Source organism: Schistocerca americana, unplaced genomic scaffold (assembly GCF_021461395.2).
Source record: "Schistocerca americana isolate TAMUIC-IGC-003095 unplaced genomic scaffold, iqSchAmer2.1 HiC_scaffold_14, whole genome shotgun sequence".
Lineage (NCBI taxonomy): Eukaryota > Metazoa > Arthropoda > Insecta > Orthoptera > Acrididae > Schistocerca > Schistocerca americana.
The window spans coordinates 6501984-6574072 of NW_025725481.1; positions in this window are offsets into that span (position 1 = coordinate 6501984).

Below are 72089 nucleotides of genomic sequence, written 5' to 3' on the forward strand. Positions count from 1 at the left end.
TGAAACAGAAAAATTGCATGGGAAATAATTATAAAGGGCACAATGCCGACTTAAGTACAAGAAGACTGACTTTTCCTAGTGTCTATGTTTCGAACCTTTCCTGTGTCACCAGTTATAGAGTCCGATGCACAACTGCAGGCTTACTCTATCCCTTAGACCTTCACATTGACGATGCAACACAGTAAATGCATCGGAATTAAATACAAAAGACACAATGCCGACTTAAGTACTAGAAGACCGAGTGTTCTTGCTGTCTATGTCTCTTATCCTTTCCTATGAGACCAGTTTTAGATTCCGATGCTTCACTTCAGTTTAACTGAATCCCTTGGACCTTCACTTTGACGATGAAACACAAAAATTGGACCAAAATTAATTACAAAAGTCACAACGCCGACTAAAGTACAGGAAGACTGAGTCTTCCTACTGTCTATGCTTTGAGCCTTTCCTGTGAGCTCAATTTTGGATTCCGATGAACAACTGCAAGTATACTGTATCCCTTCGACCTTCACATTGAAAATTAAACACGGTGATTGCATCGGAATTTAATACAAAAGGCACAATGCTCACTTAAGGACAAGAAGACTGACTTATCTTAGTGTCTATGATTTGAGCCTTTGCTGTGAGACCAGTTTTAGATTCCGATGCTTCACTTGAGGTTTACTGTATCCCTTGGACTTTCACATTGACGATGAAACACCGAAATTGCATCGGAATTAGATACAACGGGCACAAAGCCGACTTAAGAACAAGAAGACTCACTTTGCTTAGTGTATATGCTTGGAGCCTTTCCTAGGTCACCAGCTTTAGATTACAGTGTTTCTCTTCAGGTTTACTCTATCCCTTGGACCTTCACATTGACGATGAAACACAGGAATTGAATCGAAATTAAGTACAAAAGGCACAATGCCGGATTAAGTACTAGAAGACCCAGTCTTCTTAGTCTATGTTTTGAGCCTTCGCTGTGAGACCAGTTTTAGATTGCGATGCTTCACTTCTGGTTTACTGTATCCCTTGGACCTTCACTTTGGCGATGAAACACAATAATTGCATCGTAATTACTTATAAAACGCACAATGCCGACTTAAGTACAAAAAGACTGACTTTTCCTAGTGTCTGTGCATTGATCCTTTCCTGTGTCATCAGTTTTAGAATCCGATGCGCAGCTGCTCGTTTACTGTATCTCTTGGACCTTCACATTGACGTTCAATCACAGTAATTGCATCGGAAATAAATTTTAAAAGACGCAATGTCAACTTAAGAACAAGAAGACTGACTTTTCTTAGTGTCTATGTTCTGAACCTTTCCTGTGACACCAGATTTAGATCCCGATGCTTCACTTCAGGTTTACTGTATCCCTTGGAACTTCACATTGGCGATGAAACACCGAATCTGCATCGGAATTAAATACAAAGAGCACAATGCCGACTTAAAAACAAGAAGACTGACTTTGCTTAGTATCCATGTTCTCAACCTTTCCTAGGTCGCCAGTTTTAGATTCCGATGCTTCTCTTCAGGTTTACTGTATCCCTTGGACCTTCACTTGACTATGAAACACAATAATTGAATCGGAATTAAATACAAAAGGCACAATGCCGACTTAACTACAAGAAGACTGAGTCTTCGTACCGTCTAAATTTCGAGCCTTTCCTGAGAGACCAGTTTTAGATTCCGATGCTACACTTCAATTTAACTGTATCCCTTGGACTTTTACTTTGACGATGAAAAACAACAATTCCATCGGAATTAAAAACAAAAGCCACAATGCCGACTTAAGTACAAGAAGACTGTTTTTTCTTAGTGTACATGTATTGAGCCTATCCTGTGTCGCCAGTTTTAGATTCTGATGCACAACTGGAGATTTACTGCATCCCTGGGACCTTCACATTGACGATGAGACACAGAAATTGCATCGGAATTAAGTACAAAAAGCACAATGCCAACATAAGTACTAGACGGCTGACTTTGCTTAGTGTGTATGATTTAAGCCTTTCCTGTGAGACCAGTTTTAGATTCCGATGCTTCACTTCAGGTTTACTGTGTCCCTTGGACCTTCACTTTGTCGATGAAACACAATAATGGCGTCGGTATTAATTATAATAGGCACAATGCCGACTTAAGTACAAGAAGACTGACTTTTCCTAGTGTCTGTGCATTGATCCTATCCTGTGTCAGCAGTTTTGGATTCCGATGCACAACTGCTGGTTTACTGTATCACTTGGACCTTCACATTGACGCTAAAAGGCAGAAATTGCATCTGAATTAAATACAGAGGGTACATTGCCGACTTAAGTACAAGAAGACTGAGTCTTCTTTCTGTCGGCACACTGCCGAATTAACTACAAGAGGACACAGAGGTCTTACCGTCTTTGTTTTGAGCCTTTCCTGTGAGACCAGTTTTAGATTCCGATGCTTCTCTTCAGGTTTACTGTATCCCTTGGACCTTCACATTGACGATGAAACACAAAAATTGCATCGGAATTGATTAAAAAATGCACAGTGCCGAATTAAGTAAAAGAGGACTGACTTTTACTAGTGTCTGTGCTTTGAGCCTTTCCTGAGTCAGCAGTATTAGATTCCGATGCCCAACTGCTGGTTTACTGTATTCCCTGGACCTTCACATTGACGATGCAACACAGTAAATGCATCGGAATTAAAAACAAAAGCCACAATGCCGACTTAAGTACAAGAAGACTGACTTTTCTTAGTGCCTATGTGCCGAACCATTCCTGTGTCACCAGTTTTAGTTTCCGATGCACAACTGCAGGTTTTCTGCATCCCTTGGACCATCACATTGATGATGAAACATAGGAATTGCATCGGATTTAATATAAAAGGCACAATGCCAACATAAGTACTAGAAGACCTGGTCTTCTTACTGTCTATGTTTTGAGCCCTCCCTGTGAGACCAGTTTTAGATTGCGATGCTTAACTTCAGGTTTACTGTATCCCTTGGACATTCACTTTGACGATGGAACACAAAAATTGCATCTGAATTAAATACCAAAGTCTCAATGCCTACTTAAGTACAAGAAGACTGACTTTTCTTAGTGTCTATGATTTGAGCCTTTCCTGTGTCAACAGTTTTAGATTCCGAGGCACAACTGCTGGTTTACCGTATGCCTTGGACCTTCCCATTGACGATGAAACACAGTTTTTGAATCGGAATTAAATACAAAATGCACAATGCCAACTTAAGTACCAGAAGACTGTCTTTTCTTAGTGTCTATGTTTAGAGCCTTTCATGTCACACCAGTTTTAGATTCCGATGCACAAATGCTGGTTTACTGTATCCCTTGGACCTTCACTTGTCGATGAGACACAGTAATTGCATTGGAATTAAATACAAAAGGCGCAATGCCGACTTAACTACATGAAGACTGAGTCTTCGTACCGTCTAAGTTTTGAGCCATTCCTGTGAGACCAGTTTTAGATTCCGATGCTTCCCTTCAGGTCTACTGTATACCTTGGACCTTCACATTGACGATGAAACCCAAAAATTGCATCATTATTAATTACAAAAGGCACAATGCTAACTGAAGTACAAGAAGACTGACTTTTCTTAGTGTCTATGGTTTGAGCCTTTCCTGCGGGACCTGGTTTAGATTACGATGCTTTACTTCTGGTTTACTGTATCCCTTGGACCTTCACTTTGACGATGAAACACAGAAATAGCATCGGAATTAAATACAAAAGGCACAATGCCGTCATAAGTACTAGAAGACTGTGTCTTCTCACTATTTCTGATTTGAGCCTTCCCAGTGAGACCAGTTTTAGATTGCGCTGCTTCACTTCAGGTTTACTGTATCCCGTGGGCCTTCACATTCACAATGAAACACAGAAATCGCATCGGAATTAAATACAAAAGACACAATGCCAAAAAAAGTACAAGAAGACTGACTTTGCTTAGTGTCTATGTTTCGAGCCGGTCCTGTGTCACCAGTTTTAGATTCCGATGCACAACTGCGGGTTTACTGCTTCCCTTGGACCTTCACATTGACGATGAAACACAGGAATTGCATCGGAATTAAATACAAACGCCACAATGCCGACATAAGTACTAGAAGACCTAGCCTTCTTACTGTCTATGTTTTGAGCCTTTCCTGTGAGACCAGTTTTAGATTCTGATGCTTCACTTCAGGCTAACTGTATCCCTTGGACTCTCACTTTGACGGTGAAACACAAAAATTGGATCGGAATAAAATACAAAAATCACAATGCCGACGTAAGTACAGGAAGACTGACTTTGCATAGTGTCTATGTTTTAAGCCATTCCTAGGACACCAGTTTAGGATTCCGATTTTTCTCTTCAGGTTTACTGTATCCCTTGGACCTTCACTTGTCGATGAGACACAGTAATTGCATTGGAATTAAATACAAAAGGCGCAATGCCGACTTAACTACATGAAGACTGAGTCTTCGTACCGTCTAATGTTTGAGCCATTCCTGTGAGACCAGTTTTAGATTCCGATGCTTCCCTTCAGGTCTACTGTATACCTTGGACCTTCACATTGACGATGAAACCCAAAAATTGCATCAGTATTAATTACAAAAGGCACAATGCTAACTGAAGTACAGGAAGACTGACTTTTCTTAGTGTCTATGATTTGAGCCTTTCCTGCGAGACCTGGTTTAGATTACGATGCTTTACTTCTGGTTTACTGTATCCCTTGGACCTTCACTTTGACGATGAAACACAGAAATAACATCGGAATTAAATACGAAGGGCACAATGCCGACATAAGTACTAGACAACTGACTTTTCTTAGTGTCTATGTTTAGAGCCTTTCATGTCACACCAGTTTTAGATCCCGATGCACAACTGCGGGTTTACTGCTTCCCTTGGACCTTCACATTGACGATGAAACACAGGAATTGCATCGGAATTAAATACAAAAGGCACACTGCCGAATTAAATACAAGAAGACAAAGAGTTCATACCGTCTATGATTTGAGCCTTTCCTGTGAGACCAGTTTTAGATTCCGATGCTTCCCTTCAGGTCTACTGTATACCTTGGACCTTCACATTGACGATGAAACCCAAAAATTGCATCAGTATTAATTACAAAAGGCACAATGCTAACTGAAGTACAAGAAGACTGACTTTTCTTAGTGTCTATGATTTGAGCCTTTCCTGCGAGACCTGGTATAGATTACGATGATTTACTTCTGGTTTACTGTATCCCTTGGACCTTCACTTTGACGATGAAACACAGAAATAGCATCGGAATTAAATACAAAAGGCACATTACCGTCATAAGTACTAGAAGACTGTGTCTTCTCACTATTTCTGATTTGAGCCTTCCCAGTGAGACCAGTTTTAGATTGCGCTGCTTCACTTCAGGTTTACTGTATCCCGTGGGCCTTCACATTCACAATGAAGCACAGAAATCGCAGCGGTATTAAATACAAAAGACACAATGCCAAAATAAGTACAAGAAGACTGACTTTGCTTAGTGTCTATGTTTCGAGCCGGTCCTGTGTCACCAGTTTTAGATTCCGATGCACAACTGCCTGTTTACTGCTTCCCTTGGACCTTCACATTGACAATGAAACACAGGAATTGCATCGGAATTAAATACAAACGGCACAATGCCGACATAAGTACTAGAAGACCTAGCCTTCTTACTGTCCATGTTTTGAGCCTTCCCTGTGAGACCCGTTTTAGATTGCGATGCTTCACTTCAGGTTTACTGTATCCCTTGGACCTTCACTTTGACGATGAAACACAGATATTGCATCGGAATTAAATACAAAGGGCACAATGCCGACATAAGTACTAGACAACTGACTTTTCTTAGTGTCTATGTTTAGAGCCTTTCATGTCACACCAGTTTTAGATCCCGATGCACAACTGTGGGTTTACTGCTTCCCTTGGACCTTCACATTGACGATGAAACACAGGAATTGCATCGGAATTAAATACAAAAGGCACACTGCCGAATTAAGTACAAGAAGACAAAGAGTTCATACCGTCTATGATTTGAGCCTTTCCTGTGAGACCAGTTTTAGATTCCGATGCTTCCCTTCAGGTCTACTGTATACTTTGGACTTTCACATTGACGATGAAACCCAAAAATTGCATCAGAATTAATTGTAAAAGGCACAATGCTAACTGAAGTACAAAAAGACTGACTTTTCTTAGTGTCTATGATTTGAGCCTTTCCTGCGAGACCTGGTTTAGATTACGATGCTTTACTTCTGGTTTACTGTATCCCTCGGACCTTCACTTTGACGATGAAACAAAGAAATAGCATCGGAATTAAATACATAAGGCACAATGCCGTCATAAGTACTAGAAGACTGTGCCTTCTCACTATTTCTGACTTGAGCCTTCCCAGTGAGACCAGTTTTAGATTGCACTGCTTCACTTCAGGTTTACTGTATCCCGTGGACCTTCACATTGACAATGAAACACAGAAATTGCATCGGAATTAAATACAAAAGACACAATGCCAAAATAAGTACAAGAAGACCGACTTTGCTTAGTGTCTATTTTCAAACCGGTCCTGTGTCACCAGTTTTAGATTCCGATGCACAACTGCGGGTTTACTGATTCCGATGAAACAAAGGAATTGCATCGGAATTAAATACAAACGGCACAATGCCGACATAAGTACTAGAAGACCTAGCCTTCTTACTGTCTATGTTTTAAGCCTTCCCTGTGAGACCCGTTTTAGATTGCGATGCTTCACTTCAGGTTTACTGTATCCCTTGGACCTTCACTTTGACGATGAAACACAGATATTGCATCGGAATTAAATGCAAAGGGCACAATGCTGACATAAGTACTAGACGACTGACTTTCCTTAGTGTCTATGATTTGAGCCTTTCCTGTGAGACCAGTTTTAGGTTTCGATGCTTCACTTCAGATTTACTGTATCCCTTGAACTCTCACATTGACGATGAAAGGTAGAAATAGCCTCTGAATTAAATAAAAAAATGTACAATGCCGACCCAAGTACAAGAAGACTGAGTCTTCTTACTGTCTATGTTTTGAGCCTTACCTGTGAGACCAGTTTTAGATTACGATGCTTCATTTCAGTTTTTTATTGTATCCCTTGGACCTTCACTATGACGATGAAACACAGAAATAGCATCGGAATTAAATACAAAGGGCACAATGCCGAATTCAGTACAAGAAGACTGACTTTTCATGGTGTTTATGATTCGAGCCTTTCCTGTGAGACCAGTTTTAGGTTCCGATGCTTCACTTCAGGTTTACTGTATCCCTTGTATATTCACATTGACGATGCAACACAGTTATTGCATCGGAATTAAATACAATAGGCACAATGCCGACATAAGTACTAGAAGACCTAGTCTTCTTACTGTCTATGTTTTGAGCCTTCCCTGTTGGACCAGTTTTTGATTGCGATGCTACACTTCTGGTTTACTCTATCCCTTGGATCTTCACTTTGACGATGAAACACAAAAATTGCATCGGAATTTAATACCAAAGTCTCAATGCCGACTTAAGTACAAGAAGACAGACTTTTCTTAGTGTCGTTGTTTTTAGCCTTTCCTGTGTCAACAGTTTTAGATTCCGATGCACTACTGCTGATATACCGTATCCGTTGGACCTTCACATTGACGATGAAACACAGTTATTGCTTCGGAATTAAATACAAAATGCACAATGCCAACTTAAGTACAAGAAGACCGACTTTTCTTAGTGTCTATGTTTAGAGCCTTTCATGTCACACCAGTTTTCGATTCCGATGCACAAATGATGGTTTACTGTATCCCCTGGACCTTCACATAGACGATGAAACACAGTAACTGCATCGGAATTAAATACAAATTGCACAATGCCAACTTAATTACAAGAGGACTGACTTTTCCCAGTGTCAGTGCTTTGAACCTTACCTGTGAGACCAGTTGTAGATTCCGATGCTTTACTTCAGGTTTACTGTATCCCTTGGACCTTCACATTGACAATGAAACACAGATATTGCATCGGAATTAATTACAAAAGTCCCAATTTCAACTTAAGTACAAGAGGACTGGGTCTCCATAGCGTCTACGATTTGAGCCGTTTCTGTGAGACCAGTTTTACATTCCGATGCTTCACTTCAGGCTAACTGTATCCCTTGGACTTTCACTTTGACGATGAAACACAAAATTGAATCGGAATTAAATACAAAAGGCACAATGTCGTCTTAAGTACAGGAAGACTGAGTCCTCTTACTGTCTATGTTTTGAGCCTTTCCTGTGACCCAATTTTAGATTCCGATGCTTCACTTCAGGCTAACTGTATCCCTTGGACCTTCACATTGACGATGCAACACAGTAAATGCATCGGGATAAAATACAAATATCATAATGCCGACTTAAGTACAAGAAGATTGTCTTTTTTTTAGTGTCTATGTTATGAGCCATTCTTGTGAGACCAGTTTTAGGATCCGATGCTTCACTTCAGGTTTATTGTTTACCTTGGACCTTCACTTTGACGATGAAAAACAGTAACTGCATCGGAATTAAATACAAAATGCACAATGCCTACTTAACTACAAGAGGACTGACTTTTCCTAGTGTCAATGCTTCGAGCCTTACCTGTGAGACCAGTTTTCGGTTCCGATGATTCACTTCAGGAGTACTGTATCCCTGGAACCTTCACATTGACGATGAAACACAGGAATTGCATCGGAATTAAATACAAAAGGCACAATGCCGACATAAGTACTAGAAGACTTAGTCTTCTAACTGTCTATGTTTTGAGCCTTCCCTGTGGGACCAGTTTTTGATTGCGATGCTACACTTCAGGTTTACTGTATCACTTGGAACTTCACATTGACGATCAAACAGAGTAATTGCATCGAAATTAAATATTAAAGGCACAATGTCAACTTAAGTACAATAAGACTGACTTTTCTTAGTGTCTATGTTTTGAGCCTTTCCTGCGAGACCAGGTTAAGATTCCGAAGCTTCACATCACTTTCACTGTATACCTCGGACCTTCACTTTGACGATGAAACACAGAAATTGCATCGGAATTAAATACAAAAGCCACAATGCCGACATAAGTACTAGAACACTGCGTCTTGTCATTGTCTATGATTTGAGCCTTCCCTGCGAGACCAGTTTGTGATTCCGATGCTTCACTTCAGGTTTACTGTGTCCTTTGGACCTTCACATTGACGATGCAACATAGTAAATGCATCGGAAATAAATACAAAAGGCACAATGCCGAATTAAGTACAAGATGACTGACTTTTCTTAGTGTCTATGTTTCGAGCCCTTCCTGTGTCACCAGTTGTAGATTCCGATGCACAACTGCAGGTTTACTGCATCCCTTGGACCTTCTCTTTGACGATGAAACACAAAAATTGCATCGGATTTTAATACCAAAGTCTCAATGCCGAATTAAGTTCAAGAAGACTGACTTTTCTTAGTGTCTATGTTTTGAGCCTTTCCTGTGTCAACAGTTTTAGATTCCGATGCACAACTGCAGGTATACCGTATCCCTTGAACCTACACATTGACGATGAAACACAGAAATTGCATCGGAATTAAATATTAAAGGCACAATGCTTACTTAAGTACATGAAGATTGACTTTTCTTAGTGTCTATGTGTTGTGCGTTCCCTGTGAGAGCAGGTTTAGATTCACATGCTTCACTTCAGGTTTACTGTATCCCTTGGACCTTCACTTTGACGATGAAACACAGAAATTGCATCGGAATCAAATACAAAAGGCACAATGTCGTCATAAGTACTAGAAGACTGCGTCTTGTCACTGTCTACCATTTTAGCCTTTCCTGTGAGACCAGTTATAGATTCCGATGCTTCACTTCAGGTTTACTGTATCCCTTGGACCTTCACATTCACGATGCAACACAGTAAATGCATCGGAATTAAATACAAAAGCCACAATGCCGACTTAAGTACAAGAAGACTGACTTCTCTTAGTGTCTATGGGTCTAGCCTTTCCTGTGTCACCAGTTTTAGATTCCGATTAACAACTGCAGGTTTACTGCATCCCTTGGACCTTCACATTGACGATGAAACACAGGAATTGGATCGGAATTAAATACAAAATGCACAATGCCGACTGAAGTACTAGAAGACCTAGTCTTCTTACTGTCTATGTTTTGAGCCTTCCCTGTGAGACCAGTTTTAGATTGCGATGCTTTACTTCAGGTTTACTGTATCCCTTGGACCTTCACTTTGGCGATGAAACACAAAAATGGCATCGGAATTTAATACCAAAAGCTCAATGCCGACCTAAGTACAAGAAGACTGACTTTTCCTAGTGTCAATGCTTTGAGCCTTACCTGTGAGACCAGTTGAAGATTCCGATGCTTCACTTTAGGCTTGCTGTATCCCTTGCACCTTCACATTGACGATGATACACAGAAATTGCATCGGAATTAAATACAAAAGGCACAATGTCGACTTATGTACAAGAAGACTGAGTCTCCTTACCGTCTATGATTTGAGCCATTCCTGTGAGACCCGTTTTAGATTCCGATGCTTCACTTCAGGCTAACTGTATCCCTTGGTCTTTCACTTTGACGATGAAACACAGAAATTGCATCGTAATTAAATACAAAACGCACAATGGCGACTTAAGTACAAGATGACTGAGTCTTCTTACCGTCTCAGTTTTGAGCCTTTCCTGTGAGACCAGTTTTAGATTCTATAACGATATGTTTACGTAATGTGTATACATAAACATCCAGTTATAAATGTCCCCGTTCGTGGCCGCTAATTATAACATTATGTTTACTTTTGTGCTGTAACATATAGCTATAATCAACGGTGGAAACATATTTGCGAACGCCGACCGTGTGCGGCTGTTTCTTGTTGGATCGTCTGATCAGTCGGAAGTTGTATTGCGGATGAGAGTAAATGTCTATTTAAAATATAATTATTTTTGGATAGCTCAACATGAGTTTCCTAAGGGACCGTAGTTTATCATGCACTTACCAATAGAACATGGCGCGGAGAAAATATTTCGCCGCATACAACTTCCGTCCGATTTCGTCGAAAGAATTCGTGACTTTGATCTCTCTATTTGGAAGAAACATAAAGAAAATTAAATAACTTCATGAAGGAGTGAGACACAGATTCTATATTAAATCAATAGTCCACACACCAGTTCCATTTAAGTCTGAATTTATGGCAATTAATAGACGAACTTACACTGCAACGAAGGATTTAACATGGATGCCGTTTTGACTGGCACTTCTCGTAATAAAAATGGAAATGTCGTGTGGCTAGGGCCTCCCGTCGGGTAGACCGTTCGCCTGGTGCAGGTCTTTCGATTTGGCGCCACTTCGGCGACCTGCGTGTCGATGGGGATGAAATGATGATGATTAGGACAACACAACACCCAGTCCCTGAGCGGAGAAAATTTCCGACCCAGCCGGGAATCGAACCCGGGCCCTTTGGATTGACAGTCTGTCACGCTGACCACTCAGCTACCGGAGCGGACACTTCTCGTAATGAAAACAATTCCTTTGACGTTTTCACATACACGTCGCACAATAAATCTACTGCCAGGCACTTTTAGTATTACACATTTACTTTACACTAGAACAATATTATTTTTAACAATAATAATACGGCGGTAAGAAATGCGCCTGACACACGTTACAGGAGACAAGAGAAGAACGAGTAGCTGTTCATCGAGAATATCTCGTACATAAAAAAAAAAATATATATGTAAAAAAGTGTTCTTCTTCTGTCCGTTTTTCGCGCCGCGGTTTTCAAAGTCAATAACTCAGAGCATCTCTGACGGCGCTTCGACAATAAACAAGTTAGGTCACAGGTCGTTCACCTTTTACATTCTCGCGTCTTTATTTGCTAACTGTAGCTGTTGCCGAGCGCCTGCTCGATTAGTGAATGATGTAAAATGATAAGGCAATCACATAATGTTACATTGCCTTCGATGGGAATCTTGGAAATCATGGAGATTACCAAGATTCACATGTCGCCGTTAACATTATGGGATTGAGTACTTTACAGATTTACATTGATCAAACACAGAATTCCTGTCATTTGATTATTAGGATTACACAAATATGGTGATCTCTCATTCATAGACAAAGTCAGTTCTTAAGGTAAAGATACACAAAAAAATTTAAAAACTAAGACTAAATCTACGAAGTTTACAATGGACATTATACATTATACTCATTACAGTCCTTTTTTTACAGAGTTCATACCGACCATCTTTGTGGCCTCAAGTTATTGTCCAGAGCTCATAGGCTCTTTGCTCCTGAAAGAAAACACATGGGATTCATCTTTTTATACACACATAATTCTCACACAATTCTCACTCATGGAATTTCTCACACGTGTCCATTTTTATACACATATACTTCTCACACATGGAATTTCTCACACGTGTCCATTTTCCATTGCACACTAGTTGTTATAATTTTTACGCTTTCATTGTTTGTGTATTGACAGGAAAGTTAAAATTTGATTCTTCTCCAGGTGAAGCTTATGCCTTGAGAAGTTGGATCGCTACTTTGCGGTCTCCGAGTACAAAACTTTTCATCAGCTCTGGCGGGTGAGTCTCACTCGCACTTTAAGTACACACGTTACATGTAACAAAAAATATAAATACCCATTAGTCTAAGAACTAAGCTTAAATCTAATTTAGGACTTGGGATTCATAGGAATTTGACTTTGTCACTATTCGCGTGTGGTTTGGCTGTTCGCATTTCATCCACGGGATATAACATTAGCATAGTATGTGATATGTTGCGAATTCATATAAGAGTCTTTTATTTTGGGAGGGGCTTTCATGGAAAGTCCGTTTCGTCGAACTGCAGCGGGAGTGCTGTGCAAGTACATCACTTTAAATTTAACGCGTTTGTTGCGTCGATGGACGTTGACACAGGCTGATTGTTAGAGCTGAATCGCAACTCGAGGCGCTCACCAGCCTCCACGCGGTACTTCAGCTTTTCCGCGCACGGTTCAGTGAACACGTTGCGTCGATGGTGTTGTGGTTTGCTGAGCTGGTGCGGAGGGACGAGGATTACCAGGAACAGAGACTCCATTGAAACCATCCCTGTCTCCACATTTTCCAGCCGATTTTGAAGATTTTAAGGTAGGCTAGCGCTCGCACTTTGCAAAGCAGCCAACACACTTGGTTTCCGATGCACTGCACGTAATCACATCATCGCCTTCGGTTACACAACCGGACTATCATTGTCCGTCGGCCCATCTGCACGTTTAACACTTTTTATCTTCAACGTGTCTGTGGCAGACTTCCACACCATTTTAAGCCTTCACTTATACACTACTATGTACACAATTTTTTTACAGTTTATAAACATATAGTTTGTCTCACTTTGAAGCTTGCTAATTGAGAGCTTCGATTATCATGTTCATTTCAATTTCTGTTACTTTGTTGGTAACTATCTTTAACACTTCGCTTTACATTGTTCATCATCTTTCTCTAAGACTAATTATGCTTTTAGTTCACAGTCACAACACATTAGTTTCTCCGATCTGTTAGCAATTATTATTATTTTAATTCATTTCAACCATTCTTTCTATTTATTAGATTCATTAAAGTTATCACTGTCATTTCAACAAAAATTCTCTTTTTACTAGATGTGAGGATCAATCAGCCACATTTGATCGCCCTCTCACATGAGAACAGAACACCATTCAAGAAAATACTCAAATTCCTTATCCCGATCTCGGTTTCCGTCTCGGATTGACTTTAAAAGGAAAAATAAAGACATTTCAAAACTAGCTTTTCCCGATTTCGTTCACGCGTTTCCTTTTGAAAATCGTATGCCAAACCAGCCTTCCACGTCAACCGCATTTCTCAATCTGTGACGTCAAGTCTACGGGACGGGTTTAGGCCGGTTAGGGTATTTACACAAATTCAGAAGAAAGACATCGATATAATAGTACATAGAAGAAGAAATCTAGCAAACAACTCCTTGTTCCTTATGACTTAGAAATTAATTTCCCTTTGCGCCGTACGTCTGCGTACGCGCTCCAATTAAGAACTAGTTGGGTTGTTTTGCTGGCTGTTTCATTGTCACTTTATTCTCGCCTTGACGCCTGCTTGCGCTACACTGCATTGACCTCTATATATGACCTTAAGTCATCATTGCTTTGTCCTTGCCACTTACGCTCTTATACTTGGTATTTATTTCACTTATGGCTTTGAATGTATCTGTCCTGCGTATTGCAATTACAATTAATGCTACTTTGTTTATCTAGCTGAAGGATAGCGCTTTCGTGGTGATGGTGGTACTTACAAGTAACTCACATGCTTGGTAAACATTACGTTATTTTAATGCAGAGATGAACCTGTTCGAGATTTCTATGTACATTGTAACTTAATCTAGACATAGATGACTTAGAAACTAGTTACTTGTTTTCCTTTTTAATGGGATCAGGAACCAATAATTGTCAAGCGACCCTTGTCCTTGACGAAAATAAATTTCGTTTCTGGATCAATGCTCCTTGAAATTAAAAAAAAAAAAAAAAATCTTACATACTATGTTTTATTTTCACTTCTTTAGCATTTCATATCGTAGAAGCCGGCTTGTTAGGCACATCCTTCGCTTTATATTTCATTTTTCTCTCTTAAATATTATCTCCTTAAAACTAAATCTTAAAACTAAAATTCTTGGAGTTGATCACTTTCTTTGTTAAACAAGAATTTTTTTTTTATTAATCAGCTTGTCAGTACTTAAATTATGGCTCAACATAAAATATTTTAAATTGTCTGCTGTATAGCAAGATAGACTCACTGTCGTGTAATATATTCTAAGCATTCTTTTTTTTTAACGAAGTCAAATCAGTTGTCACTTAGTCACTAGCGGCTAACCTTCTCTTGTCATTATAAAGCTTTCCTTTTGACTTATTCTATAGCATGACATTTTTTAAGATCAGAGTGATGGTATAACCCTTTAATTTTTCCATTTGCGGGATCAGAAATCAGATAACAACCTGTATGCGGTATACGAAGGATCTCGTAAGGTCCCTCAAAAAGACTTTGCCATTTTCGATTTTTGTGTAAGAGCAACGATGGTTTAAAGTGTGTTTTTAGCAAGACCTTTTCGCCTACTTTATAAGTTAACATCGTATCTCAGTACATGTACATCATGGTTAGTCTCTCCGACGAAGTGGTCGCCCCCATTCTGTCTCACAGCATCACTTAGGGAGCTTTCAGATGCTGAACTTAGTTTTCCTGCTTGTGTGGTTTTGATTGGCCTTCATCATTAGAAAGTTCGACCAATCTGACATTGTGAGAACACTGAGGAACAAAATTACTGTTATGCACAAACCTCGTGTCAAAATGTTGCTGCGTTTGTTCTGGTGTCCAATACGTGTTACTTTCTTCCGCGTTTGCGAAAAATACAGGGGGATTGTAATGCCTTCGCGGGGTCTGATGATTTTTATTACTATTATGATTTCCGGAATTGTTACTGTGAAATCCACCTTCACACTGTGGTTTGCCATTAAACTGTGTGTTTCTGGACATTCCCTGCGCTTGATTTTTACTAGGTGCGGAGTTGTATTGGTATGAGTGGGCGTTATCAGCTCTTTGTTGCTGCCCGTAATCTGAGTGTTGGCTGCGCGAGTACGGTGCATTCCATTGCGATCCGCTCTGCTGTTGCCAACCTTTTTGACTGAAACCGATTCCAAACATCTGCTTGTACGATTGATTGCCGTACTGGTTACCAGTTGTGTTATACACGGGATTGAATCGGTTGTGTTGATTATGTCTATTCCTTTTGTGCGGATACCCACTGCCTTTATTTCCGTTTTGCCAATCGTTACTATTTTTTGAATCGTTCCCTGGATTTTCATAGCCGTTACTGTCGTAATGTTGTGGCCAAGAATTGTGCGGAGTATTCCGCGGTTTGTTAGCTCTCGTGTCCTCATAGATCAGGTCTAGGGAATCTAATATCGACAGAAAGGTATGTGGATCATCGTCTGGTATGGCTATCAGCTTGTCACGAATAGATATGGGTAACTTAGACTTAAGAATCATAATTACATCTTTACTATTGATAGGGTTATCCCAATACCTAATTTTGCCAAGATATTTTTCGAAGTACTTTCTCAGGCTACTATTCCTGGGGTCAAATTGTTCTGCATTATAGACTTCTTTACGAAGGCGCTTCTGAACACCTTCGCTCCAAAATTTGCTGAGGAAACAGTGCTCAAACTCCTTATATGTTCGACAATTATCAACCATTTCTGTTCCCCATATTGCCGATTCGCTACCTATATATCCGGTAACAAATTGGATACGCTGTCTATCAGTCCACGAATTTGGAAAAATGCCAGAGAATCCACGAAGAAAAACATTTGGGTGAATATTTCGTTTTTCCGGGTTAAAGGTTTGAAAAAGTCGATGCTTTATCATGCTTTCTTCCTTCATCATTTTTACTACTGAGTCAGATTCTTGGTTTCGGTGACTAACTGGAATATGTGGTGGTGAAGTGTGTTCATTAGATACAACAGGTATTCGGAATTGACGAAATAATTCATCTTCTTCCTCTGAGGCTAAAGAGTTAGGAAAATTCGGTCTCTGTATTCGGGAACTACTACTCACTTGTGCCTTCAGGTTATTTAGCTGTTCCGTTACCTCTTGCTTCCACTTTGGTAATTCTTGCTGAAGGGTACGCTTAATGCTACCGAGTTCAGACATTACGGTATCTCCGGAGCTTCCAGGAGTTGACAAGATACCAAGAGTAGTTGCTTTCACAGTCTCTACTCGGTCTTTGTTAATTTTATCTTCGACAAATTTGTCCTTTCCAGCAATCCAGTTCTCATACTTTTCTCTAAATTCTCTCTCATGACTATCTAGCCTCTCCTTTACTTTCGTTTCCGTTTCCAGAGTTAAGTTTGACATTCCCTCGGTTAATTTTTCTACCTGCGTAGTTACTCTGTCTAATCTGTGATCAACCGTGGTTACGGTGGAATCAAGATTCTTGGTTGCGTTTCGGATGTCAGCTGTCTCGGTTTGCATGGTAGCTAAAGTGTCATTCAGTTCGATAATTATTCCACTTCGCATTTGAGAAACAGCATTCTTAACTTGCTTTGCTACTTCTTTGGCTACGTTTTCTCTAACAGTTTTTATTTCTTCGCTTACTGTAGACAGTTTATCTTCAAGCGAGGCTAACATTTGGCGATTTCCGTCCTGCATCATTTGACTTATTTGACTCAGTAGCTGTTTGAATACATCGTCTGTCACTACCCCTGAATTACTTTCACCTGCCTCCCTTGTAACCGGTATATGGCTACGACTACTAGTGGCAGAAACTATGCTGGCATTGTCTAGTTCAGTACCAGTAACATTATGGTGTGAGGCACCAAAGTCCGTAAGATTTCCCACTTCACTTTCTACAATTGTTTCGATTGGTGTCTCAGCCCTACTAATTATTGTGCGGGACCGTAAGCGACGTGACACTTCACTCGTTTCATTCTGTTCATTTGAATCTAGTGATGACATTTTATCGTCTGCCATAGCTCACTTATTTATAAACAGTAAGTCAATGAAGTTCGTTTGAGCTACGGCCGTCAGCTGTCGACAGATATGTAATTTATCGGTTGCGAGTCGGTTGTCACTGCTACGTCCAAGTTCGGAATGTCGGGAGTTGCACGTCACGAGAACAAGAGACTATTCTGGACCGTAAAGAAAGTATGGCTGCACACTGGTCAAAATAAATGAAAACTAAGGCTGGTCAGTGCCGTGAACAGGCAGCGGACATTTAAAAACAATTAATATGCAATACAAAACAATGTAATTTAAACAATACTTGAAGAAATTTCTACTCTACTAAATGCAATCTACTGAATTCAAATCAAATTTTTACTGCAACTACTAAAGATCGTCACAAATTGATTAATGTCGGACGAAATTAAGGAAGCTTGCCTATGGCTAACGAAATTTTAACTTACGTTGTTGATAACTGCCTTGGGCGTTGCAACTAGATTTTCGCACAAATTCTGTTCCAAAAAAAAATCTCTCTTCCGTAATTTTCCCTGAATATCTCGTTTCTTTCGCTGAATGGAAATTTTATTGGATGGCGTTTACATATGTATACATAAACATACAGTGTATACATAAACATACAGTTATAAATGTCCCCGTTCGTGGCCGCTAATTATAACAATATGTTTACTTTTGTGCTGTAAAATATAGCTATAATCAGCGGTGGAAACATATTTGCGAACGCCGACCGTGTGCGGCTGTTTCTTGTTGGATCGTCTGATCAGTCGGAAGTTGCATTGCGGAAGAGAGTAAAAGCCTATTCTAAATATAATTATTTTTGGATAGCTCAACATGAATTTCCTAAGGGACCGTAGTTTATCAAGCATTTACCAATAGAACATGGCGCGGAGAAAATATTTCGCCACATACAACTTCCGTCCGATTTCGACGAAAGAATTCGTGACTGTGAACTCTCTATTTGGAAGAAACATAAAGAAAATTAAATAACTTCATGAAGGAGTGAGACATAGATTCTATATTAAATAAATAGTCCATACACCAGTTCCATTTAAGTCTGAATTTATGGCAATTAATAGACGAACTTACACTGCAACGAAGGATTTAACATGGATGCCGTTTTGACTGGCACTTCTCGTAATGAAAACAATCCCTTTGACGTTTTCACATACACGTCGCACAATAAATCTACTGCTAGGCACTTTTAGTATTACACATTTACTTAACACTAGAACAATATTATTTTTAACAATAATAATACGGCGGCAAGACATGCGCGTCCGACACACGTTACAGGAGACAAGAGAAGAATGAGTAGCTGTTCATCGAGAATATCTCGTACATCAAAAAAAAATATATACATAAAAAAGTGTTCTTCTTCTGTCCGTTTTTCGCGCCGCGGTTTTCAAAGTCAATAACTCAGAGCATCTCTGACGGCGCTTCGACAATAAACAAGTTAGGTCACAGGTCGTTCACCTTTTACATTCTCGCGTCATTATTTGCTAACTGTAGCTGTTGCCGAGCGACTGCTCGATTAGTGAATGATGTAAAATGATAAGGCAATCACATAATGTTACAATTCCGATGCATCACTTCAGGCTTACTGTATCCCTTGGACCTTCACATTGACGATGAAACACCGAAATTGCATCGGGATTAAATACAAAAGGCACAATGCCGACTTAAGTACAAGAAGACTGACCTTTCTTAGTGTCTATGTTTTGAGCTTTTCCTATGTCACCAGTTCTAGATTCCGATGCTCCTCTTCAGGTTTACTGTATCCCTTGGACCTTCACATTGACGATGAAACACCGACATTGCATCGGAATTAAATACAAAGGGCACAATGCCGACTTAAGAACAAGAAGACTGACTTTGCTTAGTGTCTACGTTTTGAGCCTTTCCTAGGTCACCAGTTTTAGATTCCGATGCTTCTCTTCAGGTTTACTGTATCCCTTGGACCTTCACTTGACGATGAAACACAGTAATTGCATCGGAATTAAATACAAAAGGCACAATGCCGACTTAACTACAAGAAGACTGAGTCTTCGTACCATCTAAGTTTTGAGCCTTTCATATGAGACCAGTTTTATATTCCGATGCTTCATTTCAGGTTTACAGTATCCCTTGGCCCTTCAAATTGACGATGAAACACAGAAATTGCAGCGGAATTAAATACAAAAGGCACAATGCCGAATTCAGTTCAAGAAGACAAAGACTTCTTACGTCTATGCTTTGAGCTTTTCCTGTGAGACCAGTTTTAGATTTCGATACTTCACTTCAGGTTTACAGTATCCCTTGGACCTTCAAATTGACGATGAAACACAAAAGTTGCATGGAATTAATTATAAAAGGCACAATGCCGACCTACGTACAAGAAGACTGACTTTTCCTAGTGTCTGTGCTTTGAGCCATTCCTGTGTCAGCAGTATCAGTTTCCGATGTCCAACTGCTGGTTTACTGTATCCCTTGGACCTTCTCATTGACAATCAAACACAGTAGTTGCATCGGAATTAAATATTAAAAACACAATGCCAACTTAAGTACAAGATGACTGACTTCTCTTAGTGTCTATGTTTTGAGCTGTTCCTGTGAGACAAGGTTTAGATTCCGATGCCTCACTTCAGGTTTATTGTATCCCTTGGACCTTCACTTTGACGATGAAACACAGAAATTGCATTGGAATTAAATACAAAAGGCACAATGCCGTCATAAGTTCTAGAAGACTGTGTCTTCTCAGTGTCTATGATTTAAGACTTCCCTGTCAGACCAGTTTTAGATTCCGGTGCTTCACTTCAGGTTTACTGTATCCCTTGGACCTTCACACTGACGATGCAACACAGTAAATGCATCGGAAATAAATACAAAACCACAATGCCGACTTAAGTACAAGAAGACTGACTTTTCTTAGTGGCTATGCTTCGAATCCTTCCTGTGTCACCAGATTTGGATTCCGATGCACAACTGCCGGTTTACTGCATCCCTTGGACCTTCACATTAACGATGATACACAGGAATTGCATCGGAGTTAAATACAAAAGGTACAATGCCGACTTAAGTACTAGACGACCTAGTCTGCTTACTGTCTATGTTTTGAGCCTTCCCTGTAAGACCAGTTTTAGTTTGCGATGCTTCACTTCAGGTTTACTGTATCCCTTGGACCTTCACATTATCGATTAAACACAAAAATTGCATCGGAATTTAACACAAAAGGCTCAATGCCGACATAAGTACAAGAAGACTGACTTTTCTTACTGTCTATGTTTAGAGCCTTTCATTTCACACCAGCTTTAGATTCCGATGCACAAATCCTGGTTTACTGTATCCCCTGGACCTTCACATTGACGATGAAACACAGTTATTGCATCGGAATTGAATACAAAATGCACAATGCCAACTTACGTACAAGAGGACTGACTTTTCCTAGTGACAATGCTTTGAGCCTTACCTGTGAGACCAGCTGTAGATTCCGATGCTTCACTTCATGTTTACTGTATAGCTTGGACCTTCGCATTGACAATCAAACACAGTAGTTGCATCGTAATTTAATACAAAGGGCCCAACGCTCACTTAAGAACAGGAAGTCTGACTTATCTTAGTGTCTACGATATGAGCCTTTGCTGTTAGACCAGTTTTAGATTCCGATGCTTCACTTCAGAATTCCTGTATCCCTTGGACCTAAACGTTGACGATGAAACACAAAAATTGGATCTGAATTAAATACAAAAGGCACAAAGCCGACTTAAGTACAAGAGGACTGAGTCATCTTACCGTCTCGGTTTTGAGCCTTTCCTGTGCGACCGGTATTAGATTCCGATGCTTCAGTTCCGGTTTACTGTATCCCATGGACTTTCACATTGACAACGAAACACAAAAATTGCGTCGGAATTAAATACAAGAGAACAATGCCGACTTAAACACTAGGCGACTGACTTTTCTTAGTGTCTATGTTTTGAGTCTTTCATACGACACCCGTTTTAGATTCCGATGCTCAACTGCTGGTTTACTGTATCCCTTGGACATTCACAATGTCGATGAAAAACAGTAATTGCAACGGAATTAAATACAAAAGGCACAATGCCGACTTAAGTACAAGAAGACTGACTTTTCTTAGTGTCTATGTGTTGAGCCTTACCTGTGAGACCAGTGTTAGATTCCGATGCTCCACTTCAGGTTCACTGTATCCCTTGGACTTTCGCGTTGGCGATGAAACACTGAAATAGCATCGGAATTAAATACAAAGTGCACAATGCGGACCTAAGTAGAAGAAGACGGAGTTTTCTTGCAGTCTATGGTATGAGCCTTCCTTGTAAGACCAGTTTGGGATCCCGAAGCTACACGTCATGTTTACTGTATCCCTTGGACCTTACCATTGACGACGAAACACTGAAATTGCATCGGAACTAAATACAAAATCCACAATGCCGATTTAAGTACAAGAAGACTGAGTCATCTTACTGTCCATATTTTGAGCCTATCCTGTGTCACCAGCTTTAGATTCCGTTGCTTCACTTCAGGTTTACTGTATCCCTTGGCCCTTCACATTGACGATGTAACATAGAAATTGCATCGGAATTAAATACAAATGGCACAATGCAGAATTAAGTACAAGAAGACTGACTTTTCATAGTGTCTATGATTCGAGCCAGTCCTGTGTCACCAGTTTTAGATTCCGATGCACTACTGTAGGTTTACTGTACCCCTTGGACCTACACCTTGACGATGAAACACAAAAATTGCCGCGGAATTAAATTGAAAAGACACAATGCCGTCTTAAGTACCAGAATACTGAGTCTTCTTACTATCTATGACTTGAGCCTTCCCTGTGAGACTAGTTTTAGATTCCGATGCTTCACTTCAGGTTTACTGTATGCTTTGGTCCTTCACATTGACGATAGAAACACAAAAATTGCATCGGAATTAAATACAAAATGCATAATGCCGACTTAAGTACAAGAAGACTGTCTTTTCTTAGTGTCTATGTTTTGAGCCTTTCCTGTGAGACCTGTTTTAGATTCCGATGCTTCACTTCAGGTTTACTGTATCCCTTGGACCTTCCCATTGACGATGAAACACTGAAATTGCATTGGAATTAAATACAAAAGCCACAATGCCGACTTAAGTACAAGAAGACTAAGTCTTCTTACTGTCTATATTTTGAGCCCTCCCTGTGTCACCAGCTATAGAATCTGATGCTTCACTTCAGGTTTACTGTATCCCTTAGACCTTCACATTGCACTGACGATGAAATACAGAAATTCCATTTGAATTAAATACAAAAGGCACAATGCCGACTTAAGTTCAAGAATTCGGAGTCTTCTTACTGTCTATGTTTTGAACCTTCCCTGTGTGACCAGTTTTAGATTTCGATGCTTCACTTTAGGTTTACTGTATCCCTTGGACCTTCACTTTGAAGATAAAACACAAAAATTGAATTGGAATTAAATACAAAAGGTACAATGCCGAATTAAGTACAAGAAGACTGACTTTTCTTAGTGTCAATGTTTTGAGCCTTACCTGTGAGACCAGTTTTAGATTCCGATGCTTCACTTCAGGTTAACTGTAACCCTTGGACCTTCGCATTGGCGATGAAACACTGAATTTGCATCGGAGTTAAATACAAAGGGCACAATGACGACCTAAGTAGAAGAAAAATTAGTTTTCTTGCAGTCTATGTTTTGAGCCTTCCCTGTGAGACCAGTTTGAGATTCCGAAGCTACACGTCATGTTTACTGTATCCCTTGGCCCTTAACATTGACGACGAAACACTGATATTGCATAGGAATTAAGTACAAAATCCACAATGCAGATTTAAGTACAAGAAGTCTGAGTCCTCTTACTGTCTATATTTTGAGCCTTTCCTGTGTCACCAGCTTTAGATTCCGATGCTTCACTTCAACTTTACTGTATCCCTTGGCCGTTCACATTGGCGATTAAACACAGTAATTGCATCGGAATTAAATACGAAAGGCACAAGCCCGACTTCAGTACAAAATGTCTGAGTCTTCTTACGATGTATGATTTGAGGCTTTGCTGTGAGGCCAGTTTTAGATTTCTATGCTTCACTTCAGGTTTGCTGTACCCCTAGGACCTTGACTTTGCGGATGAAACACAGAAATTGCATCGGAATTAAATACAAATGGCACAATGCCGACTTAAGTACAAGAAGATTGATTTTCCATAGTGTCAATTTTTCGATCCTGTCCTGTGTCACCAGTTTTAGATTGCTAGACACGACTGCAGATTTACTGTATCTCTTGGACCTTCACATTGACGATGAAAGACAGGAATTGCATCTGAATTAAATACAAAATGTAGAATGCGGACTTCAGGACAAGAAGACTGATTCGTCGTACTGTCTATGTTTTGAGCCTTCCCTGTGAGACAAGTTTTATATTCGGACGCTTCACTTCTGTTTTAATGTATTCCTTGGACCTTCACTATGACGATGATACACAGAAATTGCATCAGAATTAAATACAAAATGCACAATGCAGAATTACGTTTAAGAAAACTGACTTTTCATAGTGTCTATGATTCGACCCGGTCCTGTGTCACCAGTTTTTGATTCCGATGCTTAATTTCAGGTTTACTGTACCCATAGGACCTTCACTTTGACGATGAAACACCGTAATTGCATCTGAATTAAATACAAAAGGTACAATTCCGAATTAGGTTCAAGGAGACTGATTCTCCTTACTGTCTATGTTTTGAGCCTTATTTGTGAGACCAGATTTAGTTTCCGATGCTTCACCTCAGTTTTAGTGTATCCCCTGGACCTTCACTATGATGATGAAACACAGAAATAGCATCGGAAATATATACAAAAGGCACAATGCCTAATTAGGTGCAAGAAGACAGAGTGTTCTTACCACCTATGATTTGAGCTGTCCCTGTGAGACCAGTCTTAGACTCCGATGCTACACTTCAGGTTTACTGTATCCCTTGGACCTTCACTTTGACGATTAAACACAAAAACTGCATCCGAATTTAATACAAAAGGCTCAATACCGACTTAAGTACAAGAAGACTGACTTTTCTTAGTGTCTACGTTTAGAGCCTCTCCTGTGTCAACAGTTTTAGATTCCGGAGCATAACTGCTGGTTTACTGTATCCCTTGGACCTTCACATTGACGATGAAACACCGAAATTGCATCGGAATTAAATACAAAAGGCACAATCCGACTTAACGACAAGAGGGCTCACTTTTCTTAGTGTATATGTTTTGAGCCTACCCTATGTCACCAGTTATGGATTCCGATGCTTCTGTTCAGGTTTACTGTATCCCTTGGACCTTCCCATTGACGATGAAACACCGAAATTGAATCGGAATTAAATACAAAAGGCACAATGCCGACTTAAGTACAAAGAGACTGATTTTTCTTAGTGTCTATGTGTTGAACCTTTCCTAGGCCGCCAGTTTTAGGTTCAGATGCTTCACTTCAGGATTACTGTACACCTTGGACCTTCACCTTGACGATGAAACACAAAAATTGCATCGGAATTAAATACGAAAGGCACAATGCTGACTTAAGTACAAGAAGAATATGTCTTCTTACTGTCTACGATATGAGCCTTCCCTGTGAGGCCAGTTTTAGAATCCGATGCTTCACTTCAGGTTTACTGCATCCCTTTGACCTTCACATTAACGATGAAACACAAAAATTGCATCGGAATTAAATACTAAAGCCACAATGCCGACTTAAGTACAAGAAGACTGACATTTCTTTGTGTCTATGTTTCGAGCCTTTCCTGTGTCACAAGTTTTAGAATCCGATTCACAACTGCAGGTTTACTGCATCCCTTGGACCTTCACATTGACATTAAAACACAGGAATTGCATCGGAATTAATTACAATAGGCACAATGCAGACTTAAGTACAAGAAGACCTAGTCTTCTTACTGTCTATGTTTTGAGCCGTCCCTGTGAGACCAGTTTTAGATTCCGATGCTTCACTCCAGGTTTACTGTATCCCGTGGACCTTCACATTGACGATGAAACACCGAAATTGCATCGGAATTAAATACAAATGCACAATGCCGACTTAAGAACAAGAAGACTGACTTTTCTTAGTGTCTATATTTTGAGCCTTTGCTGTGTTACCAGTTTTAGCTTCCGATGCTTCACTTCAGGTTTCCTGTATCCCTTGGACCTTCACATTGACGATGAAACCCAGAAATTGCATCGGAATTAAATAAAAAAGGCACAAAGCCGACTTAAGTACAAGATTACTGATTCTTCTTGCCGTGTAGATTTTGAGCTTTTCTTGTGAGACCAGTTTTGGATTCAGATGCGTCACTTCAGGTTTACTGTATTCCTTGGACCCTCACTTTGACTATAAAACGCAAAAATTGCAGCGGAATTGTATACAAAAGGCACAATGCCGACTTAAGTACGACAAGCTTGAGTCTCCTAACTTTCCATGCTTTGAGCCTCCCTTATGTCACCAGTTTTGGATTCCGATGCTTCTCTTCAGGATTACTGTCCACCTTGGACCTTCATTTTGACGATGAAATACAAAAATAGCATCGGAATTTCATACAAAAGGTTCAATACGGACATAAGTACAAGAAGACTGACTTTCTTAGTGTCTATGGTTCGAGCCTTTCCTGCGTCAACAGTTTAGATTCCGGAGCACAACTGCTGGTTTACTGTATCCGTTGGACTTTCACATAGACGATGAAACACAGTAATTGTATCAGAATTAAATACAAAGCCACAATCCCGTCATAAGTACAAGAAGACTGACTTTTCTTAGTGTCAATGATTTGAGCCATACGTGTGAGACTAGTTGTGGATTCCGATGCTTCACTTCAGGTTTACTGCATCCCTTGGACCTTCAGATTAACGATGAAACACAGAAATTGCATCGGAATTAAATACAAAAGGCCCAATGTCGACTTAAGTACAAGAAGACTGAGTCTTCTTACTGTCTATGTTTTGAACCTTTCCTGTGAGACCTGTTTTAGATTCCGATGCTCAACTACAGGTATACTGTCTCCCTTGGACCTTCACATTGAAAATCAAACGCAGTAATTGCATCGGAATTTAATACAAAAGGCTCAATAATGACATAAGAACAAGAAGACTGACTTTTCTTAGTGCCTATATTTTGAGCCTTTGCTGTGAGACCAGTTTTAGATTCCGATGCTTCACTTCAGGCTTCCTGTATCCTTTGGACCTTCACATTGACGATGAGACACAGAAATTGCATCGGAATTAAATACAAAACGCACAATACCAACTTCAGTACAAGAAGATTGAGTCTTCTTACTGTCCATGTTTTGAGCATTTCCTGTGGGACCAGTTTTAGATTGCGATGCTACACTTCGGGTTTACTGTATCACTTGGACCTTTACTTTGACGATGAAAGACAGAAACTGCATCGGAATTAAATACAAAAGGCACAATGCTGGCATAAGTACTAGAAGACTGTGTCTTCTTACTGTCTATGTATTGAGCCATTCCTGTGAGACCGGTTTTAGTTTCCGATGCTCAACTGCTGGTATACTGTATCCTTGGACCTTCACATTGAAAATCAAACACAGTAATTGCATCGGAATTATATACAAAAGACACAATGCTGACTTAAGAACAAGAAGACTGGCTTATCTTAGTGTCTATATTTTGAGCCCTTGCTATGAGACCAGTTTTAGAATCCGATGCTTCACTTCAGGTTTCCTGTATCCCTTGGACCTTCACATTGAAGATGAGACACAGAAAATGCATCGGAATTAAATACAGAAGGCACAATGCGGACCAAGTACAAGCTTACTGAGTCTTCTTACCATCTGGGTTTGAGCATTTCCTGTGAGATCAGTTTTACATTCTGATGCTTCCCTTCAGGTTTACTATATCACGTGGACCTTCACATTTACGATGAAACACCGAAATTGCATCGGAATTAAATACAAAAGGCACAATTCCGACTTAAGTACAAGAAGACTGACTTTACTTAGTGTGTATGTTTTGAGCCTTTCCTAGGTCACCAGTTTTAGATTCCGATGCTTCACTTCAGGATTACTGTACACCTTGGACCCTCCCCTTGACGATGAAACACAAAAATCGCATCGGAATTAAATACGAAAGGCACAATGCCGACTTAAGTACAAGAAGACGGTGTCTTCTTACTGTCTACGATTTGCGCCTTCCCTGTGAGACCACTTTTAGATTCCGTGCATCACTTCAGGTTTGCTGCATCCCTTGGACCTTCACATTAACGATGAAACACCAAGATTGCATCGGAATTAAATACAAAATGCATAATGCCGACTTAAGAACAAGGGGACCGACTTTTCTTAGTGTCTATGATTTGACCCTTTAGTATGTCACCAGTTTTAGAATACGATGCTTCACTTCAGGTTTACTGTATCCCTTGGACCTTCACATTGACGATGCAACACAGTAAATGCATCGGAATTAAATAGAAAAGCCACAATGCCGACTAAGATACAAGATGACTGACATTTCTAAGAGTATATGTTTCGAGCCTTTCCTGTCTCACAAGTTTTAGATTCCGATGCACAACTGCAGGTTTACAGCATCCCTTGGACCTTCACATTGACAATGAAACGCAGGAATTGCATCGGATTTAAATACAATAGGCACAATGCCGACTTAAGTACAAGAAGACCTAGCCTTCTTACTGTCTGTGATTTGAGTCGTCCCTGTGAGACCAGTTTTAAATTCCGATGCTACACTTCAGGTTTACTTTATCCCTTGGACCTTCCTTTTGACGTTGAAACACAAAAATTGCATCGGAATTGAATACAAAAGGCTCAATACCGACTTAAGTACAAGAACACAGACTTTTCAAAGTGTCTATCTTTTGAGCCTCTCCTGTGTCAACAGTTTTAGATTCCGGAGCACAACTGCTGGTTTACTGTACCCCTTGGACCTTCACATTGACGATGAAACACCGAAATTTCATCGGAATTAAATACAAAAGGCACAATGCAGACTTAAGGACAAGAGGGCTGACATTGCTTAGTGCCTACGTTTTGAGCCTTCCCTATGTCACTAGTGTTAGATTCCAATGCTTCTCTTCAGGGATACTGTATCCCTTTGACCTTCTCATTGACGATGCAACACAGTAAATGCATCGGAATTAAATACAAAATCCACAATGGCGACTTAAGTACAAGTGGACTGACTTTTCTTAGTGTCTATGTTTCGAGCCTTTCCTGTGTGACAAGTTTTAGTTTCCGATGCACAACTGCAGGTTTATTGCATACCTTGGACCTTCACATTGACGCGAAACACAGGAATTGCATCGGATTTAAATACAATAGGCACAATGCCGTCTTAAGTACAAGAAGACCTAGTCATCTTACTGTCTATGTTTTGAGCCGTCCCTGTGAGACCAGTTTTAAATTCCGATGCTACACTTCAAGTTTACTGTATCCCTTGGACCTTCACTTTGACAATGAAACACAAAAATTGCATGTGAATTTAATACAAACCTTAATACCGGCATAAGTACAAGAAGACTGACTTTTCTTAGTGTCTATGTTTTGAGCCTTTCCTGTGTCGACAGTTTTAGATTCCGGAGTACAACTGCTGGTTTACTGTATCCCTTGGACCTTCACATTGACGATGAAACGCAGGAATGAAATTCAACAGGCTAAATGCCAACGTAAGTACAAGAAGACTGACCTTTCTTAGTGTCTATGTTTAGAGCCTTTCATGTCACACCAGTTTTAGATTCAGATACAAAACTGCCGGGTTACTGTATCCCTTGGACATTCACATTGTCGATGAAACACAGTAATTGCAAGGGATTTAAATACAAAGCCACAATGCCGACATAAGTACTAGAGGACTGACTTTTCTTAGTGTCAATGTTTTGAGCCATACGTGTGAGACTAGTTGTGGAGTCCGATGCTCACTTCAGGTTTACTGTATCCTTTGGACCTTCAGATTGACGATGAAACACAGAAATTTCATCGGAATTAAATACAAAGGGCACAATGTCGACTTAAGTACAAGAAGACGGAGTCTCCTTACTGTCTATGTTATGAACCTTTCCTGTGAGACCAGTTTTAGATTCCGAGGCTTCACTTCAGGTTATCTGTATCCCTTGGAGTTTCACATTGACGATGAAACTCATAAATTGCAGCGGAATTAATTACAAAAGTCACAATGCCGACCTAAATACAAGAAGACTGAGTCTTCTTACTGTCTATGATTTGAACCTTTCCTGTGAGACCAGTTTTAGATTCCGATGCTCAACTGCAGGTCTACTGTATCCCTTGGACCTTCACATTAAAAATCAGACACAGTAATTGCATCGGAATTTAATACAAAAGGCACAATGCTGACTTAAGAACAAGAACTCTGATTTTTCATAGTGTATAAATTTTGAGCCTTTGCTGTGAGACAAGTTTTAGATTCCGATGCTTCACTTTAGGTTTCCTGTATCCCTTGGACCTTCACATTGACGATGAGACACAGAAATTGCATCGGAATTAAAAACAAAAAGCACAATGCCGACTAAGTACAAGCTTACTGAGTCGTCTTACCGTCTAGGTTTGAGCCTTTCCTGTGAAAGCAGTTTTAGATTCTGATGCTTCACTTCAGGTTTACTGTATCCCTTAGACCTTCACATTGACGAAGAAACACCGAAATTGCATCGGAATTAAATACAAAAGGCACAATGCCTACATAAGAACAGGAGGGCTGACATATCTTAGTGTCTATGTTTTGAACCTTTCCTAGGTCACCAGTTTTAGAATCCGATGCTTCACTTCAGGTTTACTGTACCTCTTGGACCTTCACCTTGACGATGAAACACTAAAATTCCATCGGAATTAAATACAAAAGCTACAATGCCGACTTAAGTACAAGAAGTCTGAATCTTCTTACTGTCTATGTTTTGAGCCTACCCTGTGAGACCAGTTTTATGATTCGATGCTTCACTTCAAGTTTACTGCTTACCTTTGACCCTCACTTTGACGATGAAACACAAAAATTCCATCGGAATTAAATACAAAAGGCACAATACCGACATAAGTACAAGATGATTGAGTCTTCTTACTGTCCATGTTTTGTGCCGTTCCTGTGGGACCAGTTTTAGATTGCGATGCTTCCCTTCAGGTTTACTGTATCCCTAGGACCTTCACATTGCATTGACGATGAAACACAGAAATTCCATCGGAATTAAATACAAGAGGCGCAATGCCGACTTAGGTACAAGAATTCTGAGTCTTTTTTCCATCTATGTTTTGAGCCTCTCCTGTGTCACCAGTTTTAGATTCAGATACTTCACTTCAGGTTTACTGTATCCCTTGGACCTTCACATTGACGATGAAACACCATAATTGCATCGGAATTAAATACAAAAGGCACAATGCCCATTTAAGTACAAGAAGACTGAGATTTCTTAGTGTCTATGTTTTGAGCCTCTCATGTCACACCAGTTTTTGATTCAGATGTAGAACTGCTGGTTTACTGTATCCCTTGGACATTCACATTGTCGATGAAACACAGTAACTGCAACGGAATTAAATACAAAGGCACAATGCCGACTTAAGTACAAGGCGACTCACGTTTCTCAGTGTCAATGCCTTGAGTGTAACCTGTGAGACCTCTTTTAGATTCCAATGCTTAACTTCAGGTTTACTGTATCCCTTGGACCCTCACTTTGACGATGAAACACAGAAATTGCTTCAGATTAGATACAGAAGGCATAATGCCGACGTTAGTACAAGAAGACTGTGTCATCTTACCGTCTATTTTTTGAGCCTTTCCTGTGAGACCAGGTTTAGATTCCGATGCTTCACTACGGGTTTACTGTATCCCTTGGACCTTCACTTTGACGAAGAAACACAGAAATTGCATCGGAGTTAAATACAAAAGGCTCAATGCTGACATAAGTACCAGAAGACTGTGTCTTCTTACTGTCTATGATTTGAGCCTTTCCTGTGAGACCAGTTTTAGATTCCGATGCTCAACTGCAGGTATACTGTATCCTTGGACTTTCACATTGAAAATCAAACACAGTAATTGCATCGGAATTTAATGCAAAACGCACAATGCTGACTTAAGAACAAGAAGACTGACTTTTCTTAGTGTCTATATTTTGAGCCTTTGCTGTGAGACCAGTTTTAGATTCCGATGCTTCACTTCAGGTTTCCTGTATCCCTTGGACGTTCACATTGACGATGAGACACAGAAAATGCATAGGAATTAAATACAAAAGGCACAATGCGGACCAAAAACAAGCTTATGAGTCTTCTTACCATCTGGGTTTGAGCCTTTCCTGTGAGAGCAGTTTTAGATTCTGATGCTTCCCTTCAGGTTTACTGTATCACGTGGACCTTCACATTTACGATGAAACACCGAAATTGCATCGGAATTAAATACAAAAGGCACAATTCCGACTTAAGTACAAGAAGACTGACTTTTCTTATGTGTATGTTTTGAGCCTTTCCTAGGTCACCAATTTTAGATTCCGATGCTTCACTTCAGGATTACTGTACACCTTGGACCCTCCCCTTGACGATGAAACACAAAAATTGCATCGGAATTAAATACGAAAGGCACAATGCCGACTTAAGTACAAGAAAACGGTGTCTTCTTACTGTCTACGATTTGCGCCTTCCCTGTGAGACCACTTTTAGATTCCGTGCTTCACTGCAGGTTTGCTGCATCCCTTGGACCTTCACATTAACGATGAAACAGAAAAATTGCATCGGAATTAAATACAAAATGCATTATGCCGTCTTAAGAACAAGGAGACTGACTTTTCTTAGTGTATATGATTTGACCCTTTAGTATGTCACCAGTTTTAGAATACGATGCTTCACTTCAGGTTTACTGTATCCCTTGGACCTTCACATTGACGATGCAACACAGTAAATGCATCGGAATTAAATAGAAAAGCCACAATGCCGACTTATATACAAGAAGACTGACATTTCTAAGAGTATATGTTTCGAGCCTTTCCTGTCTCACAAGTTTTAGATTGCGATGCACAACTGCAGGTTGACTGCATCCCTTGGACCTTCACATTGACAATGAAACACAGGAATTGCATCGGATTTAAATACAGGGCGTTTCAAAAAGAAAGAGCAGATTTCAAACATTTATTTCTCAAAAACTACAAATGATAGAAACACAATTCCAACGGTCCTTCACTCAATATGAGTACCAAATGTTACACAACAAATATCAAAACTGTACCTCAATATGAGCACCATTTGTTACACGACAAATATCAAACCGGTATCTCATTTCTTGCCACACACGACGCAACTGGTCTTTAGTTACCGAATTCACGGCCGCAACAATTCGATGTCGTACCTCTTGAAGAGTAGCGGGCATAGGTGGGACATAAACACAGTCCTTTATGTACCCCCACAAATAAAAATCGCAGGGAGTAAGGTCTGGTGACCTGGGAGGCCACAGACGATGACATTGATCTTGTGCTCCTGCTCTTCCAATCCACCGTCCTGGAATGGTGTTATTTAGGTACCGTCGTACAGGTTCAGAGAAGTGTGGTGGGGCGCCATCTTGCATGAAGATGAAGTGATTTGAATCTTCCTGAAGTTGAGGAAATAGCCAGTTTTCTAACATGTCCAGGTAAATGGTTCCTGTGATAGTTTTCTCCATGAAAAAGAAAGGTCCATAAACTTTGTTTACCGAAATTGGGCAAAAGACGTTAACCTTTGGTGAGTCTCTTTCATGTTGAATAACGTCCCTCGGAGTTTCACTCGCCCAAATTCGTACGTTATGCCGATTAACTTTACCAGAAATGTGAAACGTTGATTCATCTGAAAAAATTAATCGTTCGGCAAAATTGTCCTCTTCCATGTCCTGTAGAATTGCAGTTGAAAAGTCGAACCTTTTGTTGTGGTCGTCAGGACGCAATGCTTGCAATAACTGCAGTTTGTACGGCTTCATGTGCAGACGGTTACTCAGAACGCGCCATACCGTTGTTTTAGACATGTTTAGTTCGTGACTTGCCCGTGCCGTGGATTTTCTAGGGCTCCTTTCGTAAGCTGCACGGACACGCTCGACATTTTCATCCGATGTGCGTGGACGACCCGTGCTTTTTCGCTTGCAGATGCAACCATCTTCTACGAATCTGTGATGCCACTCATAAATTTGCTTATGACGAGGCGGCTGTTTGTTGAATTGACGGCGGAATGCACGTTGCACACCAACAATGGACTCTAACTTTGCAAATTGCAGCACACAAAATGATCGTTCCTGTGGTGTCGTCGCCATTTTCCTACAAACAAACGCCAGCGCCACTGCGGATTTGCATGGAACTTCTGCGCGGACCATTGAAAAACTTTGAACCTTTCTCTGACAAGAAACGTTTGAATTGTGTTTCTATCATTTGTAGTTTTTGAGAAATAAATGTTTGAAATCTGCTCTCTCTTTTTGAAACGCCCTGTACAATAGGCACAATGCCGACTTAAGTACAAGAAGACCTAGTCTTCTTACTGTCTATGATTTGAGCCGTCCCTGTGAGACCAGTTTTAAATTCCGATGCTACACTTCAGGTATACTGTATCCTTTGGACCTTCACTTTGACGTTGAAACACAAAAATTGCATCGGAATTTAATACAAAAGGCTCAACACCGACTAAAGTACAAGAACACAGACTTTTCAAAGTGTTTATCTTTGAGCCTTTACTGTGTCAACAGTTTTAGATTCCAGAGCACAACTGCTGGTTTACTGTATCCCTTGGACATTCACATTGTCGATGAAACACAGTAATTGCAACGGAATTAAATACAAAGCCACAATGCCGACATAAGTACTAGAGGACTGACTTTTCTTAGTGAGAATGTTTTGAGCCATACGTGTGAGACTAGTTGTGGATTCCGATGCTTCACTTCAGGTTTACTGTATCCCTTGGACCTTCAGATTGACGATGAAACACAGAAATTTCATCGGAATTAAATACAAAGGGCACAATGTCGACTTAAGTACAAGAAGACGGATTCTCCTTACTGTCTATGCTATGAGCCTTTCCTGTGAGACCAGTTTTAGATTCCGAGGCTTCACTTCAGGTTATCTGTATCCCTTGGAGTTTCACATTGACGATGAAACTCATAAATTGCATCGGAATTAATTACAAAAGTCACAATGCCGACCTAAATACAAGAAGACTGAGTCTTCTTACTGTCTATGATTTGAACCTTTCCTGTGAGACCAGTTTTAGATTCCGATGCTCAACTGCAGGTCTACTGTATCCCTTGGACCTTCACATTAAAAAACAAACACAGTAATAGCATCGGAATTTAAACAAAAGGCACAATGCTGACTTAAGAACAAGAACTCTGATTTTTATAGTGTCTACATTTTGAGCCTTTGCTGTGAGACCAGTTTTAGATTCCGATGCTTCACTTTAGGTTTCCTGTATCCCTTGGACCTTCACATTGACGATGAGACACAGAAATTGCATCGGAATTAAATACAAAAGGCACAATGCCGACTAAGTACAAGCTTACTGAGTCGTCTTACCGTCTAGGTTTGAGCCTTTCCTGTGAGAGCAATTTTAGATTCTGATGCTTCACTTCAGGTTTACTGTATCTTTTAGACCTTCACATTGGCGAAGAAACACCGAAATTGCATCGGAATTAAATACAAAAGGCACAATGCCGACATAAGAACAAGAGGGCTGACTTTTCTTAGTGTCTATGTTTGAGCCTTTCCTAGGTCACCAGTTTTAGAATCCGATGCTTCACTTCAGGTTTACTGTACCTCTTGGACCTTCACCTTGACGATGAAACACTAAAATTCCATCGGAATTAAATACAAAAGCTACAATGCCGACTTACGTACAAGAAGTATGAATCTTCTTACTGTCTATGTTTTGAGCCTTCCCTGTGAGACCTGTTCTAGGATTCGATGCTTCACTTCAAGTTTACTGCTTACCTTTGACCCTCACTTTGACGATGAAACACAAAAATTCCATCGAATTTAAATACAAAAGGCACAATACCGACTTAAGTACAAGATGATTGAGTCTTCTCACTGTCCATGTTTTGAGCCGTTCCTGTGGGACCAGTTTTAAATTGCGATGCTTCCCTTCAGGTTTACTGTATGCCTAGGACCTTCACATTGCATTGACGATGAAACACAGAAATTCCATCGGAATTAAATACAAAAGGCGCAATGCCGACTTAGGTACAAGAATTCTGAGTCTTTTTTCCATCTATGTTTTGAGCCTCTCCTGTGTCACCGGTTTTAGATTCAGATACTTCACTTCAGGTTTACTGTATCCCTTGGAGCTTCACATTGACGATGAATCACAGGTATTGCAAGTGAATTAAATACAAAAGGTACAATGCCGAATTAAGTACAAGAAGACAGAGTGTTCTTACCGTCTATGATTTGAGCTTTTCCCGTGCCCCCAGTTTAAGATTCCGATGCACAACAGGAGAATTACTATATCCCTTGGACCTTCTCATTGACGATGAAACACAAAATTCACATTGCTGACTTAAGTACAGGAAGACTGACATTTCTTAGTGTCTATGTTTTGAGCTTTTCCTCTGTCCCCTGTTTTAGATTCCGATGCTCAACTGGGTATTTACTGTATGCTTTCGACCTCCACATTGTCGATGAAACACAGATATTGCATCGGAATTAAATACAGTGGTCACAATGCCGACTTAAGTACAAAAGGACTGACTTTTCTCAGTGTCTATGTTTCGAGTTTGTCCTGTGTCACCAATTTTAGATTCGGATGCACAACTGCCGGTTCACTGTATCCCTTGGACCTTCACATAGATAATGAAACACGGAAATTGCATCGGAATTAAATACAAAAGGCACAATGCCGACTTAAGTACAAGTAGACTGACTTTTATTTGTGTCTGTGTTTGAGCCTTCCTGTGTCACCAGTTTTAGAATCTAATGAACGACTGCAGGTTTACTGTATCACTTGGATCTTCACTTTGACGATGAAACACAGTAATTGCATCGGAATTAAATACAAAAGTCACAATGCAGATTCAAGTACCAGACGATAGACTTTTCTTAGTGTCTATGCTTTGAGCCTTTCCTGTGAGACCAGTTTAGATTCCGATGCTGAACTTCAGGTTTACTGTATGCCATGGACATTCACTTTGACGATGAAACACAAAAATTGCATCGGAATTAAATACAAAAGCCAAAATGCCGACTTAAGTACAAGAAGACTGACATTTCTTAGTGTCTATGTTTCCAGCATTTCCTGTGTCAACAGTTTCAGATTCCGATGCACAACTGCTGGTTTACTGTATCTCTTGGACCTTCACATTGACGATGAAACACAGTAATTGCATCGGATTTAAATACAAAGGGCACAATGCCGACTTAAGTACAAGACGACTGAGTCTATTTATCGTCTTTGTTTTGACCCTCTCCTGTGAGACCAGTTTCAGATTTCGATGCTTCACTTCAGGTTTCCTGTATCCCTTGGACCTTCACATTGACGATGAAACACAGAAATTGCATCGGAATTAAATACAAAAGTGACAATGCTGACTTAAGTACAATAAGACTGACTTTTCTTAGTGTCTATGCTTCCAGCGTTTCCTGTAAAAGCAGTTTTAGATTCGGATGTACACCTGCAGGTTACCTGTATCCCTTGGACCTTCCCAGTGACGATGAAACACGGAAATTGCATCGGAATTAATTACAAAAGACTCAATGCCTAATTAACTACAAGAAGACTGAGTCCTTATACTGTCTATGATTTGAGCCTTTCCTGTATCACCACTTTTAGTTTCCGATGAACAACTGCAGGTTTACTCTATCGCTTGGACCTTCACATTGACGACGAAATAAAGGAATTGCATCGGAATTAATTACAAAAGGCACAATGCCGAATTAAGTACAAGGAGACTGAGTCTTCTTAAGGTCTATGTTTTGAGCCTTTCCTGTGAGACCATTTTTAGATTCCAATGCTTCACCTCATTTTTACTGTATCATTTGGACCTTCACTTTGACGATGAAACACAGAAATTGCTTCAGATTAGATACTGAAGGCACAATTCCGACGTAAGTACAAGAAGACTGAGACTTCTTACCGTCTATGCTTTGAGCCTTTCCTGTGAGACAAGTTTTAGATACCGATGCTTCACTTCAGGTTTACTGTATCCCTTGGACCTTCACTTCGACGATGAAAGACAAAAATTGCATTGGAATTAAATACAAAAGGCGGAATGGCGACTTAAGTACAAGAAGACTACATTTTCTTACTGTCTACCTTTGAGCCTTCCTTGTGAGACCAGTTTTAGATTCCGATTCTCACTTCAGGTTTACTGTATGACGTGGACCTTCTCATTGACGATGAAACACAGAAATTGCATCGGAGTTACAAGCAAAAGGCACATTGCTGACTTAAGTACAGGGAGACTGAGTCTCCTTTCTGTCTATGATTTGATCCTTCCCTGGGATACCAGTTTTAGATTCCGATGCTTCACTTCAGGTTTACTGTATCCCATGGATCTTCACTTTGACGATGAAACACAAAAATTGCAACGGAACGAAATACAAAAGGCAAAATGCCGCCTTAAGTACAAGTAGACTGACTTTTCTTTGTGTCTGTGTTTAAGCCTTCCTGTGTCACCAGTTTTAGAATATAATGAACGACTGCAGGTTTACTGTATCCCATGGACCTTCACTTTGACGATGAAACACCGTAATTGCATCGGAATTAAATACAAAAGTCACAATGCAGATTCAAGTACCAGACGACTAACTTTTCTTAGTGTCAATACTTTGAGCCTTTCCTGTGCGACCAGTTTAGAATCCGATGCTTACCTTTAGGTTTACTGTATGCCTTGGACTTTCACTTTGACCATGAAACACAAAAATTGCATCGGAATTAAATACAAAAGACACAATGCCAAATTAAGTACAAGAAGACTGAGTTTTCTTACCGTTTATGTTTTGAGACTTTCCTGTCAGACCAGTTTTAGATTCCGATGCTTCACTTCCGGTTTGCAGTATCCCTTGGACCTTCACATTGACGATTATACACATAAATTCTTCGGAATTAATTACAAAGGCACAATGCCGTTTTAAGTACAAGATGACTGCCTTTTCTTAGTGTCTATGTTTTTAGCCTCTCCTGTGACACCAGTTTTAGATTCCGATGCACAACTTCTGGTTTACTGTATCCCTTGGACCTCCACTCTAACGATCAAACACAGTAATTGCAAAGGAATTATATTCAAAAGTCACAATGCAGACTTATGTACCAGACGACTGACTTTCTTAGTGTCTATACTTTGAGCCTTTCCTGTGAGACCTGTTGAGATTCCGATGCTTAACTTCAGGTGAACTGTATGCCTTGGACCTTCACTTGGCGATGAAACACAGAATTTCCATTGGAATTAAATACAAAAGGCACAATGCCGACTTAACTAGGAGAAGTCTGAGTCTTCTTACCGTCTATGTTTGAGCCTTTCCTGTAGCACCAGTTTTAGATTCCGATACTTCACTTCAGGTTTACTGTATCCCTTGGAGCTTCAAATTGACGATGAACAGAGAGATTGCATGTGAATTAAATACAAAAGGTACAATGCCAAATTAAGTACAAGACGACTGAGTCTCCCTACCGTCTTTGTTTTGAGCCTTTCCTATGAGACCAGTTTTAGATTTCGATGCTTCACTTCAGGTTTACTGTATCCCTTGGACCTTCACATTCACGATGTAACACAGAAATTGCATCGGAATGAAATACTAAACGCACAATGCCGACTTAAGTACTAATAGACTGACTTTTCTAAGTGACTATGCTTAGAGCCTATCCTGTGTCACCAGTTTTTGATTCCGATGCACTCCTGTAGGTTAACTGTAACCCTTGGTCCTTCCCATTGACGATGAATCACAGAAATTGCATCGGAATTAACTACAAAAGGCACAATGCCGAATTAACTACAAGAAGACTGAATCTTCTTACTGTCAAAGATTTGAGCCCTTCCTCAGTCACCAGTTTTAGTTTGCGATGCACAACTGCAGGTTTACTCTATCCCTTGGAACTTTACATTCACGATTAAACACAGAAACTGCATCGGAATTAAATACAAAATGCACAATGCCGACAGAAGCTTAGGAAGACTGTGCCTTTTTACTGTCTACGCTTTAAGCCTTTCCTGTGTCACTAGTTTTAGATGCCGATGCTTCACTTCAGGTTCACTGTTCCCCTTGGACCTTCACTTTGACGATGAAGCACAACAATTGCATTGGAATTAAATACAAAAGGCACAATGCCGACTTAAGTACAAGAAGAGCGACTTTTCTTAGTGTCTATGTTTTGAGCATTTCCTGTGTCACTAGTTTTATATTCCGTTGCACAACTGCTGGTTTTCTGTATCCCTTAGACCTTCACATTGAAGTGAAACACCGTAATTGCATCGGAATTACATACAAAACGCACAATGCCGACTAAAGTACAAGAAGACTGACTCTTCTTGCTGTCTATGTTTTGAACCTTTCCAGTGAGACCAGTTTTTGATTCCGATGCTTCATTTCAGGTTTACTGTATCCCTTAGACCTTCTTATTGACTAAGAAAAACTGAAAATGCATCGGAATTGAATACATAAGGCAAAATGCCGACTTAAGTACAAGAATACAGACTCTTCTTACTGACTATGATTTGAACATTTCCTGTGAGACCAGTTTTACATTCCGATGCATCACTTCAGGTTTACTGTATCCCTTAGACCTTCTTATTGACGATGAAACACAGAAATTGCATCGGAATTAAATACAAAAGGCAGAATGCCGACTTAAGTACAAGAAGACAGACTCTTCTTTCTGCTCATGTTCTGACCTTTCCTGTGAGACCTGTTCTAGATTCCGATGCTTCACTTCAGGTTTCCTGTATCCCATGGACGTTCTTAATGACGATGAAACACAGAAACTGCATCGGAATTAAATACCAAAGGCACAATGCCGACTTAAGTACAACAAGACTGACTCGTCTTACTGTCTATGCTTTATTCCTTTCCTGTGAGACCAGTTTTAGCTTCCTATGCTTCACTTCAGGTTTACTGTATCCCTTGGACCTTCTTATGGACGATGAAGCACAGATATTGAATCGGAATTCAATACAAAAGGCACAATGCCGACTTAAGTACAAGAGGACTGACACTTCTTACATTCTATGAATTAAGCCTTTCCTGTGAGACTAGTTTTAGATTCCGATGCTTCACTTCAGGTTTACTGTATCCCTTGGACCTTCTTGTTGACGATGAAACACAGATATAGCATCGTAATTAAATACACAAGGCACAATGCCGACTTAAGTACAAGAAGACTGACTCTTATTTCTGTCTATGTTTTGAACCTTACCTGTGACACCAGTTTTAGATTCCGATGCTTCACTTCAGGTTTACTGTATCCCTTGGACTTTGTTATTGACGTTGAAACACATCAATTGCATCGGAATTAAATACAAAAGGCAAACTGCCGACTTAAGTACAAGAAGACTGACTCTTCTTACTGTCTATACTTTTGAACCTTTCCTGTGAGACCAGTTTTAGATTCCGATGCTTCACTTCAATTTTACTGTATCCCTTGGTCCTTCTTATTGTCGATGAAACTCAGAAATTGCATCGGAATTAAATGCAAAAGGCACAATGCTGAATTAAGTACATGATGACTGACTCTTCTTACTGTGTATTTTTTAAACCTTTCCTGTGAGACCAGTTTTAGATTCCAATTCTTCACTTCAGGTTTACTGTATACCTCGGAACTTCTTATTGACGATCAAATACAGAAATTGCATCGGAATTAAATACAAAAGGCACAATGTTGACTTAAGTAGAAGAAGTCTGACTCTTCTTACTGTCTATGTTTTGAACCTTTCCTGTGAGACCAGTTTTAGCTTCCTATGCATCACTTCAGGTTTACTGTATCCCTTGGACCTTCTTATTGACGAAGAAACACAGAAAATGCATCGGAATTAAATAAAAGGCACAATGCCGACTTAAGTACAAGAAGACGGGCTCTTCTTACTGTCGATGATTTGAGCCTTTCCTGTGAGACCAGTTTCAGATTCCGATGCTTCACTTCTGGTTTACCGTCTCCCTTGGACCTTCTTAATGACGATGAAGCAAAGAAATTGCATCGGAATTAAATACAAAAGGCACAATGCCTACTAAAGTACAAGAAGACTGACTGATCTAACCTTCTATGATTTGAGCCTTTCCACATAGACCAGTTTTAGATTCCGATGCTTCACTTCATGTTTACTGTATCCCTTGGACCTTCTTATTGACGATGAAGCACAGAAATTGCATCGGAATAAATTACAAAAGGCACATTGCCGACTGAAGTAGAACAAGACTGACTCGTCTTACTGTCTATGTTTTATTCCTTTCCTGTGAGACTAGTTTTAGATCCCGATGCCTCACATCCCGTTTACTGTAACCCGGGGACCTTCGTATTGACGATGAAACACAGAAATTGCATCGGAATTAAATACAAAACGCACAATGCCGACTTAAGTGCAAGAAGACTGACTCTTTGTACATTGTATTATTTGAGCCTTTCCTGTGAGACCAGTTTAGATTCCGATGCTTCACTTCAAGTTTACTGTATCCCTTGGACCGTCTTATTGTCGATGAGACACAGAAATTGCATCGTAATTATATACACAAGGCACAATGCCGACCTAAGTACAAGAAGGCTGACTCTTCTTACATTCTATGATTTGAGCCTTTCCTGGGAGAGCAGTTTTAGATCCGATGCTTCACTTCAGGTTGACTGTATCCCATGGACCTTCACTCTGACGATAAAACACCGAAATTGCATCGGAATGAAATACAAAACGCACAATGCCGACTTAAGTACAAGATGACTGATTTTTCTTAGTGTCTATGTTTCGAGCCTTTCCTGTGTCACCAGTTTTAGATTTCGATGCAGAACTGCAGGTTTACTGTAGCCCTGGGACCTGACAATTGCCGATGATACACAGAATTTGCGTCGGAATTAAAGACAAAAGTCACAATGCCGACTTAGGTACCAGAAGATTGGGCCTTCTTACTATCTATGATTTTGAGCCTTTCCTGTGTCACCAGTTTTTGATTCCGATGCACAACTGCAGGTTTACTGTACCCCTTGGACCTTCACAGTGACGATGAACACAGTAATGGCATCGGAATTAAATACAATTGACACAATGCCGACTTAAGCAGAAGAAGACTGACTTTTCTTAGAGTCTATTCTTCGAGCCTTTCCTGTGAGACCAGTTTTATACTCCGATGCTTGACTTCAGGTTTACTGGATCTCTTTGACCTTCACTTTGACAATGAAACACCAAAATTGCATCGGAATTAAATACAAAAGGCACAATGCCGCCTTAAGTACAAGAAGTCTTATTCTTCATACTGTCTATGATTTGAGACTTTCCTGTGCTACCAGTTATAGATTCCGATGCACAACTGCAGGTATACTGTACCCCTTGGTACTTCACATTGAAATTGAAACACTGTAGTTGCATCGGAATTTAATACAAAAGGCACAATGCCGACCTAAGTACATGAAGACTGACTTTCCTCAGTGTCTATGTTTCGAGCAGATCCTGTGCGACCAGTTTTAGGTTAAGACGAAGAACTGCAGTTTCACTGTGTGCGTTGGACCTACACATTGACGATGAAACACCGAAAATGCATCGGAATTAAATACAAAAGCACAATATCGACTTAAGTATAAGAAGACTGACTTTTCTTAGTGTCTATGTTTTGAGCCCTTCCTGTGAAACCAGTTTCAGAAACTGATGCTACACTGCAGGTTTACTGTATACCTTGGACCTTCACTTCGACGATGAAATACAAAAATTGCATCGGAATTAAGTACAAACGGCACAATGTCGACTTAAGTACAAGAAGACTGAGTCTTCTTACCGTCTAAGTTTTGGCCTTTCCTGTGAAACCAGTTTTAGTTTCCGATGCTTCACTTCAGGTTTACTGTATCACTTGAATCTTCACTTTGGCAATGAAACACAAAAATTGCATCGGAATTAACTACAAATTGCACAATCCCGACTTAAGTGCAATAAGACTTACTTTTCTTACATCTACATCTACATCTACATTTATACTCCGCAAGCCACCCAACGGTGTGTGGCGGAGGGCACTTTACGTTCCACTATCTTTACCTCCCTTTCCTGTTCCAGTCGCGTATGGTTCGGGGGAAGAACGACTGTCTGAAAGCCTCCGTGCGCGCTCTAATCTCTCTAATTTTACATTCGTGATCTCCTCGGGAGGTATAAGTAGGGGGATGCAATATATTCGATACCTCATCCAGAAACGCACCCTCTCGAAACCTGGACAGCAAGCTACACCGCGATGCAGAGCGCCTCTCTTGCAGTGTCTGCCACTTGAGTTTATTAAACATCTCTGTAACGCTATCACGGTTACCAGATAACCCTGTGACGAAACGCGCCGCTCTTCTTTGGATCTTCTCTATCTCCTCCGTCAGACCGATCTGGTACGGATCCCACACTGATGAGCAATACTCAAGTATAGGTCGAACGAGTGTTTTGTAAGCCACCTCCTTTGTTGATGGACTACATTTTCTAAGCACTCTCCCAATGAATCTCAACCTGGTACCCACCTTACCAACAATTAATTTTATATGATCATTCCACTTCAAATCGTTCCGCATGCATACTCCCAGATATTTTACAGAAGTAACTGCTACCAGTGTTTGTTCCGCTATCATATAATCATACAATAAAGGATCCTTATTTCTATGTATTCGCAATACATTACATTTGACTATATTAAGGGTCAGTTGCCACTCCCTGCTCCAAGTGCCTATCCGCTGCAGATCTTCCTGCATTTCGCTGCAATTTTCTAATGCTGGAACTTCTCTGCATACTACAGCATCATACGCGAAAAGCCACATGGAACTTCCGACACTATCTACTAGGTCATTTATATATAATGTGAAAAGCAATGGTCCCATAACACTGCCTGTGGCACGCCAGAGGTTACTTTAACGTCTGTAGACGTCTCTCCATTGATAACAACATGCTGTGTTCTGTTTGCTAAAAACTCTTCAATCCAGCCACACAGCTGGTCTGATATTCCGTAGGCTCTTACTTTGTTTATCAGGCGACAGTGCGGAACTGTATCGAGCGCCTCCCGGAAGTCAAGAAAAATAGCATCTACCTGGGAGCCTGAATCTAATATTTTCTGGGACTCATGAACAAATAAAGGGAGTTGGGTCTCACACGATCGCTGTTTCCGGAATCCATGTTGATTCCTACATAGTAGATTCTGGGTTTCCAAAAACGACACGATACTCGAGCAAAAAACATGTTCAAAAATTTTACAACAGATCGACGTCAGACATATAAGTCTATAGTTTTGCTCATGTTTTGAGCCTTTCCTGTGAGACCAGTTTTAGATTCCGATGCCACACTTCAGATTTACTGTATGCCTTGGACCTTCACATTGACGATGAAACACAGAAACTACATCGGAATTAAATACAAAAGCCACAATGCCGACTTAGGTACAAGACGACTGAGTCTTCTTACCGTCTATGCTTTGAGCCGTTCCTGTGAGACCAGTTTTAGATTTCGATGCTTCACTTCAGGTTTACTGTATCCCTTGGACATTCACTTTGACGATGAAACACAAAAATTGCATCGGAATTAAATACATAATTCACAATGCCGACATAAGTACAAGAAGACTGACATTTCTTAGTGTCTATGTTTGAGCTTTTCCTATGTCCCCAGTTTTAGATTCAGATGCTTCTCTTTACGTTTACTGTATTCCTTGGACCTTCACATTGACGATGAAACACAGAAATCGCACCGGAATTAAATACGAAATGCACAATGCCCACTTAAGTACAAGAAGACTGAGTCTTCTAACTGTCTATTATTTAAGCATTCCCTGTGAGACCAGTATTAGATTCCGATGCTTCACATCAGGTTTACTGTATCCCTCGGACATTCACTTTGGCGATGAAACAGAAAAATTGCATCGGAATTCAATCCAAAAGCGCAATGCTGACTTAAGTACAAGAAGACTGACTTTTCTTAGTGTCTGTGTTTTAAGCCTTTCCTGTGTCACCATTTTTAGATTCCGATCACAACTGCATATTTACTGTATATCTTGGACCTTCACATTGACGATGAATCACAGAAATTGCATCGGAAGTAAATACAAAAGGCTCAATGCCGACTTAAGCAAAAGAAGTCTGACTTTTCTTAGTGTCTATGTTTTGAGCCTTTGCTGTGAGACGAGTTTTAGATTAGACACTTCACTTCATGTTTACTGTATCCCTTGGATATTCACTATGACGATGTAACACAGAAATTGCATCGCAATTAAATTCAAAAGGCACAATGCCGACTTAAGTACAAGAAGAGTGAGTCTTCTTACCGACTATGTTTTGAGCCATTCCTGTGAGACCAGTTTTTGATTCCGATGCTTCACAACAGGTTTACTGTATCCCTTGGACCTTCACTTTGACGATGAAACACAGAAATTGCGTCGGAAATAAATACATAAGGCACCATGTCGACTTAAGTTCACGATCACTGACTTTACTTAGTGTCTATGCTTTGAGACTTCCCTGTGTCACCAGTTTTAGATTCCGATGCTTCACTTTCTAGTTTACTGTTTCCCTTGGACCTTAACTTTGACAATGAGACACAAATATTGCATCGGAATTAAATACAAAAGGCACAATGCCGACTTAAGTACAAGAAGACTGACTTTTCTTAGTGTCTATGTTTTGAGCCTTTCCTGTGTCTCCAGTTTTAGATTACGATGATTCACTTCAGGTTTGCTGTATAACTTATATCTTCAGTTTGTCGAAGATACACCATAACAGCATCGGAATTAAATAGATATGGCACAATGCCGGTTTAAGTACTAGAAGACTGACTTTTCTTAGTGTCGCCATTTTGATCCTTTCCTGTGTCACCAGATTTAGATTCCGATGCATAACTGCATATTTACTGTATCACTTGGATCATCACATTGACGATAAAACACAGTAATTGCAACGCAATTAAATACAACAGGCGCATTTGCCGACTTAAGTACAAGAAGACTGAGTCTTCTTACATTCTATGTTTTGAGCCTTTCTTGTGAGACCAGTTTTTGATTCTGATGCTTCACTGCAGGTATACTGTATCCCTTGAATCTTCACTTTGGCGATTAAACACATTAATTGCGTCGTAATCAAATATAAAAGCCACAATGCCGACTTAAGTACAAGAAGACTGACATTTCTTAGTGTCTATTTTTTGAATCTCTCCTGTGAGACCAGTTTTAGATTCCGATGCTTCAGGTTTACTGTATCCCTTAGACATTGACTTTGACTATGAAACACAAAAATTTCATCGGAATTCAATACAAAAGCCACAATGCTGACTTAAGTACAAGAAGACTGAGTCTTCTTACTGTCTTTGTTTTGAGCCTTTCCTGTGTCACCAGCTATTGATTCCGAAGCTTCACTTCAGGTTAACTGTATCACTTGGACCTTCACATTGACGATGAAACAGTGAATTTCCATCTGAATTAATTACTATAGGCACAATGCCGACTAAAGTACAAGAAGACCTACTTTTCTTAGTGTCTGTGATTGGGCCTTTCCTGTGTCACCAGTTTTAGATTCCGATGCTTGACTTCCTGGATCACTGTATCACTTGGACCTTCACTTTTACGATGAAACACTATAATTGAATCGGAATCAAATACAAAATGCACAATGCCGACTTAAGTACAAGAAGAATGACTTTTCTTAGTGTCGTTGTATTGAGCCGTTGCTGTGTCACCAGTTTTAGATTCCGATGCACAACAGCAGATTTACTGTATGCCTTGGACTTTCATATAGATGATGAAACACAGAAATTGCATCGGTATTGTATACAAAAGGCACAATGTCGACCTAAGTACAAGAAGACTGACATTTCTTAGTGTCTATGTTTTGAGCCCTTTCTGCGTTACCAGTTTTAGATTCCGATGCACAATTGCCGGTTTCCTGTATCCCTTGGACCATCACATTGACGTTGAAACATAGAAATTGCATCGGAATTCAATACAAAAGGCACAAATCCGACATAAGTACAAGAAGACTGATGTTTCTTCGTGTCTATGTTCGAGCATTTCCTGTGAGACCAGTTTTATATTCGGACGCTACACTTAAGTTTACTGTATCCCTTGGATCTTCACTTTGACGATGAAATCAAAAATTGCATCGGAATTAAATACAAAAGCCACAAATCCGACTTAAGTACAAGAAGACTGACTTTTCTTAGTGTCTATGATTTGAGCCTTTCCTGTGAGACCGGTTTTAGATTCCGATGTTTCACGTCAGGTTTACTGTATCCCTTGGACCCTCACCTTGACGATGAAACACAAAAATTGCATCGGAATTAAATACAAAAGTCACAATGCCGACTTAAGTACAAGAAAACTTACTTTTCGTGGTGTCAATGATTTGAGCCCTTCCTGTGTCACCAGTTTTTGATTCCGATACACAATTGCAGTTTTTCTGTATCCTTTGGACCTTCACATTGACGATGAATCACAGAAATTGCATCGGAATTAAATACAAAAGGCACAATGCCGGCTTAAGTACGAGAAGACTGATTCTTGTTACAGTCTATATTTTGAACCTCCGCTGTGTGACCTGTTTTAGATTCCGATGCCTCACTTCAGGTTTACTGTATCCCTTGGACCTTCACTTTGACGATGAAACACAAAAATTGCATCGTTTATTAAATATAAAAGCCACAATTCCGACTTAAGTACAAGAAGACTGACTTATCTTACTGTCTATTATTTGAACCTTTCCTGCGAGGCCAGTTTTAGATTCCGATGCTTCAGTTTTACTGTATCCCTTGGACATTCACTTTGACTATGAATCACAAAAATTGCATCGGAATTAAACACAAATTTCACAATGCCGATTTAAGTACAAGAGGACTGACTTTTCTTAGTGTCTGTGTTCTGAGCCATTCCTGTGTCACCATTTTTAGATTCCGATGCACAACTGGAGAATTACTGTATATCTTGGACCTTCACATTGACGATGAAACATAGAAATTGCATCGGAATTAAATTCAAAGGAGACAATGCCTACTTAAGTACAAGAAGACTGACTTTTCTAAGTGTCTGTGTTCTGAGCCATTCCTGTGTCACCATTTTTAGATTCCGATGCACAACTGGAGATTGACTGTATAGCTTGGACCTTCACATTGACGATGAAACATAGAAATTGCATCGGAATTAAATTCAAAGGAGACAATGCCTACTTAAGTACAAGAAGACTGACTTTTCTAAGTGTCTATGATTTGTGGCTTTCCTGTGTCACCAGTTTTACATTCCGATGCTTCAATTCAGGTTTACTTTATCCCTTGGACCGTAACATTGACGATGAAACACAGAGATTGCATCGGAAATAAATACACAAGGAGCAATGCCGACTTCAGTACGAGATAACTGAGTTTTCTTACCGCCTATGCTTTGAGCATTTCCTGTGAGACCAGTTTTAGATTCCGATGCTTCTCTTCAGGTTTAGTGTATCCCTTGTACCTTCACTTTGACGATGAAACACCATTATTGCATCGGAATTAAATACAAAAGGCACAATGCCGACTTAGGTGCAAGAAGACTGAGTCTTCTTAACGCCTATGTTTTGTGCCTTCTGTGTGAGACCAGTTTTAAATTCCGATGCTTCGCGTAAGATTTACTGTGTCCCTTGTACCTTCACATTGACGATGAAAAACAGAAATTGCATCGGAATTAAATACAATAGGCACAATGCCGACTTAAGTACTAGAAGACTGAATCATCTTACTGTCTATGTAATGTGCCTTTCCTGTGAGGCCAGTTTTAGATGAAGATGCTTCACTTCAGGTTTACTGTATCCCTTGGACCATCACTTTAACGATGAAACACAAAAATTGCAGAGGATTTAAATACAAAAGTCTCAATGCCGAGCTAAGTACAAGAAGACTAAATTTTGTTAGTGTCTATGTTGTGAGCCTTTCCACTGTCACCAGTTTTAGATTCCGTTGCACAACTGCTGGTTTCCCGTATCCCTTGGACCTTCACAGTGACGATGAAACAAAGTAATTGCATCGGAATTAAATACTAAAGGCACAATGCCGACTTATGTCCGAGAAGACTGACTTTTCTTAGTGTCTATGCTTTGAGCCCTTCCTGTGCCGACTTATGTACGAGAAGACTGACTTTTCGTAGTGTCTATGATTTGAGCCCTTCCTGTGTCACCAGTCTTAGATTCCGATGCACAACTGCAGATATACTGTATCCCTTGGACCGTCATATAGACGATGAAACACAGAAATTGCATCGGAGTTAAATACTAAATGCTTAATGCCGACTTAAGAACAAGAAGACTGAGTCGTCGTACCATCTATATTTTGGACCTTTCCTGTGATACCAGTTTTAGATTCCGATGCATCACTTCATGTTTACTGAATCCCTTGGACCTTCACATTGACGATGAAACACAGAAATCGCATCGGAATTAAATACTAAAAGCACAATGCCGACTTATGTCCGAGAAGACTGACTCTTCTTAGTGTCTATGCTTTGAGCCTTTCCTGTGAGACTAGTTTTAGATTCCGATGCTTCACGTCGGGCTTACTCCATCCGTTGGACCTTTACGTTAACGAGAAACACAATAAGTGCATCGGAATTAAATCCAAAAGCAACAATGCCGACTTAAGTACAAGAGGACTGACTCTTCTTAGTGTCTATGTTTTGAGCCTTTCCTGTAAGACCAGTTACAGATTCCGATGCTTCACTTCAGGTTTACTGTATACCTTGGACCTTCACTTTGACGATGAAACACAAAAATTGCATCGGCATGAAATACAAAAGGCACAATGGCGACTTAAGTACAGGAAGACCGACTTTTCCTAGTGTCTATGTTTATGCATTTTATGTGTCACCAGTTTTAGGTTCCGATGCACTACTGCAGTTTTTCTGCATCCCTTGGACCCTCCCAATGACGATGAAACACAGAAAGTGCATCGGAATTAAATACAAAAGGCACTATGCCGGCTTAAGTACAAGAAGACTGACTCCTCTTACTGTCTATGCTTTGAGCCTTCCCTGTGAGACCAGTTTTCGATTCTGATGCTTCACTGCAGGTATACTGTACCTCTTGGACCTTCACTTTGACGATGAAACACAGATATTGCATCGGAAATAAATACAAAAGACACAATGCAGACTTAAGTATAAGAAGACTGAGTCTTCTTACCGTCTATGTTTTGAACCATTCCTGTGAGACCAGTTTTAGATTCCGATGCTTCACTTCAGGTATACTGTATCCCATGGACCATCACTTTGACGATGAAACACATAAATTGCGTCGGAATTAAATACGAAAGGCACAATGCCGACGTAAGTACGAGAAGACTGACTCTTCTTAGTGTCTTTGTTTTGAGCCTTTCCTGTGAGACTAGTTTTAGATTCCGATGTTCACTTCGGGTTTACTGTATCCCTTAGACCTACACGTTAACGAGAAACACACAATTTGCATCGGAATTAGATACAAAAGGCACAATGCCGACTTAAGTACAAGAAGACTGACTCTTCTTACTGTCTATGTTTTGAGCCATCCCTGTGAGAAAAGTTTTAGCTCCCGATGCCTCATTTAAGGTTTACTGTATCCCTTGGACCTTCACATTGACGTTGAAAGACAGAAATTGCATCGGCATTAAATACAAAAGGCACAATGCCGACTTAAGTACAGGAAGACCGACTTTTCTAAGTGCCTATGTTTATGCATTTCCTGTGTCACCAGTTTTAGGTTCCGATGCACAACTGCAGTTTTTCTGCATCCCATTGGACCCTCACGTTGACGATGAAACACAGAAATTGCATCGGAAATAAATACAAAAGGCACAATGCCGACTTAAGTACAAGAAGACTGAGTCTTCTTACTGTCTATGTTTTGAGCCTTCCCTGTGAGACCAGTATTAGATTCTGATGCTTCGCTTAAGGTTTACTGTCTCCCTTGGACCTTCACTGTGACGATGAAACCCAAAATTGCATCGGAATTAAATACAAAAGGCACAATGCCGACTTATGTACAAGAAGGCTGAGTCTTCTTACCTTCTATGTTTCGAACCTTTTCTGTGAGAGCAGTATTAGACTCCGATGCTGCACTTCAGGTTTACTGTATCCCTTGGATCTTCGGTTTGACGATGAAACACAAAAATTGCATCGGAATTAAATACAAAAGGCACAATGCCGACTTCAGTACAAGAAGACTAGCTCTTCTTACTGTCTATGTTTTGAGCCTTCCCTTTGAGAATAAATTTAGCTTCCGATGCTTCATTTAAGGTTTACTATATCCCTTGGACCTACACATTGACGTTGAAAGACAGAAATTGCATCGGCATTAAATTCAAATGGCACAATGCCGACTTAAGTACAAGAAGACTGACTCTTCTTAGTGTCTATGTTTTGAGCCTTCCCTGTTAGACCAGTTTGCGATTGCGATGCTTCACTTCAGGTATACTGTATCCCTTAGACCTTCACTTTGACGTCGAAACACAGTAATTTTTTGGGAATTAGATACAAAAGGGACAATGCCGACTTAAGTACAAGACGACTGAGTCTTCGTACCGTCTATGTTTTGAGCCTTTCCTGTGAGACTAGTTTCAGATTCCGATGCTTCACTTCAGGTTTACTGTATCCCTTGGACCTTCACTTTGACGATGAAACACATAAATTGCATCGGAATAAAATACGAAAGGCACAATGCCGACTGAAGTACGAGAAGACTGACTCTTCTTAGTGTCTATGCTTTGAGCCTTTCCAATGAGACTAGTTTTAGATTCCGATGCTTCACTTCGGGTTTACTCTAGCCGTTGGACCTTTACGTTAACGAGAAACACAATAATTGCATCGGAATTAAATCCAAAAGCCACAATGCCGACTTAAGTACAAGAGGACTGACTCTTCTTAGTGTCTATGTTTTGGGTGTTTCCTGTAAGACCAGTTACAGATTCTGATGCTTCACTTCAGGTTTACTGTATCCCTTGGACCTTCACTTTGACGATGAAACACAAAAATTGCATCGGCATGAAATACAAAAGGCACAATGCCAAATTAAGAACACGAACACTGCGTCTTCATACTGCCTTCCCAGTGAGACCAGTTTTCGATTCCTATGCTTCACTTCAGGTATACTTTATCGCTTGGACCTCACTTTGACGTTGAAATACAGAAATTTTAACGGAATTAAATAAAAAAGGCACAATGCCGACTTATGTAGAAGAAGACTGAGTCTACTTACCGTCTAAGTTTTGAGCCTTTCCTGCGAGAACAGTTTTAGATTCCGATGCTTCACTTCAGGTTTACTGTATCCCTTGGACCATCACTTTGAGGATGAAACACATAAATTGCATCGGAATTAAATACGAAAGGCACAATGCCTACTTAAGTACAGGAAGACCGACTTTTCTTAGTGTGTATGTTTATGCATTTCCTGTGTCACCAGTTTTAGGTTCCGTTGCACAACTGTAGTTTTTCTGCATCCCTTGGACCCTCACATTGACGATGAAACACTAAAATTGCAACGGAATTAAATAGAAAAGGCAAAATGCCGACATTAGTACAAGAAGACTGACTTTTCAGAGGGTCTATATTTGAACCTTTCCTGTGAGACCAGATTTAGATTCCGTTGCTTCACTTCAGGTTTACTGGATCCCTTAGACCTTCACTTTGACGAAGAAACACAGATATTGCATCTGAATTAAATACAAAAGGCACAATGCCGACTTGAGTACAAGAAGACTACTCTCCTTAGTGTCTATGCTTTGAGCCTTTCCTGTGAGACCAGTTTAAAATTCCGATGCTTCACTACAGGTTTACTGTGTTCCTCGGACCTTTACTTTGACGATGAAACACAGATATAGCATCGGAATTAAACACAAAAGACACAATGCCGACTTACGTAAAAGAAGACTGAGTCTTCTTAGTGTCTATGTTTTGAGCCTTCCCTTTGAGAATAGTTTTAGCTTCCGATGCTTCATTTAGGGTTTACTATATCCCTTGGACCTTCACATTGACGATGAAATACAGAAATTGCATCGGAATTAAATACAAAAGGCATAATGCCGACTTAGGTACAAGAGGACTGACTTTTCTTAGTGTCTATGTTTTGAGCCTTTCCTGTGTAACCAGTCTTAGATTACGATGCACAACTGCATGTTTACTGTATGCATTGGACCTTCACATTGACGATGAAACACAGAAATTGCATCGGAATTAAATACACAAGGAGCAATGCCGACTTCAGTACGAGATAACTGAGTTTTCTTACCGCCTATGCTTTGAGCCTTTCCTGTGAGTCCAGTTTTAGATTCCGATGCTACTCTTCAGGTTTAGTGAATCCCTTCTACCTTCACTTTGACGGTGATACAGCATCATTGCATCGGAATTAAATACAAAATGCACAATGCCGACTTAAGTACAAGAAGACTGAGTCTTCAAACTGTCTATGCTTTGTGCCTTCCGTGTGAGACCAGTTTTAAATTCCGATGCTTCACGTCAGATTTACTGTATCCCTTGTACCATCACATTGATGATGAAACACAGAAATTGCATCGGAATTAAATACAAAACGCACAATGCCGACTTAGGTACAAGAAGACTGAGTCATCATACTGCCAATGTTATGTGCCTTTCCTCTGAGACCAGTTTTAGATTAAGATGCTTCACTTCAGGTTTACTGTATCCCTTGGACCTTCACTTTAACGATGAAACACAAAAATTGCATCGGATTTAAATACAAAAGTGTCAATGCCGACGTAAGTACAAGAAGACTAAATTTTGTTAGTGTCTATGTCGTGTGCCTTTACAGTGTCACCAGCTTTAGATTCCGTTGCACAACTGCTGGTTTCCCGTATCCCTTGGACCTTCACAGTGACGATGAAACACAGTAATTGCATCGGAATTAAATACAAATGGCACAATGCCGTGTTAAGCACAAGTAGGCTGAATTTTCTTAGTGTCTATGTTTTGAACCATTCCTGTGAGACCAGTTTTAGATTACGATGCCTCAATTCTAGTTTACTGTTTCCCTTGGACCTTCATATTGACGATGAAACACAGAAATAGCATCGGAATTAAATACAAAAGGCACAATGCCGACTTCAGTACAAGAAGACTGAGATTTCTTACCGTCTATGTTTTGAGCCTTTCCTGTGAGACCAGTTCTAGATTCCGATGCTTCACTTCAGGTTTACTATATCTCTTGGACATTCACTTTGACGATGAAACACAAATATTGCATCGGAATTCAATTCAAAATGCACAATGCTTACTTAAGTACAGGAAGATTGCGTCTTCTTACTGTCTATGTTTTGAGGGTTCCCTGTGTCACCAGTTTTAGGTTCCGATGCATCACTGCCTGTTTACTGTATCCCTTGGACCTTCACTTTGACGATGAAAAACAAAAATTGCATCGGAATTAAATACAAATGGCTCAATGCCGTCTTAAGTACAAGAAGACTGACTTTTCTTAGTGTCTGTGTTTTGAGCCTTTTCCTGTATCACCAGTTTTATAATCCGATGCACAAGTGCAGATTTACTGTATCCCTTGGAGCTTCTCATTGACGACGAAACACAGATATAGCATCGGAATTAAATACAAAAGGAACGATGCCGACTTAAGTTCAAGAAGACTGACTTTTCTTACTGCCTATGTTTTCAGCCTTTCCTGTGAGTCCACTTCTAGATTCCGATGCATCACTTCATGTTTACTGTATCCCTTCGACCTTCAGTTTGACGATGAAACACAGAAATTGCATCGGAATTATATACAAATGGCACAATGCCGACTTAATTACAAGATGACTGACTTTTCTTAGTGTCTAATATTTGAACCTTTCCTGTGAGACCAGTTCTAGATACCGATGCTTCACATCAAATGTACTGTATCCCTTGGACCATCACTTTGACGATAAAACACAATAATTGCTTCGGATTTAAATACCAAAGGCACTATGCCGGCATAAGTACAAGAAGACTGAGTCTTCTTACCGTCTATGTTTTGAACCATTCCTGTGAGCCCAGTTTTAGATTCCGATGCTTCACTTCGGGCTAAGTGTATCTCTTGGACCTTCACTTTGACGATGAAACACAAAAATTGCATGGGAAGTAAATACAAAATTCACAATGCCGACTTAAGTACAAGTAGTCTGACTTTCCTGAGGGTCTATATTTGCACCTTTCCTGTGAGACCAGTTTTAGATTCCGATGCTTCACTTCAGGTTTACTGGATCCCTTGGAGCTTCACTTTGACGAAGAAACACAGATATTGCATCGGAATTAAATGCAAAAGGCCCAATGCCGACTTGTGTACAAGAAGACTACTCTCCTTAGTGTCTATGCTTTAAGCCTTCCCTGTGAGTCCAGTTTTATATTCCGATGCTTCACTACAGATTTACTGTGTCCCTTGGACCTTCACTTTGACGATGCAACACAGATATAGCATCGGAATTAAATCCAAAAACACAATGCCGACTTAAGTATAAGAAGACTGAGTCTTCTTAGTGTCTATGTTTTTAACCCTTCCTGTGTAACATCCTTTAGATTCCGATGCACAACTGCTGTTTTTCTGAATCCCATGGACCTTCATATTGACGATGAAACACAGAAATTGCATCGGAATTAAATACAAAAGGCAAAATGCCGACTCAAGTACGAGAAGACTGACTTTTCTCAGTGTCTATGTTTTGAGCCCTTCCGGTGTCACCAGTTTTACATTCCGATGCAAAACTGCAGGTTTACTGTATCCCGCTGACGATGAAGTACAAGAAGATTGACTTTTCTTAGTGTCTATGATTTGAGCCTTCCCTGTGAGACCAGTTTTAGCTTCCGATGCTTCACTTCAGTTTTACCGTATCCCTTGGACCTTCGCATTGACAATGGAAGAAAGAAATTGCATTGGAATTAAATACAAAAGGCACAATGCCGATATAAGTACAAGAAGACTGACATTTCTTAGTGTCTATGTTTTCAGCATTTCATGGGTCACCAGTTTTAGTTTCCGATGCTCAACTGCAGATTTTCTGAATGCCTTTGACCTTCACATTGACGATGAAACACAGAAGTTGCATCGGAAATAAATACAAAAGTCAATGCCGATTAAAGAACGAGAAGACTGACTTTTCTTAATGTCTTTGTTTTGAGCCGTTCCTGTGTGACCAGTTTTAGATGCCGATGCAAATCTGCAGGTTTACTGTATCCCACTGACGATGAAACAAATAAGTTGCATCGGAATGAAATACAAATGCACCATGCCGACTTAAGTACAAGAAGACAGAGTCTTCTTACCGTCCATGAATTGAGCCCTTCCTGTGAGACCAGGTTTTGATTCCGATGCTTCATTTCCGGTATACTGTATCCCTTGGTCCGTCCCTTTGACGATGAAATACAAAAATTGCTTCGGAATTAAATGCAAAAGGCACAATCCCGACTTAAGTACAAAGAGACTGACCTTTCTTAGTGTGTTTGTTTTGAGCCTTGCCCTAGTCACCAGATTTAGATTCCGATGCAGAACTACAGGTTTACTGTATCCCTTGGGCCTTCACATTGACGATGAAACACAGCAATTGCATCGGAATTAATTGCAAAATTCACAATGCAGTCTCACGTACAAGAAGACTGAGTCTTCTTGGTGTCTATGTTTTGAGCCTTTCCTGTGAGAACAGTTTCAGATTCCGATGCTTCACTTCAGGTTTACTGTATCCCTTGGTCCTTCACTTTGACGATGAAACACAGAGTTTGCATATGAATTAAATACTAAAGGCACAATGCCGACATAAGTACAAGAAGACTGAGTCTTCTTACTGTCTATGATTTGAGCCTTTCCTGTGTCACCAGGTTTAGTTTCCGATGAACAACTGCCGGTTTACTGTAACTCTTGCACCTTCATTTTGACGATGAAACACAAAGATTGCATGGGAAGTAAATACAAAATTCACAATGCCGACTTAAGTACAAGAAGACTGACTTTTCTTACTGCCTATGTTTTCAGCCTTTCCTGTGAGTCCACTTTTAGATTCCGATGCATCACTTCATGTTTACTGTATCCCTTCGACCTTCAATTTGACGATGAAACACAGAAATTGCATCGGAATTAAATACAAAAGGCACAATGCCGACTTATGTACAAGAAGACTGAAATTCCTACGTGTCTATGTTATGAGCCTTTCCTTTGTCACCAGTTTTAGACTCTGATGCACAACTGCAGAATAACTGTATCCCTTGGACCTTTACATTGACGATGAAACACAGAAATTGCATCGGAATTAAATTCAATATGCACAATGCCGTCTTAAGTACAAGAAAACTGACTTTTTTTAGTGCCTATGTTTTGAGCCTTTCCTGTGTCACCAGTTTAAGATTCCGATGGAAAACTGCTCGTTTACCTTATCCCATTAACAATGAAACAAAGAAGTTGCATCGGAATTAAATACAAATGCACCATGCCGTCTTAAGTGCAATAAAACTGATTCTTCTTAGTGTCTATGTGTTGAGCCTTTCCTGTGGGATCAGTTTTGGATTCCGATGCTTCACTTCAGGTTTACTGTATCCCTTGGACCTTCACATTGACGATGAAAGACAGAATTTGCATCGGAATTGAATACAAAAGGCACAATGCCGACTAAAGTACAAGAAGACTGACTTTTGTTAGTGTCTATGATTTGAGCATTTCCTGTGTCACCAGTTTTAGATTATGATGCACAATTGCAGTTTTTCTGTATCCCTTGGACCTTCACATTGACGGTGATACACAAAAATTGCAACGGAATTAAATACAAAAGGCACAATGCCGACTTAAGTACAAGTAGACTGACTCTTCTTAGTGTCTATGTTTTGAGCCTTTCCTGTGAGACCAGTTCTAGATTCCGATGCTGCACTTCAGGTTTACTGTATCCCTAGGACCTTCACTATGACGATGGAACCCATAAATAGCATCGGAATTAAATACAAAAGCCACAATGCCGACTTAAGTACAAGAAGACTGACTCTTCTTAGTGTCTATGCTTTGAGTCCTTCCTGTGAGACCAGTTATAGTTTCCGATGCTTTACTTTATGTTTACTGTATTCCTTGGACCTTCGCTATGCCGATGAAATACAAAAATTGCATCGGAATTAAATACAAAAGGCACAATGCCGACTTTAGTTTAAGAAGGCTTAGTCTTCTTACCGTCTATGATGTGAGCCTTTCCTGCGAGAGCAGTTTTAGATTCCGATACTTCACTTCAGGTTTTGTGTATCACTTGCACCAACATACTGACGATGGATCAAAAAATTGCATCGGAATTAAATACAAAATGCGCAATGGCGACTTAAGTACAAGAAGACTGAGTCTTCTTACCGTCCATGTTTTCAGCCTTTCCAGTGAGACCAGTTTTATAATCCGATGCTTAACTTCAGATTTACTGTCTCCCTTGGACCTTCACTTTGACGATGAAACACAAAAATTGCATCGGAATTCAAAATAAAAGGCACAATGACGATTTTAGTACAAGAAGACTGACTTATCTTAGTGTCTATGATTTGAACCTTTCCTGTGAGACCAGTTTTAGAATCCGCTGCTTCACTTCAGGTTTACTGTATCCCTTGGTCCTTCAGTTTGATGATGAAAAACAAAAATTTGCTGGGAATTAAATACAAAAGGCAAAATGCCGACTAATGTACAAGATGACTACCTTTTGTTATTGTCTATGATTTGAATCTTTCCTGTGTCAACTGTTTTAGATTCTGATGCACAATTGCAGTTTTTCTGTATCCCTTTAACCTTCACGTTAAAGATGAAACACAGAAATTGCATCGGAATTGAATACAAAAGGCACAATGCCGGCATAAGCACAAGAAGACTTTGTCTTCATACCGTCTATGTATTGAGCCTTCCTAGTGAGACCAGTATTAGATTCCGATGCTTCACTTCTGGTTTACTGTATACCTTGAATTCCCTTTGACGTTGAAACACAGAGATTGCATCGTAATTAAATAAAAAATGCATAATGCCGACTTAAGTACAAGAAGACTGAGTCTTCTTACTGTCTATGTTTTGAGCCTTTCCTGTGAGACCTGTTATAGATTCCGATGCTTCACTTGAGGTTTACTGTATCCCTTTCACCTTCACTTTGATTGATCAAACACAAAAATTGCATCGGATTTAAATACAAAAGGCACAATGCCTACTTAAGTACAAGAAGACAGAGTCTTCTTACCGTCTACGCTTTGAGCCTATCCTGTGAGACCAGTTATAGATTCCGATGTTTCACTTCAGGTTTACTGTATCCCTTGTACCTTCACTTTGACGAAGAAATACAACATTTGCATGGGAAGTAAATGCAAAATTCACAAAGCCGATTTTAAGTACGAGAAGACTGACTTTTCTTAGTGTCTATGTTTTGAGCCCTTCCGGTGTCACCAGTTTTAAATTCCGATGCATAACTACAGGTTTACTGATCCCTTGGGCCTTCACATTGACGATGAAAAACATAAATTGCATCGGAATTAATTGCAAACGGCACAATGCAGTCTTAAGTACAAGAAGACTGTGTCTTCTTGGTGTCTGTGTTTTGAGACTTTCCTGTGAGAACAGTTTCAGATTCCGACGCTTCACTTCAGGTTTACTGTATCCCTTGGACCTTCACTTTGACGATGAAACACATAAATTGCATCGGAAGTAAATACAAAAGGCACAATGCTGACGTAAGTACAAAAAGACTGACTTTTTTAGTGTCTATGTTTTGAGCCTTTCCTGTGTTCCCAGTTTTAGTTTCCGATGCACAACTGCCGGTTTACTGTATCTCTTGCACCTTCACTTTGACGATGAAACACAAAAATTGCATGGGAAGTAAATACAAAATTCACAATGCCGACTTAAGTACAGGAACACAGACTTTTTTTAGTGTCTATGTCTTGAACCTCTCCTGTGAGACCAGTTTTAGATTCCGATGCTTCAGTTTAGGTTTACTGTTTCACATGGAACTTCACTTTGACGATGAAACACAGAAATTGCATCGGAATTGAATACAAAAGCCACAATGCCGACTTAAGTACATGAAGACTGATTCTTCTTAGTGTCTATGATTTGAGCTTTTCCTGTGAGAATAGTCTCAGATTCCGATGCTTCACTTCAGTTTTACTGTATCCCATGGACCTTCAGTTTGCGATGAAACACAGAAATCACATCGGAATTACATACAAAAGGCACAATGCCGACTTAAGTGCAAGAAAACTGATTCTTCTTAGTGTCTATGTGTTGAGCCTTTCCTGTGGGACCAGTTTTGGATTCCGATGCTTCACTTCAGGTTTACTGTATCCCTTGGACCTTCACATTGACGATGAAAGACAGAAATTGCATCGGAATTGAATACAAAAGGCACAATGCTGACTCAAGTACAAGAAGACTGACTTTTGTTAGTGTCTATGATTTGAGCATTTCCTGTGTCACCAGTTTTAGATTATGATGCACAATTGCAGTTTTTCTGTATCCCTTGGACTCTCACATTGACGGTGAAACACAAAAATTGCAACGGAATTAAATACAAAAGGCACAATGCTGACTTAAGTACAAGAGCACTGAGTTTACATACCGTCTATGTTTTGAGCCTTCCCTCTGAGACCAGTTTTAGATTCCGATGCGTCACTTCAGCTATACTGTATCCCTTGGACCTTCACTTTGACGATGAAACACATAAATTGCATCGGAATTAAATACGAAAGGCACAATGACGACTTAAGTACACGATGACTGACTCTTCTTAGTGTCAATGTTTTGAGCCATTCCTGTCAGACTTGATTTATATTCCGATGCTTCACTTCGGCATTACTGTATCCCTTGGTCCTTCATGTTGACGGGAAACACAAAAATTGCATCGGAATTAAATACAAAAGGCACAATGCCGACTTAAGCACACGATGACTGAGTCTTCTTACCGTCTCTGATTTGAGCCTTTCATGTGAGACCAGTTTTAGATTCCGATGCTTCACTTCAGGTTTACTGTATCCCTTGGACCTTCACTTTGTCGATTAAACACAAAAATTGCATTGGAATTAAATACAAACGGCACAATGCCGACTTAAGTACAAGAACACTGAGTCTTCTTAGTGTCTATCCTTTTAGCCTTTCCTGTAAGACCAGTTTTAGATTCCGACGCTTCACTTCAGGTTCACTGTATCCCTTGGACCTTCACGTTTACGATGAATCACAGAAATTGTTTCGGTATTAAAAACAAAAGCCACAAAGCCGACTTAAGTACAAGAAGACTGAGTCTTCCTACCGTCTATGTTTTGAGTCTTTACTGTGAGTCCAGTTTTAGATTCCGATGCTTCAATTCAGGTTTATTGTATCCCTTGGAGCTTCGCTATGCCGATGAAACACAGAAATTGCATCGGAATTAATTACAAAAGGCACAATGCCGACTTTAGTTTAAGAAGGCTTAGTCTTCTTACCGTCTATGTTGTGAGCCTTTCCTGCGAGAGCGGTTTTAGATTCCGATGCTTCACTTCAGGTTTAGTGTATCACTTGCACCTACATACTGACGATGGATCAAAAAATAGCATCCGAATTAAATACAAAGGGCGCAATGCCGACTTAAGTACAAGAAGACTGAGTCTTCTTACCATCTATGTTTTCAGCCTTTCCAGTGAGACCAGTTTTATAATCCGATGCTTCACTTCAGGTTTAGTGTCTCCCTTGGACCTTCACTTTGACGATGAAACACAGAAATTACATCGGAATTAAATACAAAGGGCACAATGCCGACTTTAGTACATGAAGACGCAGCCTTCTTACTGTCTATGTTTTGAGCCTTCCCTATGAGACCAATTTTAGATTCCGATGCTTCACTTCAGGTTAACTGTATCCCTTGGACTTTCAGTTTGACGATGAAACAACTAAATTGCATCGGTAATAAATACAAAAGGCACAATGACGTCTTAAGTACAAGATTACTGACTTTTCTTAGTGTCATTGTTTGGAGCATTTCCAGTTTTGGATTCCGATGCACAACTGCAGTTATTCAGTATCCCTTGGACCTTCACATTGACGATGAAACACAGAAATTGCATCGAAGATAAATACAAAAGGCACATTGCTGGCTTAAGGACAAATAGACTGAGTCTCCTTACATTCTATGATTTGATCCTTTCCTGTGTGACCTGTTTTAGATTTCAATGCTTCACTTCAGGTTTACTTAATCCCTTGCACCTTCACGTTGACGATGAAACACAAATATAGCACCGGAATTAAATACAAACGGCACACTGCCGACTTAAGTACAAGAAGACTGAGTCTTCTTAGTGTCCATATTTGGAGCCTTTCCTGTGAGACCAGTTTTAGATTCCGACGCTTCACTTCAGGTTTACTGATTCGATTGGACATTCACGTTGACGATGAAACTCAGAAATTGCTTCGGAATTAAATACAGAAGGCACAATGCTGACTTAAGTACAAGATGACAGAGTCTTCTTACTGTCTATGATTTGTGCCTCTCCTGTGTCACCAGGTTTGGTTTCTGCTGCACAACTGAAGGTTTACTGTATCACTAGGACCTTCACATTGACGATGAAACACAGAAATTGCATCGGAATTAAATACAAAATGCACAATGCCGTCTTAAGTTGAAAGAGACCGAGTCTTCTTACCTTCTATAATTTGATTCTTTCCTGTGGGACCTGTTTTAGAATTCAATGCTTCGCTTCAGGTATACTTAATCCCTTGGACCTTCACTTTGACGATGAAACACAAAAATAGCATCGAAAATAAATGCAAACGGCCTACTGCCGACTTAAGTACAAGATGACTGACTTTCCTTAGTGTCTATGTATTGAGCCTTTCCTGTGTCACCAGTTTTAGATTCCAATGCTCAACTGCATATTTACTGTAACCCTTGGACCTTTACATTGACGACGAAACACGAGATTGTATCGGAATTAAATACAAAAGGCACAATGCCGACTTAAGTACAAAAAGACTGATTTTTCTTAGTGTCTAAGTTTTGAGCCTTTCCTGTGTCACCAATTTTAGATTCCGATGCAAAACTGCAGGTTTACTGTATCCCATTGACGATGAAACACAGAAGTTGCATCGGAATTAAATACAAATGCACCATGCCGACTTAAGTATAAGAAGACTGGGTCTCCTTACCGTCTATGTTTTGAGCCTCCCTGTGAGACCAGTTTTAGATTTCTATGCACAACTGCAGGTTTACTGTATCCCATTGACGAAGAAAAACACAAAGTGCATCGGAAATTGATACAAAAGGCTCAATGCCGACTCAAGTCCAAGAAGACTGCGACTTCTTTGTGTCTATGATTAGAACATTTCCTGTGAGACCAGTTTTCGATTCCGATGCTTCACTTCAGGTTTACTGTATACCTTGGACCTTCAATTTGTCGTTCTAACACAAAAATTGCATCGGAATTAAATACAAAAGGCACTATGCCGACTTAAGTACCAGAAGACTGCCTTTTCTTAGAGTCTATGTTTTGGGCCTTTCCTGTGTCCCCAGTTTTAGATTACGATGCACAACTGCAGGTTTACTGTATCCCTTGGACCTTCACGTTGACGATGATACACAGATATTGCATATGAATTAAATACAAAAGACACAATGCCGACTTCAGTACAAGTGGACTGAGTCTTCTTACCTTCTATGTTTTGGGCCTTTCCTGTTAGACCAGTTTTAGATTCCGATGCTTCACTTCAGGTTTACTGTATCACTTGGACCTACATACTGACGATGAATCCCAAAAATTGCATCCAAATTCAATACAAAAGACAAAATGCCGAATTAAGTTCAAGAAGACTTAGTCTTCTTACCGTCTATTATTTCAGCATTTCCAGTGAGACCGGTTTAGATTCCGATGCTTCGCTTCAGGTTTACTACATCCCTTGGACCTTCACTTTCACGATGAAACACGAAAATTGCATCTCAATTAAATACAAAAGGCACAATGCCGACGTAAGTACAAGAAGATTGGGTCTTCTTACCGTCTATGTTTTGAGCCTTTCCTGTGAGACCAGTTTTAGATTCCGATGCTTCAATTAAGGTCTACTGTATCCCTTGGACCTTCACATTGACGATGAAACACAGAAATTGCTTCGGAATTAAATACAAAAGTCACAATGCCGACTTAAGTACTAGAAGGCTGTGTCTTCTTGCTGTCTATGATTTGAGCCTTCCCTGTGTGACCAGTTTTGGATTCCGATGCTTCACTTCAGGTTTACTGTATCCTTTGGACTTTTTCATTCACGATGCAACACAGTTATTGCATCGGAATTCAATACAAAAGGCACAATGCCCACTTAAGTACAGGAAGACTGAGTATTCCATCCGTCTATGCTTTGAACTTTTTCTGTGAGACCAGTTTTAGATTCCGATCCTTCACTTCAGGTTTACTGCATTTCTTGGACCTTCACTTTCACCATGAAACACAGAAATTGCATCGGAATGAAATAGAAAAGGCACATGGTCGACTTAAGTACAAGAAGACTGAGTCTTCTTACTGTCTATGTTTTGGGCCGTTGCAGTGAGACCAGATTTAGTTTCCGTTGCTTCACTTCAGGTTTACTGGATCACTTGTCCCTTCACTTTGACGATGAAACACAAAACTTGCATCGGAATTAAATACAAAAGTCACAATGCCGACTTAAGTACAAAAAGAGAGACTTTTCTTAGTGTCAATGTTTTTGGCCTTTTCTGTGTCACCATTTTAGATTCCGATGCACAACTGCAAGTTTACTGTAACCCATGGACTTCACTTTGACGATGAAACACAGAAATTGCGTCGGAATTAAATACAAAATGCAGAGTGCCTTCTCAAGTACATGATGACAGAGTCTTTTAGTGTCAATGTTTAGAGCATTTCCTGCGAGACCAGCCTTAGATTCCGAAGCTTCACTTCAGGTTTACTGTAACTCTTGGACCTTCACTTTGACAATCAAACACAATAATTGTATCAGAATTAAATATAAAAAGCACAATGCCGACTTAAGTACGAGAAGACTTAATTTTCTTAGTGTCTATGTTTTGAGCCTATCCAGTGACGCCAGTTTTAGATTCCGGTGCTTCACTTCAGGTTTACTGCATTTCTTGGACCTTCACTTTCACGATTAAACACTGAAATTGCAACGAAATTAAATACAAAAGGCACAATGCCGACTTAAGTACAAGAAGACTGAATCTTCTTACCGTCTATGTTTTGAGCCCATCCTGTGAGACCAGTTTTATATTCCTATGCTTGATTTCAGGTTTACTGTATCTCTTGGACCTTCACTTTGACAGTGGAAAACAAAAATTGGATCGGAATTAAGTACAAAGTCACAATCCCGACTTAAATACAAAAAGACAGACTTTTCTTAGTCTACATGTTTTGAACCTTTCCTGTGTCACCAGATTTAGATTCCGATGCACAACTGCAGGTTTACTGTATCCCTTGGACCTTCACATTGACGATGAAACACAGAAATTGTATCTGAATTAAATACAAAAAGCACAACGCCGACTCAGGTACAAGGAGACTGAGTCTTCTTAGTGTCTATGTTTTGATCTTTTCCTGTGAGACCAGTGTTAGATTCCGATGACTCACTTCAGGATTAATGTATCCCTTGGACCTTCACTTTGACGATAAAACACAAAAATTGCTTCGGAATTAATTACAAAAGGCACAATGCCGACTAAAGTAGACGGAGACTGACTTTCTTAGTGTCCATCTTTTGAGATTTTCCTGTGTCCCCAGTTTTAGATTACGATGCAGAACTGCAGGTTTACTGTATCCCTTGGACCTTCACATTGACGATGAAACACAGAAGTTGCAACGGAACTAAATACAAAAGTCACAATGCCGACCTAAGTACAAGAGGACTGAGTCCCCTTATCGTGCAATGCCGACTTAAGTACAGGAAGACTGACTTTTCTCAGTGTCTATGTTTTGAGCCCTTCCTGTGAGACTAGTTTTAGATTCCGATGACTCACTTCAGGATTAATGAATCCCTTGGACCTTCACTTTGACGATGAAACACAAAAATTGCATAGGCATTAAATACAAATCTCACAGTGCCGACTTAAGTGCAAAAACACTGACTTTTCTTAGTGTCTGTGTTTTGAGACTTTCCTGTGTCACCAGTGTTAGATTCCAATGCACAACTATAGGTTTACTGTATCCCTTGAACCTTCACATTGACGATGAAAAACAGAAATTGAAACGGAATTAGATACAAAAGGCACAATGCCAAGTTAAGTACAAGAAGACTGTGTCTTCTTACCGTCTATGATTTGAGCCAATCCTGTCAGACCTGTTTTAGTTTCCGATGCTTCACTTCAGGTTTACTGTATCCCTAAGGCCTTCACACTGACGATGAAACACAAAAATTGTACCGGAATCATCTACTTACTTTTCTTAGTGTCCATGTTTTGAGCCTTTCCTGTGTTACGAGTTTTAGATTCCGATGCAAAACTGCAGGTTAACTGTATCCCATTGACGATGAAACACAGAAGTTGCATCGGAATTAAATACAAATGCACGATGCCGACTTAAGTACAAGAAACCTGAGTCTTCTTACCGTCTATGTTGTGAACCCTCCCTGTGAGTCCAGTTTTAGATTCCGATGCTTCACTTCAGGTTTACTGTATACCTTGCACCTACACTTTGACGATCAATCACAAAAATTGCATCGGAAATCGATACAAAAAGCACAATGCCCACATAAGTACATTAAGACAGTGTCTTCTTACCGTCAATGTTTCGAGGCTTTCCAATGAGGCCAGTATAAGATTCCGATACTTCGCTTCAGGTTTACGGTATGCCTTGGACCTTCTCTTTGACGATGAAACACAGAAATTGCGTTGGAATTAAATACAAAACGCACAGTGCCGACTTAAGTACAAAAAGACTGACCTATCTTCGTGTCCGATATATGAGCCTTTCCTATGTCACCAGTTTTAGTTTCCGATGCAAAACTGCAGGTTTACTGAATCCCATCGGCGATGAAGCACTGAAGTTGCATCGGAATTAAATACAAGTACACCATGCCGACTTAAGTACAAGCAGACTGGGTCTTCTTACCGTCTATGTTGTGAACCTCTCCTGTGAGTCCAGTTTTAGATTCCGATGCTTCACTTCAGGTTTACTATATACCTTGGACCCTCACTTTGACGATGAATCACAAAAATTGCATCGGTATTCGATACAAAACGCACATTGCCCGCTTAACGACAGGAAGACTGAGTCTTCTTTCCGTCTATGTTTTGAGCATTTCCAGTGAGACCAGGTTTAGATTCCGATACTTCATTTAAGGTTTACTTTGTCCCTTGGACCATAGCTTTGACGATGAAACACAGAAATTGCATCGGAAATAGATACAAAAGGCACAATGCCGTCTTAAGTACTAGAAGACTGACTTTTCTTAGTGCCTATGTTTTGAGCCTTTCCTGTGTCACCAGTTTTAGATTACGATGCACAACTGCAGGTTTACTGTAGCCCTTGGCTCTTCACATTGACGATGAAACAGAGAAATTGCAACTGAATTAAATACAAAAGGAACAATGCCGACTCAAGTACAAGAAGACTGAGTCTTCTTTGTGTCTATTTGTCGAGCCTTTCCTGTGAGCCCAATAATAGATTCCGATGCTTCACTTCAGCTTTACTGTATCCCTTGGACCTTCAGATTGACGATGAAACACAGCAATTGCAACGGAATTAAATACAAAATGCATAATGCCGTCATAAGTAGAAGGAGACTGAGTCTTCTCCTATCAATGCTTTGAGCCTTTCCTGTGAGACCAGTTTTGGTTTCAATTGCTTCACTTCAGGTTTACTTAGTCCTTTGGACCTTCACTTTGACAAAGAAACATAAAAATTGCATCGTAATTAAATACAAAAAGCACAATGTCGACTTAAGTACACGAAAACTGACTTTACTTAGTGTCTATGTTTTGAGCCTTTCCTGTGAGACCAGTTATAGATTCCGATGCTTCCCAACAGGTTTACTGTATCCCTTGGACCTTCACTTTGACGATGAAACACAAAAATTGCATCGGAATTAAATACAAAAGGCACAATGCCGACTTAAGGACAAGAAGACTGATTTTCTTAGTGTGTATGTTTTGAGCCGTTCCTGTGTCCCTAGTTTTAGATTACGATGCACAACTGCAGGTTTACTGTATCCCTTGGGCCGTCAGATTGACGATGAAACACAGCAATTGCATCGGAATTAAGTTCAAAAGGCGCAATGCCGACTTAAGTACAAGAAGACTGAGTCTTCTTACCATCTATGTTTGAGCCCTTACTGTGTCACCAGGTTTAGTTTCCAATGCACAACTGCAGGTTTACTGTATCACTTGGACCATCACATTGACGACGAAACACAGATATTGCATCGGAATTAAATACAAAAGGCACAATGTCGACTTAAGTACAAGAAAACTGAGTCTTCTTACCGTCTATGATTTAAGCCCTTCCAGTGAGACCAGATTTAGATTCCGTTGCTTCACTACAGGTTTACTGTAATCTTTGGACCTTCACTTTGACGATGAAACACAGATATTGCATCGGAATTAAGTACAAAAGGCACAATGCCGACTGAAGCACAGGAAGTCTGACTTTCCTTAGTGTCTACGTTTTTAGCCTTTCCTGTGAAACCAGTTTTAGATTCCAATGCACAACTGCAGATTTACTGTATCACTTGGACCTTCACATTGACGATGAAACACAAAAATTTCATCGGAATTAAGTAGAGAAGGCACAATTCCGACTTAAGTACAAGAAGACTGAGTCTTCTCACTGGCAATGCTTTGAGCCTTCCCTGTGTCACTAGTTTTAGTTTCCGATGCTTCACTTCAGGTTTACTGTATCCCCTGGACATTCACTTTGACGATGAAACACAAAATTTGCGTCGGAATTAAATACAAAATTCACAATGCAGAAAAAAGTACAAGAAGACTGACTTTTCCTAGTGTCTATGTTTTGAGCCTTACCTGGGTCACCAGTGTTAGATTCCGATGCACAACTATAGGTTTACTGTATCCCTTGAACCTTCACATTGACGATGAAAAACAGAAATTGCATCGGAATTAAATACTAAAGGCACAATGCCAAGTTAAGTACAAGAAGACTGTGTCTTCTTACCATCTATGTTTTGAGCCATTCCTGTCAGACATGTTTTAGATTCCGTTGCTTCACTTCAGGTTTACTGTATCCCTTGAACCATCACTTTGACGATGAAACACAAAAATGGCATCGGAATTAGCTACAAGAGGCACATTGCCGACTAAGTACCAAAAGACTGACTTCTCTTAGTGTCTATATTTTGTACCTTTCCTGTGTCACCAGTTTTATTAAGAAGGTCCCTGCAGGTTTACTGTATCACTTGGACCTTCACATTGACGATGAAACACAAAAATTGCATCGGAATTAAATACAAAAGGCACAATGCCGACTTAAGGACAAGGAGACTGATTTTCTTAGTGTGTATGTTTTGAGCCGTTCCTGTGTCCCTAGTTTTAGATTACGATGCACAACTGCAGGGTTACTGTATCCCTTGGACCGTCAGATTGACGATGAAACACAGCAATTGCATCGGAATTAAGTTCAAAAGGCGCAATGCCGACTTAAGTACAAGAAGACTGAGTCTTCTTACCATCTACGTTTGAGCCTTTACTGTGTCACCAGGTTTAGTTTGCAATGCACAACTGCAGGTTTACTGTATCACTTGGACCTTCACATTGACGACGAAACACAGATATTGCATCGGAATTAAATACAAAAGGCACAATGTCGACTTAAGTACAAGAAAACTGAGTCTTCTTACCGTCTATGATTTAAGCCCTTCCAGTGAGACCAGATTTAGATTCCGTTGCTTCACTACAGGTTTACTGTAATCTTTGGACCTTCACTTTGACGATGAAACACAGATATTGCATCGGAATTAAGTACAAAAGGCACAATGCTGACTGAAGCACAGGAAGTCTGACTTTCCTTAGTGTCTACGTTTTTAGCCTTTCCTGTGAAACCAGTTTTAGATTCCAATGCACAACTGCAGATTTACTGTATCACTTGGACCTTCACATTGACGATGAAACACAAAAATTTCATCGGAATTAAGTACAGAAGGCACAATTCCGACTTAAGTACAAGAAGACTGAGTCTTCTCACTGGCAATGCTTTGAGCCTTCCCTGTGTCACTAGCTTTAGTTTCCGATGCTTCACTTCAGGTTTACTGTATCACCTGGACATTCACTTTGACGATGAAACACAAAATTTGCGTCGGAATTAAATACAAAAGGCACAATGCAGAAAAAAGTACAAGAAGACTGACTTTTCCTAGTGTCTATGTTTTGAGCCTTACCTGGGTCACCAGTGTTAGATTCCGATGCACAACTATAGGTTTACTGTATCCCTTGAACCTTCACATTGACGATGAAAAACAGAAATTGCATCGGAATTAAATACTAAAGGCACAATGCCAAGTTAAGTACAAGAAGACTGTGTCTTCTTACCATCTATGTTTTGAGCCATTCCTGTCAGACATGTTTTAGATTCCGTTGCTTCACTTCAGGTTTACTGTATCCCTTGAACCATCACTTTGACGATGAAACACAAAAATGGCATCGGAATTTGCTACAAGAGGCACATTGCCGACTAAGTACCAAAAGACTGACTTCTCTTAGTGTCTATATTTTGTACCTTCCCTATGTCACCAGTTTTATTAAGAAGGTCCCTGCAGGTTTACTGTATCACTTGGACCTTCACATTGACGATGAAACACAAAAATTTCATCGGAATTAAATACAGAAGGCACAATTCCGACTTAAGTACAAGAAGACTGAGTCTTCTCACTGGCATTGCTTTGAGCCTTCCCTGTGTCACTAGTTTTAGTTTCCGATGCTTCACTTCAGGTTTACTGTATCCCCTGGACATTCACTTTGACGATGAAACACAAAATTTGCGTCGCAATTAAATACAAAAGGCACAATGCCGACTTAAGTACAAGAAGACAGACTTTTCTTAGTGTCCATGTTTTGAGCCTTTCCCTGTCACCAGTTATAGATTCCGATGCACAACTACAGGTTCACTGTATCCCTTGAACCTTCACATTGACTATGAAAAACAGAAATTGCATCGGAATTAGATACAAAAGGCACAATGCCAAGTTAAGTACAAGAAGAATGTGTCTTCTCACCGTCTATTTCTGAGCCTTCCCTGTGAGACGAGTTTTCGATTCCGATGCTTCGCTTCAGGTTCACTGTATCCCCTGGACCTTCACTTTGGCGATGAAATACAAAAATTGCAACGGCATTAAATACCAGAAGCTCAACGCCGACATAAGTACAAGAAGACTGAGTCATCTAACCGTCTATGTTCTGAGCCATTCCCGTCAGACCTCTTTTAGATTCCGAAGCTTCACATCAGGTTTACGGTATACCTTAGACCTTCACATTAACGATAAAACACAAAAATTGCATCGTAATTAACCACAAAAGGCACATGCCGACTTAAGCATAAAAAAAATGACATCTCTTAGTGTCTATGTTTTGCGCCTTTCCTGTGTCACCGTTGTTAGATTCCGAAGCACAACGGCAGGTTTACTGTATCCCTTGGACCTTCACTTTCACGATGAAACACAAAAATTAC